General features: G+C 38.8%; 1 protein-coding gene across 1 annotated transcript; it reads left to right on the top strand.

Moving 5' to 3' along the window:
* Window positions 1-28595: 28595 nt before the first annotated feature.
* LOC122671438 (DDT domain-containing protein PTM-like) lies at window positions 28596-70750 on the top strand. Its single transcript, XM_043868641.1, has 9 exons — window positions 28596-30361; window positions 30460-31074; window positions 46567-47737; window positions 47857-48142; window positions 48247-48371; window positions 48473-48933; window positions 55262-55290; window positions 68443-69174; window positions 69376-70750. The coding sequence occupies exons 1-9, from the start codon at window positions 28776-28778 to the stop codon at window positions 70290-70292; spliced, it is 5922 nt and encodes a 1973-aa protein (XP_043724576.1). The 5' UTR covers window positions 28596-28775; the 3' UTR covers window positions 70293-70750.
* Window positions 70751-72089: the final 1339 nt, after the last annotated feature.

Genomic DNA, 72089 nt, shown 5'->3' with positions numbered 1-72089 from the left:
ACAGCGGTGTAGCTTCAAGTTTCAGAGTACCCGGTTCAAACCTGAACTGTAAGTAGGCATCGTATGATAGCATGTCAACTAATGCCCCAGTGTCCACTAGGATTCTATGAACGGGACGATTGGCTATAATTGCCTGAACCCGACAGCATTATCGTGTGGCCAGCTCAGCCCCTCCATGTCTTCATCGAAAAACATGATCACGGGCTCTTTGTGCGCCTTCTTCTCGGGCACTTCGGCCACTGCCATAAATCGTGCTTTAGCCTTCACTTTTCAGGATAACTCTTGCCCGGGGCCTCCTAGAATGGTAAGGATGGCAGGTGCAGTGGAGGTATTGGCTTCATCTTGGTTCCTCCTGACCTCTCCAAGGTCATCGCATCTGTCTTCTCTGCGACCCCGATCGTCCCTTCTGGCTCAGTCATCTCTTCCAGGGTCGTTCCATTTTTCTTCATGACCTCTGGGGTTATCTTTCCCATCCTCCTTGACATAGCATCTCAGATGGCCTTTCTGTATCACATCCTCGGTTTCTCTCTTCAACTGCTTGCAATCCTCGGTGTCATGACCGACATCCTTTTGGAATTTGCAGTACTTGTTCTTGTTTCTATCTTCAGGTCTAGAGAACATCGGCCTGGGCCACTACAGTAGACTTTGGTCATACACCTCCATCAGGATCTTGGTCCTAGGAGTGTTGAGAGGGGTGTAGTCTAAGCTCTGGTCTCAGTCTGACCTTGCCCTTTTGGTGTCTTTCTTCTTTTCATCTTTCTCGCTCATCCTCTTCTTCTCTGGGGCCTTTAAGTCCACCGCCTTTCGCGCCTTCATGATATCAAACATGTTGACATACTGGTAGTAGTGGTCCAGCAACTGTGCCATGGGGGTTATTAGATCCAGGGTGAGAGACTTCACTAGGTCGTGGTTGGTGACCTCGTTATGCAAGGCGTTGAAAGCCATGGCATCATCCAGGTCCTTAATCTCAAGGGCCTCTCCATTAAAGCACGTGATATAATCTCTGATGGATTCATCAGGTCGCTACTTTATGGCCAAGAGATTGGCAGTAGTCTTCTTTTGCTTGACGCTACTCTGGAAGCGGCTCACGAACGCCCTGGCCAACTTGGTGAAGCTTCTTATGGAGTTGGGCTTTAGCTTGGCAAATTAGAGCATTGCTGGCCCCTTTAAGGAGGTGGGGAAGGAACGGTATGACACGACATCGGACCTGCCATATACGGCCATCATGGCATTAAAGTAGCTGATGTGGTCATTGGGGTCGCCCTTCCCTTCATAAGCCTCAAAAGTAGGAGGCTTGAAGCCCCTGGGGAGCTCGGCCCTCAAGATCTCGGCCATGAAGGGATGCTGGTTGGGCTTGAAGCTTTCTTCGGGGGTGCTACCCTTTTCTAGGGCCTTGATCTTAGTATTCATTTCTCTGAGTTTAAGGTTAAGCTCGCTTTCCATGGCCTGATTGACGACAGAGTCGGCGCGCGCGTGGTGCACATTCAACTGGTCTCGGAGGTCACATTGGGGCGACCTCTACTGGCTGACTTATTCAGTCTGCACGTCAGAGGCTTTGGAACGAGTTCGATCTGTCCTGCCATGAGATCTTCTGCTGGTGGACCCCGACTGCTTTGCCGCATGTGAGCTATTATTCCTCATGGGCAGGTCTCCTATTCGAACGATCCCCGACGGAGGTAAGGTCCTCCTAGAGGGGTGTGAAGACCTAGCCTTACTCCCAGCTACTCACTCGGTGTCTCTCGCAGGCCTTGGGTAGCTTTGGGAAGTGCGAGTGTCGGTGCTAGGGGCAGGACTGGCGTCGGAGGTAAGCCTATAGCAGCCGTGGTCGTCAGGTTGGCTGCCCTTAATGCTTGCAACTTCTGGACCACCTCCCTGAGGAACTTGTTCTGGTTGAGGACTTGTTGTTGCAGGTCCTAGATCTAGCGCACATTGACCAGTGCATTTGGGTCTATTGTCACAGGGGTAAATCCTTGTGGCAATGGAGGTGGGGGTGGTAGTGCTATGCTTCGACTGGATTGACTTTGATCTTGGACTGTAGTTTGACCAGCTGCCATGGTCGTTGATGGTTGGGACCCCACTGCGTCCCCTGCCGCAGGTAGTTGGGTTCCAGTTGGTGTGGTATTTGTTCGCCGTACGGACTGCTTTCCTGTCTGCCCCCCACCGCGGGTGTTCTTAGTCACCCGACGTGTTATCGGGTTTTCCAAGGCTAGTGGAACTTTGGTGTTGGAAGGAACGACATTTTGTTCATCGGCCATGATTTGCAACTGGGTGACTGGTAGAGGTTTTAAGGCTATGCAACTGTCGTTCCCACAGACGGCGCCAACTATTGCATCAAGAAACCTGTCGGAATGTACTCTACTTGCAAGACAACATTAGCAGAGTACCGGGTGTCGCCGGTGATCTCACTTCGATGCTTAAGCTAGATCTCTGGGCAACAGATAATCAAAGTAGAATTCAGATGATCGTACTGAGTGTTACCTCCCTTACTTAAGGTGGATGGTGGGTAGAATCGTGCCCTAAATGGAAAGCTGGATTTCCGGAGTGGAGTGAGAGTATTTAGGAATGATATGTGAGATAGTGTTTATCCGTAACTTCCCATGCACCTGATTAGGAGCGAAGTGGGCGAGAATCTTGGGCCGTGTTGGCCCATGTCACTTTTGTGTTAATTACGCAAAGTATGGAGGTCGCTCCCCCTCTGGGCTGGGGTTAGGCCATTATGACCTAGATGTGTTGTGCCCAGCCTGGTGTGGGAACGAAGTGTGTCCTTAGGTCAGCTCCCAGCGCGACCTCGCTTGCATAGCCTCGCACCCACTGAGGTCATTCTCTTTCCCTAGGTGTCAGCTCACTAATTCGGACACCGCCTAACTCATTCTCGCTAAGGGTGGTCCTTTGACCTATTAGTGATAGTAGTGTATTTACGTGGATGTATGTAAATGAGTCATCAATTAAGAGCTTAAAAGAACTTATTTGTATGGTTGTACTATAATCTACATATAGGAGAGTGCATCAACTTCATGACGAAGAAGTGGGTTAAGTCGTGCCAATTGGTCAATCTCCCAAGGGTTATAAGACGTCCCATATTGTTCCAATCCGGATTTCTTACAAATCAACATCCAAAATATACAAAGATTTAAAATTCAACTTAGTACATGATTTCATATCTAATGCATCTTGGAATCTAGTATATCTCCATTCATGTTTTTCACCTTTGATTGTAACCAATATACAAAGAATTAACATTTAAGATAATGAGGATCTGCAATGCATTCTATCTGATAATGGGTCGTTCTCCACAAAGCTAGCTGCCAACTTCATTTTCAATTCTACTTCTCCCAGCCACCATGATTTCCAAGTGGTGGAAGTTTATTTGGAAAATTAATATTCATCCTCGATTTAAAGTTTTCTTTTGTCGTGTCTTACATGCAAGACTCTCCGCCAGAGCCACTCTTTCGAAATGGATGTCCGTTGAGCCTTCATGTGTCTTATGTGGTTCTAACGATGAATCACTTTGGCATCTTTTCTTATCATGTGATTGGACTAAGCGTATCTGGACTTCTGGTCCACTTGGAATGAGAACTGAGCATCTCTTTGCCCCCTCAATCACCCATCTATGTGCTTCCCTCCTTGGCTCGAAAACCTTTGATAAACAATTGTTAAGAGAAGAGGAGGAAACGCAGAGGGGTTTTTGGGCGAAAAAGACACAAAGGGGTTTTAGGGTTGAAGAGGGCAACATTGGAATAAAATTACATTAAGGGTATTATGGGGTTTTAGAATTTGTAAATGCCAACGTCATCACTTAATGGTGTTTTTTAACGATTAGGGTACAGTTGATAGATTCTTTCAAAAGTAGAGGAGGGCATTATCATTATTCAAAACCAGGGGAGGGGTTTGATATTATGGATACTTAGAGGAGAGGGGGATGATATTTTCCTAAATAATATATGTAAGTATATATGTACTAAATATATATAATACTTTATAAAAATAAGAATATAACATACTTATAGAATATATTTCATACTATATATACTAATTTATATATATAATATAATATAATATAATATAAAAAATCATATAACAAATATTGTATACCATATTGTATACATACCAAATGAAATCATACACCGAACCATTACTATACGATACGATACAGATATTGAAAATGGTACCGTATGGTATCGATATGGGGTGTTTAGCTTTGGTACCATACCAATTGACACCCTTAGATGATATCAATTGCAGGTCACCAAAAGTGTTTGATATTAATATGGTTGCCCAATTATGAAATTATTGAGACCACTACATATGTTTTTGCTTCGCCAAATTTTGAGGGAAAAGGACATTTTGTGGAATTAACTATTTATTTTGGGACTATCTAAATGATACATCTATAGGTGTATTTAAACTTGACACTTTCTTTTGATTGCTCATTGCATTGTTTTGAAAAGTTTTTTAAGTCACGTGTAAAAAAGTGTTTTCAAAATTGTTGAAAGTGATTTATCATTATGTCATTATCAAAAGTTGTCATTATCTTGCACATTTTTTGAGTACACGTGTGAAACAACAAGATTTAATTTCATTAAAAAATATTTCTATTAAAAAGGCAAAAAAATAATATTACAAAAGCATTTTATTGATATTAATGCAAATCCTCGGATATAGCTTAAAGCAACACAAGTTTTTCACGTTTAAAAATTTTTAACGAGTAACTTTTCTTTTTGCCCTTCTAAGTGTCACTATGCTAGTGAAGTATAAAACTTCAGTATTTGTCACTTGATAGTACATGGGTAAATCCATGTGATAGAGAAACTCACATACATCTTAATGGCCAACTTTTAGTCCAAAGTAAGCAAGTAAAGTTACTCAGATATTTTATAATCTCAATGGTCAAATTTATGTTTGAAGGCCTTTGCATCTCTCCTTAAGATGATTATCACATAATTCTTGTATTGATGTCTCCAATAGTGATCTCAGAACTATACTATCAATCTCTGACTGTCTGTAGTATACACATTTGCTACTCTCAGACTTTATCAATTGTGATCTTATAGCAATAATCTCCTACGTAGTCTACTGCACATATCATCTCTCCTCATGACCTGAGCCTTTAGCTCCTTAACAATAATTGAGGACTCTCTCTCATCAAGAGCAATTGTCAACTCTCCTCTCCAATCAACGTCGGCCTCATCTATCTCATCATCAGTCTCCACATGTAAACTATCAACTGTTCTGTGTTATCTCTCATCAGAAACCATAAAAATTGGCTCAATGTCCTCTGCCTCTGAATGGCTAGGAGAGCACTCTCCTAATGATCTGGCAAGTGCCTCTAAAGTTGAATCATTATTGGCTAACTGCACAACTCCATTACATGACTCATCACCATATAAGCTCTAAAGTCTATCCCACATAGACTTAGAAGAAGTACATACACTGACCTTAACTCTAATGTTGTCAATCAATCCATCCAATATAAGTGCTTTGAATTTGGAATCAAAGCTTTCTTCTTTCTTTAATCTTTCGCAGCTTAGCATACATCATAACCATATGCTCCAATGTATGTCTGCATCCTACATCTCCAGAAGTATGTAATCTACACTATAAAATATAGGTTATTCTGAATCAGAAAATCTAAGACGTCTGTAGCGAAGTGTTGGACAACCTAAAGGGGGGTGAATAGGTTATCACTAGTGAAATAATGTCCTTTTTACAAATTTTTTTTAATTCAAACAAATAAGATGCGTAAGTGGAGGACACACAAGATTTATAGTGGTTCGACTAAACCAGCCTATGTCCACTCCTCTCAATCTTGAGAGAATTTCACTAGTTACTTCCTTTAAGTACAGTAGGTGGGAAGAACACCTTTACAATCTTTTTCTACAGGATAAGAGGATCCCACTCTTTTAAGGATAAGAGAATCCTTGCAATACCTAAGTACAGTCTAGGCTAATGCAAACAATGCTTTATAAACTTAAAAGCATAAATTAAAACAAGAGTGAATAAAGGTAAAGATTACCTAGGCAAGGAGTGTGATGTGTACTTTCAAGTGTCAAAATGATGCAAGAATTAATGCTTGTAATGATGACCTTCTTCAAGACTATTCTTTAGAGTGCAAGCATATAAAAGTCTTTAAAGCTTTGAAGTCAACCTTGGAATAGGCTTGATGAGGACAAGAAGACTTCAATGAATGAGAGCTTGAATTGACTTTTCACCTTTCACAAAAGTGCTAATTTGGACTGTAATAGATAGGTAAAAATGTTTGACATATTCTCTATTTATAGACTCATTAATAGCCTTTAGAACATGTGCAAAATGTGCTCTGACGGATCTATTTTTCATCAATCCGATCGACCGGATCCTAGCCGTTATAAAAACTAGCCGTTGAAGGGCAATAGAGCCATCCGGTCGATGTCCGGTAGACCAGATCATCGTCCCACTTGATCCGATCGATCGGATCATCAATGGAAACGTACTCGTGAAGCTTCTGCCCAATCCGGTCGATGCATATACTGAGATCCGATCGACCGGATGCTCAGACCGGATAACAGTCAAGGCATGATTCTGACAGATTGACTGTGAGGATTTGTCCGGGACTTTCTCCAACCAATTTTAACATATCCTAAAGTTATAGGGGGTTCAATTATAACCTCCTAAGGTCTCTATTTGATGCATATGCTTTTCATTTATTTTATGCAAATGGAATTATAAGTATGCAGTATGTGTCTAAGTATGTGTACACAAGCATCTTGACTTTCTTTCTTCAAGTGACGTTCTTCAATCTTCAAAAGATCTTCTTTATTTGACAAGCTTCGTATGCCTTCGAGATCTTGATCTTCAAGGCTTTATCTTGAACGTCCTTGCTTCATACTATGTGTTTTCTACTTCTTTGACTTATTTGCCCTGTTGACATATAGACACATACAAGACCTTGACCACTATGTTTGTTATCATCAAAACACTTAGGGAGGTAGGGTAGAATTCCCCAACAATCTCCCCCTTTTTGATGATGACAAACACATGATTTGATAACACCATATAACAACCAAAATATATAATACAACAAGTTATAAATTAATATATATGTCAATGTCAATGCATGATCATGATCCAAATCATTTTAATATTTTATCCCCCTTTGTCAATAACAAAAAGGAGTAGAGAAGTCTCCCCTTGTAATATAGAATCATATATAAAATAAGGAAAAGAAAGTACTGCATAGCAGGCCAACCACATAGTCATAAGCACTCTCCCCCTAGAGATGTGCATCACTTAAGGTGTCATAAAGATAAAAAAATAATAATAAGCATAAGATAGAAAATAAAAATAACTTAGGGTGGCTCCCTCTGGGAGTGTGTTTTTTCGTCAATCATAATATGTATCTTAATAAATCGCATGAATCAAGATAACATATCATAGCAAATATAAGAGCATAAGTTTACCATTCTATTTGGCTCTTTCTCTTTAAGTATAGCTACAAAACAGAATTAATTATGCATTGGACCCCATAATCTCATGGGTCCATCGTTGTTAGAATTGAAAGTTCATTTAGGTACCCAAACTTTCTTATATTTATAGTTCTTGTTTGGAACATAGTTATTGGGTCGTTGGTACCTAGGATTATAGATGTTAAGTGGAGGACATGCTCTTTTTCGTCTTTGATGATCGAAATATTTTTTAGGTCTTCTACCTCTTTGGGGTCTTTGAGGTGCATAAGGTCTATAGGGATCATATTGCCTTGGATAGTGAGTCCTGTATGGTCTATGGTTATATTGAGGTCTAAGTCTTCTTTCCATCATATGTGGAATTTGAGGTTGATAATATTGCTTCTGTGGTCTTTGGGAAAAATATTCTCTTTGAGGTCTATTTCTTTAAGAAGTATATTGAAATGCATGATGACTTTGATTTTTATCCCTTTGATTGTTTCTTCTTTTGTTTCTTAAAGAGGAAATTTGAGAATTTGACATTTGACCTTATTTTGCTCTTGCTTCTTCTATATACACCATCTTTTCTTTTTCCTTGGCATATGGTGGGATTCTCCCGTTATAGCTTAGACACTCTTTATCTTAAGGTGTTTTGTGGTATGCCTAGAAGAGCATCCAAGGACTTTAGTCCTTTGGTGAATGTGAGTAAGACCGACATCAAATTTTCTTTTTCTTCTTCAAGTTTCGCAATATAAGCATGCAAATTATCTACTTTATTATGTAGATAAACTACTTCCTTTTCTAATAGAGAATTAGAAATTTCTAATTTGCGGCTTGCCTTATGAGAGCTTCAAATCCTTTTTATATATCATTTTCATCTATATCATCAGTGTCAATATCATCAATTGAATCACTGTTTTTAGGATTTGAACTAAAAGAATCAGAACCTACCTCTAAATCATCATCTTTTTTAGCATGTGCCATTAATGCTAGGTTGGTGGTCTCTTCATCGGAATAATCTTCATCATTTGATTCGCTTGTATGTACAACTGCATAGGCTTTCTTTAATGATCTTGGAGTTCCTTTGCTTCAATGATCCTATCTTCATTTAGTTCAACTTCATGAGTTTGAAGTGAACCCATTAACTCATCTATGCTCAATTGTTCAAGATCTTTGGCTTTTTTGATTGCTGTTGTTTTTTATCTTCATCGAGGTGGCAATGATCTTAGAATCTTCCTCACATTGTCTGATGTGGTGTAGATCTTACCTAGACTTTTAAGCTTATTTGTGCTGTTAGTAAAACGAATAAACATACTAGCAATATCTTCATCTTCAAGCATTTTGAACAATTCATATTCATGAACAAGCATATCAATTTTGATTTCTTTAACTTGTGTGGTTCCTTCATAAACTACAATAAGTTTATCAAACATTTCTGTAGCTGTGTCACACATACTAGTTCTATTAAAATCTTTTTCACTAAGAGCACATTGAAGAAATGTAATTATTTTATGATTATGTTGAATTTTCTGTTTATCAGCTGCAGTCCATTTATTTCTAGATTTGGGTATTTCTATATCTCCAACAATTTTAGTGATTTCGTACGGGCCTTCTTCAAACATAATCCATACATCAATATCATGGGCGGGTATAAAATTCTTGAACCTATATTTTCAATAGGCAAATCCTTCACCATCGAAGTATAGTGATCTAGCAGTGTTAAGTCCCTCAATTTGGTGTGAGGATGATGAAGATGTCATTGATCTTTTTAGCTCAAGCTAGAGCAACTATAGTCTCAATTTTGAGCTCCGTTTTAATACCAATTGTTGGACAACCTAGAGGGGGGTGAATAGGTTATCACTAGTGAAATAATGTCATTTTTACAATTTTCTTTTAATTCAAACAAATAAGATACGCAAGTGGAGGACACACAAGATTTATAGTGGTTCGGCTAAACCAGCCTATGTCTACTCCTCTCAACCTTGAAAGAATTTTACTAGTTACTTCTTTTCAGTACAGTAGGTGGGAAGAATATCTTTACAATCTTTTTCTACGGGATAAGAGGATCCCACTCTTTTAAGGATAACAGAATCCGAATCTTTTAAGGATAAGAGAATCCTTACAATACCCAAGTACAGTCTAGGCTAATGCAAACAATGCTTTATAAATTTAAAAGCATAAACTAAAACAAGAGTGAATAAAGATAAAAATTACCTAAACAAGGAGTGTAATGTGTACTCCTTGCAAGTGTCAAAATAATGCAAGAATGAATGCTTGTGATGATGACACTCTTCAAGACTATTCTTTAGAGTGCAAGCATATGAAGGTCTTTAAAACTTTGAAGTCAACCTTAGAATAGGCTTGATGAGGACAAGAAGACTTCAATGAATGAGAGCTTGAATTGATTTTTCACCTTTCACAAAAGTGCTAATTTGGACTATAATAGACAGGTGAAAAGGTCTGACATATTCTCTATTTATAGGCTCATTAATGGCCTTTAGAACATATATAAAATGTGCTCTAACGGATCTATTTTTCACCAATCCGGTCGACCTGAAGATTGATCCAGTCGACTGGATCCTAGCCGTTGCAAAAACTAGCCGTTAGAGGGCAATAGGGTCATCCGGTTGATGTCCGATCGACTGGATCATCAATGGGAACGTACCTGTGAAGCTTTTGCCCAATCCGGTCGATGCATGTACTGAGATCCGATCGACCGGATGCTCAGACCGGATCACGATCAGGGCATGATTCTGACAGATTGACTGTGGGAATTTGTCCGGAACTTTCTCCAACCAATTTTAACATATTCTAAGGTCATAGGGGGTCCAATTATAACCTCCAAATGTCTCTATTTGATGCATATGCTTTTTCATTTATTTCATGCAAATGCAATTACAAGTATGCAGTGTGTGTCCAAGTATGTGTACACGAGCATCTTGACTTTCTTTCTTCAAGTGACGTTCTTCAATCTTCAAAAGATCTTCTTTATTTGAAAAGCTTCGTATGCCTTTAAGATCTTGATCTTCAAGGCTTTGTCTTGAACGTCCTTGCCTCATACTATGTGTTTTCTATTGCTTTGACTTATTTGCCTTGTTGACATATAGACACATACAAGACCTTGACCACTATGTTTGTTATCATCAACACACTTAGGGAGGTAGGGTAGAATTCCCCAACACGAAGTTCATCAGACCTAGTATAGGTTCAAGTCCGAAAGACACCTGCAATGATGTGTCCTATTATATCTAATATACTCAATACTTCTTTCGTTCTATCGACACTTTGAATCTTGTGAGAGAATTATTGGATTTAAAAGATTCAACATGAAAAGGTCAGGTCATTATCATTATTGATGTCTACTTTTATTTAAATTCGATTTTTCGTTTCCCATAAAGACCTGATTACCAGAATTAATAATAGAATAGGTACTAATTGTATTATGATCTCCACAAATATGTCTAGTTGCACCCGTATCAAGTATCCAATCTTTTGGTTTTTAATCAAATTTACTTTTGTAATAATTGTGGTAAAAATGTCTTCCTCCAATAAACTAACCTTCATCTTCTCAAGTTTCATGAATTTTCTGTTCTGACAGTCTTTCTTAAAATGGCTCAGCTTTCCACATACGAAGTACTTCCCCTTTGGTTTCTTGAAATTCTTATTTTTCTTTGCTTGAAAACCTCGTTTAAAATGATCTTGTTTGTTTGATTCATCAAGATTAGCTTTGAGTTTAGTATACTCGAGAGGTTTTCCACCATTGTCCTTGTTCCTGCTCCTTTCTTCAATTTTGATTATGACCACAACCTGTTCAAAGGTCCATTCCTTTATCTTGTGTTTCATATTTTTCTTAAAATCATTCCAAGATGATGGGAGTTTCTCAAGAAGGGAACCTGTAACGAAGGCATCTGAAAGAATAATATTATCTTTAGACAACTTTGCCACTAAGATTTGAAATTTATCAATTTGGGAAGATATGCTTTCGTCATCTTTCATTTTAAAAATTCAAGAAATTTGCAACCACATACTTCTTGCTCCATGCATCATCAAGATTATACTTATTGCATAAAGCATTCCATATCATATATGTATACTCAAATGAGTTATACACATTATATAGATCAAGGGAGAGAGCATTCAATATCCGATTTTTACAAGGACAATGGTGGAAAAGCCTTGTCAACATTCAATTGTTATAAAAGGACTACAAACAATAGATATAAAACTATGTTCTATAATTATAAATAAAATACAAAACGGTAGTATATAAGCAAAGTAACATATACTTACTTATAATCGTCTGTGTGATGCAAATGAAGACAGAATGGATGAGTTGTATCAAAGCGACACTCTCCTTAAGGTCTTTAATCACCCCTTAATAGTGCAGACCGGGTTTGACATGTGATTATACCTCTAAGATTAAATAATCCACTAATCACTTAAGGCAACACTTTTAATGTGATTATAGAAGGGGTCCAAAAGCCATACACAATACTCCTTATATGACACAGAAAAGAGAAGCAGAACCAAAGAACGAACAATATCTAATTTAAGAAAATACAAACGTCCCTATATATACAGGTCCCAACTCCTACAGGTGCTTTAGGTATCCCCCCTATGTACGTATAGGTACCAGTTCAGACTCCTACAGATGCTTAGGTGTCCTTGAGTCCTTATACACATACAGGTACGGTACATTGTATGGAATTCAAATAATTTATATACATCACCCACACCCACACCTACACCCGGACTCGAACTCAGCCTCGACCACGGTCATAATCCGACTTGATTTAGTTTGATTTGGTATACACGCATAATTTAAAAGCACCTCGAACCAACCCATACTAGATAGGAGAGACACTTTTCTCTAAAGAACCCTATGTCTCTTAAGGACTCATAAAAATAAACAAGCTCATATCCTTAAAGCTAACCAATGTGAGACAAAACATCTTGGGTTTTTTTATAAGTGCAACTCAAAAAAATGAGAAAACGAAAAATCAAATTTGAACAAAAGTAGACATCAATAATGACAAGGACATGACCTTTCCCTTTTGAATTTTTTAAATCCCACAATTACCCCCACAAGATTCAAATTTTCGATAGAATGAAAGAAATATTGAGTATATTAGACATAATAGGACACATTGTTATAGGTGTCTTTCGGACTTGAACCTATATTAGGTCTAATGAACTTCACTATAGGTGATCTTAAATAAAAAAATCTAGGACATCTACTAATGCAGTCAACTACTGTCATCATTACTAAGATCACCCTAAAGTTGTTGAAGCTGACTGTAAGGATCGCGCTCTGATACCAATTGTAGAAATGTGATGGTCACTGAGAGGGGGTGAATCAGTGGACTTAAAATCTTTTTCTCTCAACAAATACACCTCCCAGTTTACTTGTTATGTCCCTGACACTCAACATAATCACTAATATAGTCCTCTTAAATGCACAGTTATACCACTACACATTATCTAACAATCACGATTTAGACTCACACAATAAAAATCACAATCAAAGCTGTCAAGAACTAATAACCATAATGTTGGAAGCCTCCCATTGTTACTCAGAGCTATCTCATACACAATGATTATACTGTTGACACTTACTAACACAATCACTCATAACTATATATTGGCCCTCAATCAGTCACACACACACAATCGTATGAACATCCATACTACAACCACCAAGTGGTTAGGCTACCAGATTGCGCACACCCACTCTATATGTATGACACTTCAATATATAATATAAATACATCCACAGTACACAAGATATACGTGCTTCGACAAGTTACCTACATGCACTGAGTAATAGTCACACTGACCCCAACATCTACTAATCATAATTTTTCCAACATAAAGCTGATAAATCGCACAAATGTGTAGACACCTGATTTTTGTCACCCCCTGGCGATGACTGTACACGGAGTATCGATAATTTTTGTCTCAGACACCAAAAAATAATAAATGATGATAACAATAATAAAAATAAAAATAAAAAATAGATTGCCCAGGTCTCGGCCCATGAGGTGACCTAGAGGTGCAAATCCATTTTAGGGTCATGGACCCTGAGGGGGTGCCACATGACACCTGACCCATATCCTGGACTAAGATACCTGAGCCTAAGGAATTGAAACCGTGGACTTGGCCCATGAAGGTCTACTTGGTCAAGCACATAAATATCATTGAGGGCTTAATCTAGCAAGGACAAAAAAGAAAAGGAAAAAAGAAAGCAATTTCTAAAAATCAAAAGGGAAGGAAAAAAGAAAAAATAATAATACCTAAACCTAAAAGGAGGAGGGTAAAACAAATAAAAAATTTTGGGATTCCATTTAAGGCTAAAATGGGAAAGAAAAGAAACCTAGAAAACTTTAAAAAAAAAAAAGAGGAACCTAAGATGGGATTTCATCTAAGGCTAAAATAGGAAAGAAACCTAGACCTAAAGTGGAAAAAGGGTAAAAAAGGGAAAACACCTAAAACCCTGAAGATGGGGAAAGGGTTTTTAAAAAGAAAAGATGAGAGATTTGGAAAAAAAAAAAGAAAAAAAAGGCCGTCATTCTTGGTGGCAAAGGAGAGAAAAAATAAAACAGGGAGAAGATTAGAAAGACAGAGAGTGAGGAAGAGAGGGAAATAGAAAGAGAGAAGAGGAAAGAATGGACATAGCATTGAGACAGCAAGAGCCGAGGCTCCACTGAGCCAAGAGAAAAGAGGGATTCTCTTCCAATCTATCTTCTTCTTCCATTTTAGTTTTCTTTTTGTTTTTTGCTTTGGCATACACCATTTCCACTTCTCCACCCACCGAAACCCCCCCCCCCCCATTTTAATCTCCATTAAACACATCTCAATCGACCCACTTCATTTCCATTAATCAAATGTTCTACCCAACAAGAACCCCATTCTTATCTCCTCCTATTCTCCTTCCACTCACCTAAAATATGTCCTCCATTAACTAACCCATTGCTAAAACCCATCCATTTTGTCATCTCCATTAGCACTTCAAATCAAAACCCAATCCCTTCCTTCCAATTTTTGAAATCATTTCTTTTTTCTTTTACATTTTCTCCATTGAAATCTGTTTTCCATATCCATTAACCCTACCCCAATCTACAATCCACTTTCCCCATTTTCTTTTGTTTTTCCCCATCCACCGAAATCTATTCCCTATTTCTAATTTTCAATGAACCCATCTTTCCATATTCCGTTCCTTTTTTTTTTTTTTTTCTTCCTTAACAAAGCCAGCCGAATCCTCCTCTCTCATTTTGTTTTTTGTTTCCCAAAACCTTTTTTCTTTTTTATTTCTTACTTTTTCAATGCAAAACTGGTTTGTATTATCACCTCAGTCGGGACCCTGTTGTCGTTCATTTGGTCGATTGGGTGCTTTGGAATGAAAGCTTGACACTATTTGTTCGGACAGGCTTTCCTACTCCATCGTTTGTTGTCGATGTTGTTACTGCAATGGAGATTTGTGCCTCTAATTTTTTTATTTTATTTCTTATCTCATTTAGTTCTTGCAAGCTGGTTTGTAACTGAATCCCTTCCCCCATTTTAGCTCCTGGTTTGTAACTAAATCCCTTCCCCCATTTTAGTTCCCGGTTTGTTATAATTCCCCATCTAGTTCACTGTCGATTGCGTCGTGGAATCACACAAAGGCCCCAGGTAAATTTCTGTCCCTATTTTATTTTGCTTCGTTTTTTCTAATTTATATATGCTGCCTTGCCCCAATCCTCCTGCTGTTTTGCCTATTCCTATCAAATGCAAACTGTGATTCTGTTTGATCAGACGTATGATGCTACCATGCCCCAATCCCCATTGATTTAAATATTCATTTATGTCTCTGAAGTGTTGTTACAACATGATCCCCATCCCTGGCTGAATAATGGTTATTTTCCTTTGCAAGTCATGTTTCCCACCATTCTGCTTCGTTTATGTTTATCTTGTTGCTGATGTAATATGGTTAGTTCCCCTCCCTTTTCGTGTATGGTGCACGCTCTTGATTGGGTTCTGTCACAATACTATGAGAGCCTCGGATATTCTTTTAGTACCGATGAGGGTAATATGAAGGGCAATATGTTGGATTTGTGTGACTAATATGAAGATAAGAGAGTTAGGCTTACTCGATTTCAATTCTTCTGTTTTTGGCTTTACGCCTTGATCAACCAAGGGTTGGATCTGATTTTAGATAGATGGAGTCTGAATAGTAATTAGGACATGGGTTCATGGGTTAAGCCAATTTGGCTTTCGGCTTCTCAATGGGTTTTAGATTTTAAAAATTGAAAGGTATATATTTGGTCAAGTGATTTTAATGTGGGTTGGGCTTCAGTTATACTTTGTGCTTGGATTAGATTTCCATTTTTCGGTCAATCAAATGTTGGGCTGCTAGGATTTGTCTTGGGCCCATTTGATTTTGATTTTTGGTTTGGGCATTAGCCCACCTATCGATTTTAGATCAAGTGAGGGGAGTGTTGGCCCACGCTCGGCTTGAGTGCTTTGCTATTAATTCGGGGATCCCGGGGTTATTTTGTTCAATTTAACTAGATTGGGGTTAAGGGATTCCAAATGAATTTCTAAAATTGATTTTGGATAGAATTAGAACGTGTGCGAAGGAGTGAGAACGCCCACCAGTGGCTCGAATTGAAATACGTTGCATATGGGGATCACATGAGACGTAGATGCACGATCTCTAGGATGGGAGTTGGGCTAGCCCATCATCTAGACCAGGGATGTTTAGAATTGCTATCCTCACATGCTTAATGAATTTGTGCTATCATTTTTTATATAATTAGATGATTTATTTTTTTATCCATGCTCCATGCTCCATGCTCCACACTTAGTATATTATCACATGTTTTAGTGTAATTAGCTTAGTTTGTATTATTACCCCTATGCCATGCATTGATGTTTCATGTCATACCTTAGCTTAGGGTAACTTAGATATATGGCTTAGATTACACATCTTGTATATAATTACCTAGTCTTAGGTTCCTAGTTTTAGGATGACCTAGAGTTAGAAGAATTAGTTTTAGGGTTTGCAAGCAAGTCTAGTTCTAGCAATGGTCAAAGAAGGATGACCGGCTTTGGCCTTTGGCTGAGCGGACTGGGTGCCTAACACCTTCCCGGCCAGTTCGTAACTTGACACTTACCCAATGACCTGGTTGGACCTCGACCTTTATCCATTGAGTCATTAGTCTCTCCCCTTCAATGGGAGAAATTTGTGGGTCCTAGACCCTTATCAAGGTGGCGGCTCCAGTATTACCTATTCATCTTCTTAGGATGATCGATGTATACAATTAGAGTTAACCAACAAGATCCGGTTCTCATAAGAATTGAAAATCGCCTATCCTCAATGTGGATTTTTAGAATCCATGGTTCTTACACCATGATAAATGATGTTTCAGTCACATTTATGACTTAGGACACCCTGACTTGCTTCAACACCTAATGTTGCTTCAGTTTTTACCTTCTTCCAAAAAAATCATCAGGACTTCCAAAAGTTTTCCTCAAACACACTGCCTTCGATTGAAGCTATAAAATCACACTTCCAGAAGCATAAAACCTTCACCCAAGGCTGCTGAAGATTGACAAACATTGTAAACCACTGAGGCGAGGTGTCCCATGCTGCCATATAAGCCCGAATGCTCTTGCATCATTGCCAAATATCTAAAATACCCCTAAGAGCTGGCTGTCAACTGTTTAGATCATTTGTAATTTGTAAAATTAAAAAATACCTTATAATGTTGTCTATGAATGTAAATGAAATAAATGTAAATGGATGACTCTTAATATCTGTGATACCTCTGTGTACACTGTAAGAACTATTAAGGATGTTAGCAACTCTGTCCAATAATTGTGTGCACTGCCAAATGTCTACCAACTCATCTAGAATGTTGTATGTATTGTACTGACCTCTGTAACTGCCCTGTACTACTATTATGCTAACTAAATTGAACCAATGTGCACTGTGTTGACTACAACCAACACATGTGAATTGTGTTGATAACAATGACAACCAAAATATAGTTACTGCCATCTACACTGTGTTCAACACACTATTCATATTTTCTCATCAAATTGATGAATGAGCCTATGGTTTAGGGAAAAACTTAATGTGGTCATCAAGAATTTCAAATGATATGTGGGCTTCTTAGTTAGTATAATTGCAAAATTTAGATACTAAAATTGTTTTATATTATCAATCATTAGTAAATGAACTATTTAATATTTTAAAAATATATATTTGACAGTTGAAAAATCCTATGACAAAGTCTATATAGAGTTAATCTGGAATATTTTAGAGAAGAGAAGGGTTTTATATAAATATATTGACATAATTAAATATATATGTATGATGGTGTGGTGACTAGCGTAATAACTACGGGTCAAGGTAATGAATTCCCAAATTCAATTGGGTTACATCAAGAATTAGCCTTAAGCCCTTATTTGTTTGTGTTTATCATGGATGACTAACCAAAGGCATGCGAGATGAGGTTCATTGGTGAATGTTTTTCGCGGATGATGTTGTTTTGGTAGATGAGAAAAAAGGAGAGATTAACGCCAATGTGAAACTATGAAGGTCAACATTGGAATCGAAAGGTCTGAAGATAAGTAGATTTGAGACAGAATATATGGTGTGTAACTTTAGTAATATTGGGACGAATAATGAGGTGGTGAAAATTGGTCAGAGGGGAATCCCCTCAAAGCGATTATTTTAAATATCTAGGATCAATCGTAAATAAGGGGTATATAGAAGATGACATTGTCCAAAGGATTAAAATAAAGTGGATGAAATGGAGAGGTGCACCCAGAGCAATGAGTGATTGACATATTCCTTTAAAACTTGAAGAAAATTTTTATAGGACTGTCATTTGACCAGCTATGAAATATGATGTGGAATGTTGGGTTGTTTAGAAGTGTCATATAAATAAATTATGCGTAGTGGAGATAAGGATGTTAAGATGGATGAATGAAAAAATTAAGAATGATAAAGTAAGGAATAACCATATTAGAACTAGGTTGGGAGTAGCTCCGAGAATCATGATAAGCTTAGGGGGAGTCGTTTGAGGTGGCATGACCATGTTTAATAGAGGCTTTCGATGCCCCAATGCAGATAAGCGATTTGATTTACATTGAGAAAACCAAAAGAGCCAGGATGCAGGTCTAAAATAATCATAGGAGAAGTGGTGAGGAAAAACATGCTTAGCTTAAGCCTCACATCATGTATGACTTCGAATAGAGTTGATTGAAGAGCAAGGACCCAGGTAGCCAATGACCCTATTTAGTTGGGATAAGGCTATGTTGTTGTTGTTTATCCCAACTATTAGTTATCAACTATAAATCTAAGTAGGTTATTGCACGTTATTTAGGAGCATAGAATAACTTAAAGGGTGCGTCTGTTTGTAACCAAGAAGGTTACAAACAAAAATTGTAACTAGACATTTTTACCCATAGTATGACGACTAGACAACAAAAAAGAAGGTCTAATATGATAATTTCATAACCTAGTTTAGCTCTCCCTCTCCCTCTGTCCTTTCCCCTGCCTACACCCCTTTCTCCAAATCGTTTTTCTCATGAGCCCAAGAAATCAACTCTCGTTTCTGCCACCTTCGATGCCACCAACCTCAACATTTGTGTTTACAACACTGACTTGTAAATCATTGCCTTGAGGACTCTCCTCTTCTTGACAAATCAATGGTCTACCTTGACCAATGTTCCATTTTTGGTAGTCTCTCTGACCCAAAACTACTCCAACGGAGTCTCCGTTCTACAGGTTGACGATTCCTTCCAAAGTTGAGCTCTTTATGTGGCTAAGGTTTGAAAGTGGAGAGGATCTCGATGGGTCATTTTCAACGGACCGTAATGGACCCGAGATTGTTGGACTCTTGATTCTTTAGTTATTGATTCTCTACATTTAAATTCAGTTACTTAAGAAGAGTCCAGCAGGTTACTCAGTTTCATCTGTTTAAAAATTCAACCACCACTTGTTCACTTGAATATCTTCGTTAGCAAACACCTCAGTCATAAACTTGATGATGTTCTAGTTTATTGTGTTGTTAATTTCAATAAAATAAATTCTGTTTCACCAAGAAAAGAAGAAGGGAATATTCAACAGAGATACGAACATCCACACCAATGTTCGAGATTCTTTGATTTATTAAATATTACAAAATCAATCCTCCCCGTGGCTCTCTTCGATCTTTTGTTTGATGCGTGTTTTTAAGAATTTAATTTTTCTGGAGCTTCGAACAGAGTTGTTGCTCTATGTTTGGAAACCATTAAAGCTCTTCACTTTAGAGCTAGTTTTGCGCAATTTCTGGTTTTCGCTCTTGCCAAGCCTGCAATGAAATGATAGAAATCGAAGGGGAAACCAATTTTCACTATTGTCATCTGAGATGACAATATTCATCCCTTTCATGGGTGGATTGTTTTGAGGATTCAATTCGATTTTCTTCCCTTGATCATTATCTATCTCTGAAATCAATTATGGGGTGAGACGGTAGGGGAGACGGAGAAAAATTGGAAGAATGGGAGGGAAAGGGTGAGGAAGGAGGAGGGGGAATTTATAAAAAGGGCACTGTAGAGGAATTTTTTTTCTAAAAAACACTTTTACTTTAAAATTTTAATAAGCAATATACGAAGGGAAAATAAGTCTGGTTACAAGTTGTAACCGGGATGGTTACAAACAGCTTTACCCTATTTCTATTTCTATAATAACATATTCCGGGATCACACCGGTGCTACTATTCGATGTTTTGCTTCCTATGAAGGAGTAGGAACAAACTTCATGGCGGAAATGGCGGCTTTTTTCATTGGCATAACGGAGGCTCGGGAGTTAGGCGTTGGATATTTATGGATTGACTCCGACTTTGCAGCTATACGGTTCACTCTGTTCTTACTGGTAAGATACCTTGGCGTTTCTTACAACCATGGTGGTCAGCTTCAAATTTCCTCGCATCCATTCAATGGCGAATCACGCAATGCTATCAGGAAGGAAACTTGGCTACTGATGCCCTGGCTAATCATGCAGTGAAATCAAAGATATCAACTACGTGGGATGCTGCCCCTTCATGCATTAAGAAGGCCATCACTTGGGAAGCGTTGGGACACCCATATTACAGATTCTCTTAAAGTATTGAATGTATTCTGCCATAGGGGCTCAATTGAGTCCAGTTGGGTAGTCACCCAGTATCACTTGTATCTTACCATTTTGATATAAATACATACTTTGCTAACCTTTAGCAAAAATAAAAAAATAAAAAAAATTTAGTGTTTCTTGTTACAAATTTATCGAAGGTTGGGGGGGGGGGGGTACACCATATTATGGCTTTGGCTATGTTAAAACTTAAAACAAGAAAAATATTTTCCATCTTGTTTTTAATGGATATAGATGGGGACAAATGGTTTATTACCTGAGCTATAAATCTGCTTGCAATAGAAAGAAAAACGGTGAAAATAAAAGACAAATATGCAATCAATATTTTTCAAGCTTGTTGACTTATATTAGAATCAAAGTTATTAAACATAGGGTAGTCTAACACTTGCTTGAATGGAATAAAACCCTATTTTGTTGTCCAAAAAAAAAATTTAAATATTGGGTATGAACAATTTTCGCTTCAAGATTAGAGATAGAGTGTTTGACTAATAACGATGTGGCATTGATAAATACTTGACTATTCATTATAGATATACATTTATCCTTGATTGACATTCTGTTTTTATATTCTTATGCATATACTGTGTAAGGATTACGAAGTAAAATGCCTTCACCAAAGTAATTCTATGAGAACTTTGTTTCACTGAAAAAGGAACAATTGAACACTTAAATAAAAATACTTTTTGCCACAACGTATATACAATTACAACTAACACACACTTTTATGGGGAAAAGGACTCTGTCCGGGAGTGTAGCTCCTGCGCCCAGACATAGGATGGGGTGAAATGACCATCCCGCTCCCCATGAAAGGAATAAATCTCACCCCTGTTCATGCTTATGTGTGCACTACCGCACATGAGCCACATTCCCGAATAGAAACCTCCAACCCACTTTTATATAGATAAAATTTCAAAGAAGATACAATTACCCAAAGTATTAACATCCCCACATCTTGGGCGAAAAAACATGTTAACTTGATAATTAAGTACTTGAAAAAAAAAATACTAAACAACTAGGATAAAATTCCAACTTTAATACTTAAACATAAATAATAAATCCACCTTTCCCTCCCCCCCCCCTCCAAAAACAAAGGGTCAATTTGAACCAAGATACATTGAAATTTCGGTCTAAAATTATTTTGACCACCATAACATAGAGGTTGAGATGACTGTAGGAGTTAGGAATGACTACTAATGGGTCTTGAAATAGTGTTGGATAAAAATGTATGCTTCTCAAAGTTTGTCCTCTCTTACCTGCATTTTTTTTTTTTTGTTGATTGAATTTATCTAAATACTATAAAATACATTTTTTTCATACTCTTGTTTTCTACCTATTTTAACTCAATTGGATTGACATAAAAATAAAAATAAGGTTGAAGAAAATGAATGAGAACTATTTGAGAGAGAGATGATTGGGCGACAGACAAATTGAGGGAAGAAATTAAGATATTTGGGTGCCATCTTACATACCATGTTTGGTTTGATTAGGTGGTAAGCAAGGGAAATGCTTACTAATGAGAGAAAAAGGGCAAGTAGGTTTTGGTGGGTTGTCAGGATACTAGGCTATAAATAATCACAAAGTTTCAAATTTATTATTTGTAATGCAACGTATGTTTAGACCAAAGTATCATTCTTCTTGATCTAATGGTTTTTTTTTTAATAGATTCTTGGTATAATTTCGTACCAGAGAAAACAATAAAATGGGTGAAAGGAGTTCTTACCTAACAAAGCTAAGATATATCACTACTCCATCCTCCCATTAATTCGTATTTTTTCATTTGAATTTACTAGTTTTCTTTCATTTTCAAAGTTGTTGTCTAAGTAGATACATAGACAAATATATAATTCGAGTTTGGTTGGTAAAATAATATTAGAAAATTTTTGAAATTTTCTAATAAATGCTAGTCGTCTATACATGATCGGATTCCCACATCATAAGGATGTTTACATGCTATTCAATGATGGATCTCTCTCTCTCGTTTGGGGAGGGGGGGGGATAGATGTGGGTTTGTAATCTTATCATTCCTTATATAGAAATGCATCCAACATGAAACATGCAATAGGTTGACTTAATAATAGAAATTATGAGGTTTTTTTATTTGCTAATCTATCTAAGAGACTGCCCAAGGGGACTTTACTCACGCACATTAGAGGGGTAGGGGGAGATGATAGGGAGAGGATGGGGACACACTATATACACTTGCTCACACATGTGACAGGAGTCGATCCACTGAGCTCTCCTGGCACCTACTCTTCAAACGTTAGCTTTTCTACATAAACTTAGAATTCTTAAAACGAATGATATTGCAATTTTAGATTAACTAACTATATATATTGGGGGTTGTTTAAATTTGTTGTGTGCATTCTCCTCTTGAAAATCTTAAATTATTTCATCTAATTTTTAGGCAGTTCTAGCTGTTTATGTTATAAATCTTCAATCCAACCCATTAAGCAGAGGAAATTAAGAAAATAAAAACCTTTATTCCAATCACATCCCACCAACAAGATGCATAGGATGGCTTGTCAATTAGACATTACCCAATGCTGCTAACTCACTGATACATATATGATTCTGCACCAAACTACCATATCTATAATATTACTTATTTCACCCAAATATATATATAATATTAGGGAAGCATTTTTCTGTATGGGAGTGTTGGCGTAGGCCAACACTCCCATGTGTCTATCTCTCTCCTCCTTAAAATAAGGGGACATAGATGTCTTTTCACATGGGGAGGAGAGAGATAGACTCATGGGAGTGCTGGCGTAGGCCACACTCCTGGACAGAGAACTTTTTCCCATAATATTATTAGGGAGAGGGTATCCCACACTGCCAACATGGGGAGGAATCTGCATGCCACATTGACCCAGATTTAGTGCATGATATCAAATCGGGTATCAACTATTCTAGAAACCTATACAATAATGATACGATAGGCCTAGATCGGACAGTTTTGCTTCTGGTTTTCTTAAAATGATGGATTTTTTAAATTTTATTTTTATTTTTGATAGTTTTACCTCCAGTTCATAACATTCTACCGATACAAGATCAGCCAGGTATCGTGATTGATGGTGGTGATACCTATACGGGCGATTCGATACTGATACCTCAAACCATGCCCACTGATGGCTGTCTTGAAAAAGATATCATTCACATAGATCCACATATTTAAAATAAAAGAGACAAAATAATAACAAAAAATTATTGTGAAAGAAAAATCGCACTATGATAGCGTGGGGACAGGTTTTTCCCTAATTATTAGTATTTTATGATCTGCATAAACCAACATTTGCTGAAGAAAAACCTGATGCTACTAGGGGAAAGTGTTGGATTGTGACCTCTTGATTGCATAAGTTGAAATTTCATTTAAATTCGAGAATCAAGCTCTTATAATATGTTCTCAATTGACAACTTATAATTTAATTTTGAAAAAAGGTTTTCTAAACCGGTAGGATAGGGTATGCTAACACCTTTGTGTCTATCTCTTTCCTCCTCACAAGAAATGACCTCGCTTCCCTCCAATGTACGATATTTTTTTTATCCCACTTCATTGGTGCTCTTTCTGAGCGATGCCGTTTACATATTCAATGAATCCTCTCCCTCCAATTATTTTTTTTAAAGTTATAATTTTCTTTGTTGACGAAAAAGATTTACCATCTTTTTAGCTGAAACCATAATTGATCCCATAAAAGCGTTGGACAAGAGGTTCAAACCTAACATCTTAAATCTAATTAGGAGTACATTAGTTACAATTCCTTAGGACACCATCACATCCCATAAGCAATTAATTTTTAAGAGATAGTATGCTAATCTGGTCCCGCTCAATGATAGGAGTAATTCTAAGCATGTCATGAATGTCGGTATTTGTCTAACTTTAGACATCAAGATTTCTTAGTTCGATACAATGAGTTTATGAGGAAGCCTTTATGAATTTTCAATTTTCTTTTTAGAGGGCTGATCTTGATGCAACGGTAAGGTTGCTCCATTGTAACCAAGTGGTTACGGGTTCGAGTTTGGAAATAGTCTTTTTGCGAAAATAGGGGTAAAGCTACATACATTATAAATTTATACTCCTCTTCAAACCTTGGGGGAGCCATGTGCATTGGATACGCCCCTATATGATTTTTTTTTTTTTTTTTGTGAGAAGTCACTACAAAACGCATTTTAATTTGTTCATGGTTGAGAACTCCAAATCTATCTCTTTCTTTATGTTTCCATTCAGTACAATTTACTCCAATCTATCTCTTTCTTTATGGTCCCATTACTTCCACTAAAAATGTTAGGAGAAGAAGAAAGCTTTTCATGGATGGTCCCATTAGGAAGCCCTTCTGGTGTGGTCCTAATATCTACTTTGGTTCTCTACTTACATTTAAGGTTTCAGCCCCAATAAACTGACTGCTAGACTTAATAAATATTTGGGGCAATTACTATCACTATCCTACACTTAGCTTATATTTATTAAAATTACCCTAGTTTAAATTTCTTTTCTAGTACTACCCTGCTTTTAAACTTTTATATCTTTTTCTACCCTCATATTTTTAAATACCCAGATTGCCCTTCTTTCACCCACTAACCTGTTAATCTATTTAACCTCCCATTCATCTTCTACTTTTAGCCTGTTTTGTCATTAAAATAGTAAAAACTGAAAGCACCCACCCACTTCTTCTCTCTTCCATTTTTTACTCCTTTTTTTTTTTCTTCAATAGAAGAATCGAAGAAGAAAAAAAAAAAAACAAATGGAGTAAAAAATGGGAGAGAGAAGAAGTGGGTGGGTGCTTTCATTTTTTACTATTTTAATAATAAAAATAAAAATAAAAATTAGAATATGAATGTTTGGTTAAATAGATTAACAGGTTACTAGGTGAAAAGGAAGGGCAATCTAGGTATTTAAAAACATGAGGGTAGAAGGAGATGTAAAAGTTTAAAAGCAGAGTAGTATCAGAAAAGAAATTTAAGGTAGAATAGTTTTAGTAAATATAGGCTAAATGTAGGATAGTGATAGTAATTGCCCTTAAATATTTAAAAAAATATGCTAAACTGCAAACTAGGGACAATCCAAAATTGTACTCAGTTATCTAAGGATAAAAATTATCACATCAACCTTTCACATGACACAATGAGGTCAATTGTATAACTCTATCTCTTTCTCTCTAATGTCGTAATAAGTTAAATAAGTTTACTTATTATGGTTATGCTTATGGGCTTCTACAAAAGTACAACCTAGATTTATAACTTTTTTTTTTTTTTTTTTTTGAGTAGAAACCTAGATTTATAACTTAAAAAAGCATACGGTCAAGAGAATTTCAATAGTTGAAATCTTAAGTTCTTGAAGTGCGAGAAGCTTATAAGCCGCTTCGATAGCTTCTCAGGATTCTTGAGCTTATGTGAAAAATAAGAGCGAGTTTCTTTACGCCCATAGTGAAGAATGAATCGCCACATCCAGTTCTATTGATACCACCACTTGTATTAAGGATAAGTAGGGGTGTCAAAACTTAGCTTGAGTCGGTAACATTGATCGAAATCATTCGAAAAATTCGGATTGATCCTTATCGGATTGGTTTTGTACAGAGGTATGATGGGACCGATTGAAAATCCGACTGCGCTAAACCGATTGATACCTAGACCAAGATTGAACTGAATGAAAACGATAAAAAAATCATTAAGTATGAGATTATAAATTAGTGAATTGATTATCCATTGATTTCAATATTAGTTAGAATATTTCTTGTTGTAAAATGAATTGTTACAAAATGAGTATGAGGTTATGAATAGAGAATTGATTTGTAACAATGCTTTCATTTATTTCTTGTTCACAATACAAAATTAGTTAGATATTTAAATGAATGATTTGATAGTAGAATTCATTTTATGATTTCAAAATAAATTATCTTCTCACTGATTAGTTTTCTATTGATTTCAATATTATTTATCTTCCCCTTACAATGATAAACAATTAATTTTTGATTTATAATAATAATTTTGCTACAAGCTCTATTATCCATTGATAATTTAATACTAATTATCTTCCCTTTACTATTTGTTCTTCTTTCTCCTTTTGTTCAATTACAACATGGACACATCAAATCAATTTCCATGTTCCTTGTTGTTTACTTGTTTGAGTTGGGAAAGATGGTTTAAATTATTTTTATTGAATTTTTCTCACTATAGGTTATGAATGTAATATTTCATTATGGTTCAAATTCAAAAAACAAATTGATCAACACTGATAATAAACTAATATTGAAAATCGAAATAAATCGAATCTGTATCAAAGCGAAACCGAAACCAATCAAAATCAAAATTCTTTAACGGTTTGATTTTGGTCTTACTCATTTCCGACTGAAAATCGATTCAGCCCAATCAAAACTGGTCCGAACTGACCGTTTGACACCCCTAGGCGAAAGTAATTTTAACTTCATCAACGTATTCACATCGTCCGTGGGCCATGGGGAAGAGATTTCTCTATTCCAGGAGTAAAGGAAAACTTAATCTTGAAAATATATCAAGGGAAAAAGAACTCCACTCCCATGTACGTGTGTGTGTCTCTCTCTCTCCCCTCCTCAGTGAAAAGACATTTTTGCCCCCTTTTTTTTTAAGGAAGAGAGATAAACACGTGGTGAGCATTGGTGTAGGTTTCACTGTAGGACAGAAAACCACTTCCCATATATCAAATGTTTTATAAATCTAAGGAGCACGTTCTTTGTCTGGGAGCGTATCTGAACGCAGGCTGTACCCAAACACATGAGACGGGATAAAAATGAGATTTGCATCATTTGGGGGGAAGCAGGCTGGTCATTCGCCCCACCCCCATGTATCTAGGCGTTCCTTGACCCCATTCAAAGAACTTCATCCCGTAAATCTATATCTAGCACGTTTTTAAACTTTAAAATTGAGGAGCTAATGCCCATAAGCTTGCCCAATCAAGGACTAGAAAAGGAAATCCTTCCAAATATCACTGTCTGAACAGTTTTGATGGCAACTACCAGTCTCTTGTCCTACGCATACCTCTTATCAAGCCATGACTCGCTTGGTGGTATGGTAATCCGAATTGAAGTTTGATTTGGTTTGACCATTAAATCTTTTGTTGTTTAAGTCTTTGAGAAACCAAAAAAATATTTAAATGCTATTTTCTCATTTTCGAAAAACTTGAATATCCGGTTTGCCAAAGATTCAGTTACAACTTACAAGCGGATTGGCCTTGTCCGGTTTGACCTTATCTGGTTTAAGGAAAAAAATCTTCTTCAATTTCCTAAAAGTGCAGGGAGGTGCAGTTCTGAATTGAGAGTTCGACACCTGGCAAGTGCGACATCCAATGGTGCCAAACTCGAGAAGAAAAAAAAATTGACCCAATCGACCTCAGATCATTGGATGTCATGCCTGCCAAGTGTCGATCCCTCAACCTCAAACTACACCACACTCGGCGATCAAGGAATTGAAGAAGATTTTAATCCCCGATTCAACTGGATTCATAGCTTTACCAACTATGTTGGGAGCATGGATTGAGGTATCAATATCAGATTGGCCGGATTGTATCGATATCGGTTTAGATTGATACCAATACCGAACCACTCTTGGATCACGTATCGATGTTAGATCAAGGATAAAATCATTAAAAAAACTCAAAGTTTAATGAAAAGTAAGGGTGAAATTAACCGATCCAGGCATACCGATCTATCCAGATCAGTACCGAATCGGTATCGGCCCTACCGATATCTCAATCCCAACTTGGGAGTCTTAGGACACAGACAGTGCCTAGTATAGTATTTATACTCTTTACAATCTGCTTTTCCTTATACTACGGTTCGCCCACCTACCCGGCTACCCCAACACACCCAAAGAATGGTCAATTTTTTTCTTATCCTGCGCACCCCTGCTTTTCATCGAATTACAAAATCCAAAAAACAAAATTCGAGTTGCCCGGTATCCCAATTCCCACATTTCATTTAAAAATTTAAACTTTTTTCCCATATCTTTCCACCATTTTCTCTGATTCAAGGCGTTACAGGTTTGTTACTTTCTTATCATGCGCACCCTCTTAACTCCCCAAACTTTTCCCTTCCAAACAAATCATGACATAATACTCTCAGGTTGTCACAGCTTTCACTTCTCATGCCATAAGCGTTATTTTTCAGAGTTGAATCAGCTACTTCTTTGTTTCCTGCTGAAGATTTCGCCTGGACATCATCATATGAGGAATGGAGTTTGTGGGCAAGACTTTGAAGAAACGATTTCGAGGGTTTGGGACTTACTGTGGCGTTGTGGAATCATATGACTCTTCTTCTGGGCTCTTCAGGATTATTTATGAAGATGGTGATTCTGAGGAGATGGAGCTTGGCGAGGTTGACTCAATTTTGAAGGGAATCGATATGGGTGAAGCTGATGAGCCCGTAGAGAAGAAAAGGCGTGGGCGGAAGCCGAAGAAACGGCGTCGGAGAGAGGACGGAGATGCTATTCCTGATGGTTCAGGTAATTCTGCTGATAGTTCAGTGAATGATTGTTGTTCTGGGGAGGGTTCTGAAGACAATATTATTAAAGATGATATGGGTTGTGGGGGGTTTTCAGGGAAGTTAGAGAAGGAATGTGGGTTGGATGGGAATTTGAGGGAGAGTGCTTCTGCCAACGGGGTTTTAAGTGAAAGTGTTTGTTCTGATGGGTTGAATCCAAATGTTTCATCTAATGAAAATTTGAAGAAAAATGTTTGTTCTGATGAGAACTTGAAGGGAAATGATCCTATTGAATCTGCAGACGGAATCCAGAAGGTAAGATTTGCTTTTGATTTGAATAGTGGCTCTCATGAAGAAACTGAGATGGATTTTGATAGTAGCACTCATGAAGAAACTAAAATGGAGAATAATATTTCTGGAGGAAATATGAAGAATATTACTTTTGGGACAACTGAAGAAACCCAGATGAGGAATTTTGATGCTGATGGGAATCCAAAAGAAATAACTTCATTCGGAGCTGCTGAAGAAACCCAAATGGAAGGTGGTATTTCAAATGGAAGTTCGAAGGATGAAATTTGTGGAGCTATCAAAGAAACCCAAATGAAGTATGGTACTGGTTTTGGGGACCAAGTGATGGGCAATTCTTGTTTAGGGATGGATGATAGTGTTCAGAAGGAAGATGCTGGTTTTGGTGGGGATTTGGAGAGGGATGCTTTACCTAAAGGTTTAGAATCCACCATAGTGAAAGAGAATACTTTTTCAATGTTTCAATTGGAGGACAGTTCTCATACAGATTTTGCAAAGAAGGGGATTGGAAATGATTTGGGTTGTCCAAATAAGGAAGAACGTAGGAATAAAAGAAGGCGGCTTTCTGAAAATTTTAAGTCTACTACCGAGACTGTGTTGAGACGGAGTACCCGCAGAGGAACAGCTGTTTTCTCTTCTACGAATCATGTCTTAAGCATGGAGGTATCCCATGAAACTAATGTCCCTGCGGTTAATGGTGCATTGGATGGGAAACCTGTTGGTCCTGGTTGTGATGGACTTGAAGAGTCAAGCTGTATTCTGCCTAAGCTGGCACTGCCACCTTCGTCAAAAAACTTGAATTTAGATGAGATTCCTATCCTAGATCTTTTCTCTGTTTACTCCTGTTTGAGGTCATTCAGTGCCTTATTATTTCTGAGTCCCTTTGACTTGGAAGCTTTTGTAGCAGCAATAAAATGCAAATTTGCGAATTCTCTAATTGATTCCATTCACCTTTCTATCTTGCGCACTCTGAAACTGCATTTGGAGTTTCTTTCTAGTGAGGGCTCTGAATCTGCTTCTGCTTGCCTGAGGTATGCAATTTTGCTTATAGTTTGTTTGCCCCTTAAAATTCATTTGGATCTTGACATTTTTGTAATGAATATCTTATGGATCAACTTTGTTGCTGTAGGGATCTTAACTGGGGTTTACTGGACCTAATTACATGGCCTGTTTTTCTGGTTGAGTACCTACTGATTTTTGGTTCAGGATTAAAACCTGATTTTGATCTTTGTCAATTGAAGCTCTTAGATGGTGACTACTATAAACAGCCTGCAGCTGTAAAGATTGAGATACTTAGGTGTTTATGTGATAATGTCATAGAGGCAGAGACCTTTAGGTTGGAGCTTAATAGAAGAACTCTGTCATCTCAGCTTGATATAGATATTGACAGGATTGTAAGTTTTGAGGTTTACAAGAAAAGGAAGGACCCAATGGATAGTTTAGGTGGTTCTTGCTTGACTCAGGAGATGGTTGATGACACCAATGACTGGAATAGTGATGAATGCTGTCTTTGTAAGATGGATGGAAGCTTAATATGCTGTGATGGTTGCCCTGCTGCTTATCATTCAAGATGTGTAGGAATTGCAAAGGATCTTCTGCCAGAGGGTGAGTGGTACTGCCCTGAGTGTGTGGTAGGCAAACGCGATCTCCAGAGAAAGTCACCAAGATCTCTCCGTGGAGCAGAACTTCTGGGAGTTGATTCTTATGGACGGGTGTATTTTGGCAGCTGTGGCTACCTGCTGGTGTAAGTCTGCTATCTGCACACAGTTTAAAAAATTTCAAACATCTATTCTTCTACCTTTGTTATCTTTGTTTTTGTTGTTGTTTCTGGTTGTTATTAATTCTAATTCTGGAACATAATAGATGGCCACAGGCTGCTTTGTTAATTTTATTTCCATGTTGGATGTAAATGACTTGTAATTCTATTCCCAGCATGTCTGTATTTTACTATTGTAGTAGCTTTTTTAGTTATCTTTTTCTCTCTTTTTTTTTTTTTTGGGGGGGGGGGGGGAGGAGTACTTTATGAAATATGAAGTATTTATTTATTTTCTTGTTGAGAGTGAGAGAGAAGAGAGAATGATTTGGCTTATCAAGAAGACAGAGGCCACCACTTTATTTATAATTAGAGATCATTACAAGAAAGGAAAAAAAATCTTAGCCAAATCACATGTGCAACATGTGCAAAATGAACCTGGACACTTTAATGTATCCGGGTTTGGATCACGGGTCGATGGGTCATCCTTCGACACTCCCCCTCAAGTTGGTGCATAGATATCTCGCATGCACAACTTGGAGACAATCAGATTGAAGGATTTGACCGTTAAGCCTTTAGTGAAAACATCGGCCAGTTGGTTCTCAATTGTAACAAATGGAGTTCAAATCAGACCTTCTTCAATCTTCCCCTTGATGAAGTATCGATCAATTTCATCATGTTTTGTTCTATAATACTGAATAGGGTTATGAGCTATACTGATCGTAGCTTTATTGTCATAGTAGAGTCTCATAGGTCCTTCCGGTACAACTCCTAAATCTTGGAGAAGTTTCTTCAACCAAATATGTTCACAAATCCCTTGTGCCATATCCCTGTATTCTACCTCTGCTCTGGACTTGGAAACCACAGATTGCTTCTTGCTCCTCCAAGTTACCAAATTCCCTCCAAGGAATGTGCGATAGCCTAAATTGGATCTTCGGTCATCAACGGAGCCAGCCCAGTCAGAATCAGTAAAGGATTCTAACTTCAAATTCACATTATTTGAGAATAGAATATCCTTCCTAGGAGCTGACTTTAAATATTGAAGAATTCGGTAAACTGCCTCAAGATATACAATCTTCGGATAATGAAGGAAACGACTGACTACTCCTACGGTATAAGGCAATGTCTGGCCTGGTGTGAGACAAATATATAAGTCTGCCGACGAGACGTTGATATCGCTCATTTTCTACAGAGTTACTACCAGTGCTGTTGAGTTTGTGGTTAACTTCAATGGGAGAATCTGCAGGCTTGCAACCAAGCATCCCAGTCTCTTCAAGAAGGTCTAGAACATACTTCCTTTGGGAAATGAAGATTCCTCTGGTGGATTTGGCTAATTCAATTCCCAAAAAATACTTGAGGTGCCTTAGGTCTTTAGTTTCGAACTCGGTTTCCAGTCGAGTCTTTAAGAGGGAGATTTCTTCCTGATCATCTCCAGTGATAACTATGTCATCTACATAAACAATAAGTGCAATGACTTTGCCAGTTCTGTGCTTGACAAATAGGGTATGATCCACATTACTTTGTTTGAAGCCAAACTTTAGCATAGCCTTTTGAAATCTGCCAAACCAGGCACAAGGAAGATTGTTTCAATCCATAGAGTGATTTTCAGAGTCTAGACACTTTCCCGGTTGTAGCTGATGATTCAAAACCGAGAGGAATATCCATGTAGACTTCTTCTAGATCACTGTTGAGGAAGGCGTTCTTTACATCTAATTGCTGTAGGTCCCACCCCATGTTTGCAGCACAAGACAGCAAGGCCTGAACAAAGTTCATTTTTGCTACTGAGACAAAGTTTCTTGGTAATCAATGCCATAGGTCTGAGTGAAACCTTTGGCAACCAGTCTGTCCTTATAATGAGCAATGGTCCCATCTGCTTTATTGTGAATATCCACTTGCATCCAACTGTTTTCTTTTCATTAGGAAAAGACACGAGTTCCCAAGTGTCATTTTTCTTCAAGGCGTGCATTTCCTCTACCATGACATTCTTCTATTTTGGGTTTGTGATGACTTCCTTCTAATCCTGTGGAACAGACATAGACAACATAGAAGAAACAAAGGCACGATAGGAAGGGGATAATGATTCATAAGATACGAAATTGGAAATAGGGTGTTTGGTGCAAGCCCTTACTCCTTTTCTAAGAGCAATTGGGTGACCATCAGGATTAGTAGGAGATTCATTACCAGTTGCTTGGATTGGTAGAACCTGCTCGGGAGGCGTAGATGAACATGGTATATTTGGGATAGTCTTTCTCTTATGTCTGGAGTAGGTGATGAAATCCTTTTGTTTAGAGCATTAATCTCATCAGCATGCTTCCCCTGATGAGAAGACTGGTAATAAGGTTTACCCTCATGAAAAGTCACGTTCATTCTAACAAACAATTTTTTGGAGGGAGGATGATAACACTTGTAACCTTTCTGAGAAGCAGAATACCCAAGGAAGATGCACTTGAAAGACCTTGGGTCAAGTTTTGACCGAGAAGGGGAAGAGTTGTGGGCAAAGCAGACACACCAAAAAATACGAGGAGGAAGATGAGAAGCAATGGAGGGATCAGGAAGCTGGCTGACTGGTGTCTTGAAATCAAGGGCAGCAGAAGGAACCCAATTAATAAGATAAGGTGCAGTAAGCACAACGTCACCCCAAAAATACTTAGGAACCTGAGTGGTAAACATCAGAGAGTGAGTAACCTCCAGAAGATGGCGGTTCTTTCGTTCTGGGATACCATTTTGCTTAGATGTGCGGATACAGGAGGATGGGAGAGAATACCATGGTTATCAAGACACTGAAGAAAAAAACCATCAATGTATTCCGTCCCATTGTCACTGCGGAGAACTTTAACTTGGGCATCGAAGTGATTTTGGATCATCATGTGAAAAGACTGAAAACAGGAGAAGGCTTCGGATTTGGACCAAAGAAGATAGACCCAGGTTAATATAGTACAATTATCAAAGTGTTAAACCATCGAAACCCATCCCGAGCAACTATCCGAGAAAGACCGTGATGTAGGAAAGGTTCCTAAAGTCTAGGTTTACGACAAAATTGAGTCCTCAACATATAGGCAGCAAGCATACATCCCTTACAGTTAGATATTAGGCAATAAGAAATAATAAAGTAATGATCAGAATTTAATTAGGCTGATGCATTCTTAATATTTTAGTTCCAATTAGGCACCATGTGATGGTGTTAATGATTAACAACATAAAGTAGGAACACTGCAGGAGCTGTCAAAGTTCTTAAAGAATGAAGATAGTTGCTATAATAATTCTGTTTACCAACTAATATGCAAAACAGCAGTAAATATATGTAGATTATTCAGCCTAATGGTCTGCTAACAGGTTTGCATCATCATAAAGGCTTTACAAAAAAAAAAAACTAACAAACTGTAATAACAAAAACGTGGGCAGGGGAATAGTAGGCTTGTGGCTTAAACATGATAATGAAGGGGAGAAAAAGAAATAGTAAAGGATAGAAGAGGAGGGGGGGGGGAATAGTACCAAGACAGAAGAAGAGGAAGAAGAAGAATAGAGAGAGAGAGGAAGAAACTTACTCAAAGAAGGGAGAAGTCTCCAACGATTCTGCACTTTATATTTTCTGTTCTGTGTCTGCATTTTCTGCAGGTTATTACATAATTAAACAGCAAAAAAAGGTGGTTACAAGTGTAGGGACAGGAGAAAAAGTTGCTGTCCAAACTTGGACAGTAACCCAAAATCGTGGAGGGAAAGGGTGGATGGGAAGAGAGGGGAGGAAGTTACAACTTACAACCAAAACAGTTTTGTAACTTCTAAAAAGAAAACACGAAAAACTGCCTATTTAAAATTCGAAATAGCTAGCAACACAAGACTTAAAAGAAAGAAATAAAATAAAATAAAATCAAAGATCTTCATATGCTGATATGGATGGATGCTGACATGGCTGCTGATGTGGATGGCTGTTGATGTGGCTGCTGATGTGGATGGTGACGTGACTGCTGATGTGACACTTCTGCTTTCTCTTCCTTTGGTACACCTTGAGACCTTCATCAATTCTCCCCGGCTTGAAAGAATTCATCTCCGGTGAATGAAAATTGATGTAGTGTTCTAGTAATGATGGACTAATCTGCTGCAATTCTTCAAATGTAGTCCAAGTGCTGTCTATTTCAGGTATTCCTTTTCAACGCACTAAGAACTCTTTGGATTCTTCATTTTGAGCAGAAACTATCCTGTCATTAATAATCTCCTCAATCTCTTAAGCTTTCTGTTCAAATCTTGGTATAGGAGGTACAGAAATGGGTTGTTTCATAGGAATAAAAATAGTAAATGGGGAATTATCTAGATCATCCAGATAAAATGAAAAAGGAATGGGTGAACTGTGGTAGGAAACAAGGTCCTCTACATTAAATATATTGTTGATTCCCATATCAGTTGGTCAATCAATTACATACGCATTAGCATTAATTCTTTTGAAGACCTTGAATGGACCTGCACTATGGGCATGTAATTTGCTCGCTTTTCCTTTAACAAAACACTATAGTTAAAGTCTCACCATTACCATATTACCTTCTTAGAACTCTTGAAATCTTCGACGTACATCCGCCCTAGATTTGTATTGATCATTACTTAATGGATATTTTGCGCTTTATATTTGCATGTAAGTTATATATATGCTGCGTAAAGGACTCAGCTGACTGGGCTACTCTAGAGCCAGAAACTGTATGTATGAGGTTTATGGGTGCTCTAGGTTGATAACCTAAACATATCTCAAAGGGTGATAGACTAGTGGTAAGGTTTATAGATTGGTTATAGGCAAACTCAGCTTGGGCTAAGACATGATCCCAACTAGTTAAGTATTCACCTATAGGACAACGTAATAGGTTTCCTAAACTCCTATTGATTACTTCAGTCTGGCCATCAGTTTGGGGATGGAAAGCTGAAGAAAAACAGAGTTTGGTATTCATCATCCGCCACAAAGTTCTCCAAAAGTGGCTGGTGAACTTAACGTCCCTATCAGATACCATTGACTTGGGTAACCCATTGAACTTCACAACCTCATGAAAAAACAATCTTGCAACAACAGATGCATCGTGGGTCTTAGAACAAGAAATGAAATGTGCCATCTTCGAGAAACGATCCACAGCCACGAATACAGAATCATAGCCCCTCAAAGTTCTAGGTAGACCAAGCACAAAATCCATGCTCAGGTCTTGCCATGGAGCATGTGGCACAGGAAAAGGAGTGTATAAGCCAGTATTTTGCTTACGTTGTTTAGCAGTTTGACATGTATGGCACTGACTCACAACTCTAGCAACATCCCTTTTAAGACCCGGCCAATAAAATCAGTCTTCTATAAGGGCAATGGTCTTATCTCAATCAAAACGACCAGCGATGCCACTAGCGTGTAATTCCCAAATCAGAAAATCTTAAAGTGAGTTCATGGGAATACAAAGCTTGCTCCCTTTGAAAAGGAAGCCATCTCTTAAGAGATAATCAGATTGACTAATAGGAGTGTTGCTGTTCAAGGAAGCAAACAACTCACTAAAGTCAGGACAAGTGGGGTATTGCTCTTTGACCTTCGCAAATCCTACATCCTTTATACTCATGGGCTGGAGCAATATTGAAACTCGATTCTTAGCACTGATAGGAGAAATGATCATGCTCCTCCGGCTTAATGCATCAACAACAGTGTTCGTGACACTAGGTTTATGTTTAAGTACAAATTTGTACTCTTGTAGAAACTTAACCCATTTTGCATGTCGTGGGTTTAGCTTCTTCTGTGCGCTTAGGTATTGCAAAGCCTGGTTGTCAGAGAACAACACAAATTCATGCGGTAAGTGGTAGTGGCGATAATAGTGTAAGGCTTGCACAACCGCATATAATTCCTTATCATAGGTGGAGTATCATTGCTTTGCTTCATTTAATTTTTCACTAAAATAAGCAACGGGGTGGCCTTCTTGTCCAAGAACGCCACCTATTCCTACACTTGATGCATCACACTGAACTTCAAAGACTTTTGAAAAGTCCGGGAGATGGAGAACTTGGGATTCCGTTATCAACCTCTTAATTTCAATGAAAGCCTTCGCTGCATTTTTTGTCCATCCAAACTCTTTTTGTTTAATGCAGTCAGTGATTGGAGCCATGATAGTGCTGAATCGGTAAATGAACCTCCTATAGAAAGTAGCTAAGCCATGAAAACTACGCACATTATGAATGCTCTTTGGCTCAGGCCACTCTATAATGGCTCTAACCTTTTTAGGATCAGCGGACACTCTTGCTTTTGAAACAACGAATCCTAGGAATATGATTTGATCACTCATGAAGGTACACTTCTTTATGTGAGCATAAAGCTTTTCTTGTTGAAGTGCTTGAAATACTTACCGCAAGTGATCTAAGTGTTCCCCTTGTGAATAAACCACCAGAAAGTTACCATTGAATGGTCTAAGCACCTGAGTCATAATTCTCATAAATGTGCTAGGTGCATTGATTAAACCAAATGGTATAACCAACCATTCATAGAGACCATCCTTCGTCTTGAAGGCAGTCTTCCACTAATCCCCTGGTCTAACTTTAATTTGATGATACCCGCTCTTCAAGTCGATCTTTGAAAAGATACGTGAGCCAGCCATCATATCGAGCATGTCATCAAGTCTAGGTATGGGAAACCTATACTTGACTGTTATCTTGTTGATAGCTCTACTATCAACACACATGCGCCAAGTTCCATCTTTCTTTGGTGTGAGTAAAGTAGGAACAACACAGGGACTGAGACTTTTCCTAATGAATCCTTTTTGAAGCAAATCATTGACTTGACGGCTTAATTCAGCATGCTCTTTTGGATTCATTTAGTAATATGGTAAATTAGGCAATGACGAACCTGGAACCAGATCGATGACGTGTTGAATGTCACACATTGGAGGTCATTCATCTGGTAGTTTTTCAGGGAACACATGACTAAATTCCTTTAACAACAGTTGCACTACTCTAGGAGCCTCAGTGAATGGGTTTGAGGAGTCAGTATCACTCTGCCTGGCAACTAGAACATAGACAACTTTGGATTTCTTGCACTCAGATTCAAATTGTTTCTGGTTTAAAATGTTAAGTGTCTTCAGGGGGGCTTGTTTAGAGGTACTTCCTTTGTGATCTTGAAGTTTTACCTCTTTTGAGAAACTAGGAACCAATCTAATCTTCTTTCCCTTAAATTCAAAGATGTAGGTGTTAGACTTTCCATAGTTGATAGCATCTCAGTCATATAACCAAGGTCTACCAAGGATAATGTGAGCGACGTCCATCTCTAGAACATCACACCAAACTCTATCCTGGTAACCAACAAAATGTAATGGAACTAAACACCTAAAATTGACTGGGATAGTAGATTGATCTACCTAAGCAACTCTGTAAGGCTTTGGATGAGCTTCGGTTTTGAGTCCCATTCGAGTAATTGCACTTTTGGAAACCACATTCATACAACTTCTGTTGCTGATAACAACGCGGCAGTTCTTACAATTGTGGTTGGTGTAGGTAACAAAGATGTTGGTTTGCCGCCAATCATCGTCACTCTTTGACTGTGAGATCATGCATCTCACGACACAAGCCTGGAGGCATTAATGATCTCATCTTCCTCGTCAGATATGGTCTCATTGGGAATGTAATCCTCATACTCATCATCTTGGGTATTTTCCTGGTTATAGTCCTCGGGTTCTTGCCCTCCAACATAGAGGTTCCTAGGACAATCCTTAGTGTAATGTCCAAACCCCTGGCATTTGAAACATTTCGGCTGTTCAATCCTTTTAGGACCTTCTCCTAAGATGTTTTTTCCCTTGTTATCAAACTGGCGCTGTGGTTTTGCAAGAGGCTTTGCAGTACTTGCAAGGGGTTTTCAGAAACTAGAGTCTCCAGTTAGGAAGCTTTTCTTTTGAGGAAAGGTCCTCATTGAAGCCTCTAGCTCTAAAGCTATCCGAAATGCTTGGGGAACAGTTCGCACCAAATAAGGGGCCATTCGTGATTGGATGTCAAAATTAAGTTCAGTAAGGAACTTGGACAATGTTTGTTCCACATCCTCTCGAGTACGGCTTCTGATTTTCAACTCATTAAATTTAGCCATGTACTCTGTCACGGACAACCTACCTTGTCTTAAGGTGTTCATGTCCTTTAGCAATCGTAGCCTATAGGTGATAGGCAAAAACTCCATTTTTTTCCTCGCTTGCATTTCTACCCAAGTGTTGACTGGTTCATGACCAAGACTATCTTCTTGATACTCTAATTCTGTCCAAAAGTCCTGGGCAACCCAAGTAAGTTTGATTTTTGTAAATCTGAAACGGACTTCTTCGGACATCTCATAAAAATCAAAGTATTGGTCCATTGGCCGGATCCAGTCAAGTAACACTTTAGCATCAATTTGTCCATCATAAGTGGGTGCATCTAATCTGATCATCTTTTTGATGTCCATATTTCTACCATGGTGGTCATATTCCTCATCGTCATCATAGGGTACATGACGCCTTTGAGGACGATATCCACGAGGTCCACGACCTCTACCACGGCCTAAACCTTGCCTAAGGAAGTTATCCCCCATTCTATCATTTTGTTCTAAAGGTGGTTCGGGGATTTCTGTCCTAAGCCCATTATGTTGTAAGTCCTGATGGGATGGTCTGTCGGCACTATGGATGGGTACATCCATGTCGGCCAATTTGGCTGTAATGACTTGCAAGCTTTGGGTGATGGTTTGTATACTTGCATTTTGAGCAATACGATCAGCCTTGTTAATGGCCATCTCATTCTGGATATCCTCAAGAACTTTCTGATTTGCAAGAAGAGCATTTGATATCTCTTCAGGACTCATTGGACTGTTCGAAGAACCATGCATGATTTGGTATATCTTACCATTTCGAGTGGACATACAATGGAAATGACTGCTGGAATTTAACCAAGACCCGAACTGCTGTTGGGAGATTTTCTTGAGTTCTAGGGTTTGCTAAGGACTTCTAATTGTGAAAGAGTTTCAGCCCTTTCAACCTTGAGGTTGGCATTCTCTTTCTCAATAATATGACTTCGATATGAATAGCCAACAACACTATTCAACGTAGCAAACCTAAGGAGGAAACTTATGTCTTCCAATTGACTGTAATAGTCATTCAAAGCTTGTTCTACTAGGGTTAGACTATTTTTCAGATTAGTCCTAGTTAAACAAGACATCCGGCCACAAGAAGTCAAGACTCAATTATATGACAACAACAAACCCCCTAACCTGGCTCTGATACAAAATTTGATGTAGGGAAGGTTCCTAAAGACTACGTTTACCACAAAATTGAGTCCTCAACATATAGGCAGCAAGCATACATCCCTTATAGTTAGATATTAGGCAATAAGAAATAATAAAGTAATGATCAGAATTTAATTAGGCTGATGCATTCTTAATATTTTAGTTCCAATTAGGCAACATGTGATGGTGTTAATGATTAACAACCTTAAGTAGGAACACTGCAGGAGCTGTCAAAGTTCTTAAAGAATAAAGATAGTTGCTGTAATAATTCTGTTTACCAACTAATATGCAAAACAGTAGTAAGTATATGTAGATTATTCAGTCTAATGGTCTGCTAACAGGTTTGCATCATCATAAAGGCTTTAAAAAAAAAAAAAACTAACAAACTGTAATAACAAAAACGTGGGCAGGGGAATAGTAGGCTTGTGGCTTAAACATGATAATGAAGGGGAGAAAAAGAAATAGTAAAGGATAGAAGAGGAGGGGGGGGGGGGAATAGTACCAAGACAGAAGAAGAGGAAGAAGAAGAATAGAGAGAGAGAGGAAGAAACTTACTCAAAGAAGGGAGAAGTCACCAACGATTCTGCACTTTATATTTTCTGTTCTGTGTCTGCATTTTCTGCAGGTTATTACATATTTAAACTTCAAAAATAAAGGTTGGTTACGAGTGTAGGGACAGGAGAAAAAGTTGCTGTCCAAACTTGGACAGTAACCCAAAGCCGTGGAGGGAAAGGGTGGATGGGAAGAGAGGGGAGGAAGTTACAACTTACAACCAACACAGTTTTGTAACTTCTAAAAAGAAAACAGGAAAAAACTGCCTATTTAAAATTCAAAATATCTAGCAACACAAGACTTAAAAGAAAGAATTAAAATAAAATAAAATCGAAGATATTCATATGCTGATATGGATGGATGTTGACATGGCTGCTGACGTGGCTGCTAATGTGGATGGTGACGTAGCTGTTGGTGTGTCACTTCTACTTTCTCTTCCTTTGGTACACCTTGAGACCCTCATTAGACCCCATATGTCAGAGTGAATAATAGAGAAAGGAATCAAGCTTTTATTATCACTAGAAAAATATGAGGACCGAGCGTGCGTAGCAAGTTCACAAATATCACAATTAAAGTGATCCAAGTTACATTGTTTGACTAAAGAAGGAAACAAACGACATAAAAGGGTGATTGAGACGACGATGCCAGTGATGGAGCTGGTGGAGAGCACCATCTTCGTGGGTAATATGAGCTGAAACTGGGGAGGGAGCAGTAGTAAGACCTGGTTCCAAGTAGTAAAGATCATCTCGCACTCTACCATATCCAATCGTTGTCCCCGTCGCTAGGTCTTGAAAAACACAATGAGAAGAAAAGAAGTGAATAGAACAATTAAGGTCAATAGTAAGACGGTGAATGGAAAGCAAGTTGGCACAAAGATTGGGAACATGTAAGGCAGAAGATAAAGAAATACTAGAATTGCAGGAGATAGATCCTTTACCAGAAATAGTAGAAAGTGAACCATCAACGATCCAGACCTTATCTTTGCCTGAACAAGGGGTATAAATCCGAGGAGCTGGTCATATGATTCGAGGCTCCAAAATCAAGTAGCCATGAAGAATCAGTTCGGGAAGACGCAAGAAAAATACCTGACCAGGCTAAATAGGAAGTAAGGGATGGAGAGGAAGCCGTGGTAGAAGAGGAAGAGCCAAGTTGGGTCATCATATGTTGGAGCTGAGTCACAAGTTGTTTTGCAGACATAGGTGAAGTACTAGTAGTCTCAGAAGTTTCAGTCAAGTGTGCCCGAGCCGGAGGACGAGTAGAACCAGGCTTCCTACCTTTTCCACCCCCTTGGGACGGCCATGTAATTTCTAGCTAGTCTCCCTAGTATGGCGAGGGTGGCCACAGTAGCATAGTTCAAAATCTTGTTTCGTTTCGGTCGAAATTTCGAATATTTCGAGTATTTCGGTCAAGTCGAAACAAAATGCAACATCGAATTGAAAAAAATGCAATATTTCGGAAATTTCGATCATCTCATTTCGGAAAATTTTGAAATTTTAGTAATTTCGATCTAAAAAATGCATTGTTTCGTCGAAATTTCGGTTATTTCATTTCGGTCTTTCGGCATTTTACACCCACAAATGGCCAAGCAAAACTTACAGAAAAAATACAATATTTCGACGAAATTTTGGCAAAATTTCGGTACCTTGGAAATTTCGGTCTAGCCAAAATGGCCTTCCGAAACGAGGTTTAATACTATGCACAGTAGTCACATTGAACTGGAGGACGAGTAGCACCATCTTTACTGATCGAACCAGTGCTATCCACAGGTAAAGACGTCTGTGGTGTAGTAACAGGAGCAGACCAAGGAGGTGCCGTAGGAAGCATCATGACAATATGGCGGTGATCTTCATGCTGAGTCATATTATAGGCTTCAAGTAGAGTAGGAAAGGTACTCCTATTGAGAACTTGAATGCCCATCTGATCATACTCATGATTAAGGCCAGTGAGGAAAACAATAACACATTCCATTGAGGACAGAAATACCCTTGAACCCTAGGACAAAACGACACACAGTGCTCTCTGACTTGCACTCGTTGTATGCCATTGTGGGGCTTGGGAGGGCCAAGCAGCAAGGGCAGGTGGCCTTGGTGTCAAGTCGAAGGGGCAGGTAGCCCTAAAGGGACCAGACAGCGGTAGCGGGAGGGGGCGGGAGCTCTGGCAGAGCCTGGTGAGCCAGGTGAGAAATGCAGGGGTGCCTATAGGGTCCTAACACAAAACCTCAGGGAGGTGGATGGCCCCGGTAAGAGGCGGATGGACTAGCAGGGGCCATTAGGGCCTGGCGGTGATGGCAAAAGGGTCAGGGAAGCTTGGCGGTGATGGTGGAAGAGCTAGGGAGGCCTGGCGGTGGCAGCGCAAGGGCTAGGGAGGCCTGACGGTGGCATCGCAAGGGCCAGGGAGGCGGGTCATCGGTTAGTGGTTAAGTAATAAGTTTAGTATTGGTCAGCATGGCGCGACATGTAAGACGAGCCTGTTCAGTCAACTATGCTTACCATGGGAGGCCGAAGCCTCAGTGGTGGCGACGGCGGCAGTGAAGCTTTTCTTCGAAAAACAAAAAATGCCCAAAAGGGATTAGGTTCTAATACCAAGTTGAGAGTAAGAGAGAATAGAGAATGATTTGGCTTATCAAGAAGACAGAGGCCACCACTTTATTTTTAATTAGAGATCATTACAATAAAGGAAAATAAAAAATCCTAGCCAAATCACATGTGCAACATGTGCAAAATAAACCTGGACACTTTAATGTTTCCGGGTCCGGGTCACAGGTCGATGGGTCATCCTTCAACATTTCTGCATCATTGATGCATAAGCAAATTAATGTACAAGACTCGTAAATATTAATTGAATATCTTGCTGCTTGTCATCCAAAATACTTTTGCAACCACAGTGAAGTACCCTGTGCAATCTCTGTGGAATATGCTTAAAGACCCCAAACAATTATCTGAGACCACTGCTGTGGTTTCTTTAAGACATCTTTGCTTTCTTGAATTTAATTTTTGGAATTCATATTGCATTCCTGGAAGGAGTAACGATACGCTGAAGATGAGCAAAGGACTCATTAAGATGAGCAAGTAACTGGCTCTTGACAGATTGATAATCTGGATGTAAGCCAGGCATGATTGGTTTTGTTGCCCTAACGACAGGAGATCTACATCAGGGTACTGTACCTTTGTTGGAGGTAACTTGGTCACTTGGAGGAGCAAGAAGCAGTCTGTTGTTGCTCGATCAAGTGCTGAAGCTGAATTTAGGGCTATGGCACATGGAGTCTGTGAGTTACTATGGTTACATGATCTCCTACAGGACCTATAACTTCTAATAACTCTTCCCATGCATCTATACTGTGACAGTAAATCTGCCATTAGTATTGCACCCAACCCAGTCCAACATAACCGTATCAAGCATGTGGAGGTTGATAGGCACTTCATCAAGGAGAAGCTGGAGCAAGGAGTTGTGTATGTCCCGTTTGTTCAGTCCAGTGATCAGCTAGCAGATGTTCTCACTAAAATTCTTTGTCATAAGTCTTTTTCTTTTGTAATTAGCAAGTTGGGCATGCTTGATATATATGCACCAACTTGAGGGGGAGTGTTGTAATGTAATGGGTACTAGGGTAATTTTGTCTATAAGGGTATTATGGTCATTGTATCCATTCTGGAATCTTCTTCCTCCTATTACAAATAAAGAGGCTGTGGGCACATTGTTCACAAGCCAGTATTCATGAAATTCCACAAGAATGAAAAAAATACTGTTGGAAAGTGTATAGAATCCCAGAACCTATAGCCAGTGCCTGGCAAAGAGGAGAGAAAACAGAAAGAGACTAAGGGAGAAGAAGAGAGAACAATGGGAGAAAAGGACTGTGCGATAGAATGTGTGTTCTATCGTACCAGCCAATGTATATTTATATTAAACCAAATCAGAATTACAAAAGGAATATAACTCTTTTACCTAGTTAAGCCTAAAGCCTAAAACAGGAAACTTAGACTAGGAAACTAACAATCATAGTTGTCACGGCGTCATGGCTATCCAAGTCGGTGGAGGGGTGTCACGTCGATATATCGACATGTCGCCCGCCATGGCGTTGCCATGGCGAGCATGTCGACCATGTTTTATTTTTTATTTTCTCTATTTTTAATGTGTTAATAGATGTATACTCAAGCCATGTTTTATTTTTTCTCTATTGTTTCTCAAGTTTTAAGAAGAAAATTCAGAAATCGAAGAGGGAAAGAAGAAATCGAAAGAAATCGAAGAGGGAAAGAAGACAGGAAGAAGAAATCGAAGAAGAAATCGAAAGAAATTGAAGAGGGAAAGAAGAAATCGAAGAGGGAAGAAGAAATCGAAGACAAGAAGAAGAAATCGAAGAGGGAAAGAGAGACAGGAAGAAGAAATCAAAGAGGGTCGCCATGCAACCCTCTCCAGCGCCAGGACGCCATGGCGACGCCATGACAACTATGCTGACAATTAAGGACTTATAATAATAAAGGAAACCACGATAGGGGGACTGCCCCTATCGTTACATATCTTAACAGAAAGCATCCACAATTATCAATAGCATTACATGGTATAAGTTACTTTGGTACAGGACTACATCTACATGTTGCAGGATCCCTTTGCCATCCTAGTACCATATAAAGCTCCTGGGAGGATCAAGACCACTAGTAGGTTGGTGGTGCCGACTCAAGAAATGTAGTCCCCAGCACCTTGTTCCACAAAGAAATGTAGGTGATTTGGAAAAAAAAAATCTAGAAATATGGGGTCCTTGACAATATCACCCCATTAGAGTTGAAATGAACGAAACTGACGAAATAGGTCAAAATTTCGACCCATTTTGATAAACTTTTGGATTTATACACCTGTTTGGTATTTTTTTTTGCTGAAATGATATTGAAATATTAAAATATGACTGAAATTTCGGTAGAAAAACTGCATGCCTAGTGATTCGACCTGCATTTCCTTTAGACACATTGAAACCGAAAAAATTTGTGAAATTCAATCATTTTGACTGAAATCTCGAACCAAGATTGCACCTTACTCCAGTTAAATTCATGCCTTGCCTTGTTCCTCAGATGCTCAGTGGTTCTGATACATTGTGTTTGCATCTTAACTTGATAACTCTGGTTAAAAAAAATGAGACTCCTTCACCTAAGATCCTTTAGCCTTTGGAAGTGAATTTATTTAAAAAGTTTTCTTTTTGTGCTAAATGAGTTCCAAATTCCCTGTATGTATTCTGGAGCTGATCCCTGTCTGTGATAATTCTCTTAATAGCACTGAAAATATGTCAAATATGGATGGTGTTGAATCTTTTCTCATCTTGGTTTACACTTTACAACCATTGCATTAAAAAGCCCACATACAATACAATTCCTTGGTTCTCTTGCAAGCCAACATGAGGCAAAGAATTTTGGACCTAAATAGTGTTTTCTAGAAAGGGGAAAGTTGACAGATTTTTTCTGTTGTATACTAGTATATGTTTAACTAATATAGTCAACAGATAAGTGTCTGAACAGGTTGTTAGTGTTTGGGTATTCTTTAGGGTGCCTACTTTAATCGGTGGTATAAATATCTCAATGGTGCCTTGTGAATTGCTAATGTTTCGAGAAATCATTTCTTTTTTCTTTTCTTGTGGTTGTAATTTTTATAATAATTTCATTTGGAATCTAGAAACCCATTTGTATGTGAGGTGACTGGAATGTATATTGCTTCATTTGCAGGTCTGATTCATGTGACATGGACTGTTCATACTATTATTACCACAGGAATGATTTGGAGGCCGTTATTGAAGTCCTCAAGTCGTCAGAAAATCTTTATAGTGAAATAATAAGAGCAATCTCCATGCATTGGGACATATCTGTCGTTCTAAGTGGAGTTCAAGGTCACTCAGACTTGCAAACTCTTGCTGTATGTACAGATGTGGTTATGGAGGAGGCTCAAGTCTCTGCCCTCCATTTTTCCTCAACTATGCCTGTTTCAGAGATCAAAGAAGTTAAGAAAGAGGCTATTGATGAATGGAAGACAAATGGAAATGGCATTACTACTCAAGGCTTTGGTCAGCACATTTTGGAGTCTGTTAGCCGGATTGATTCAGTGACCATGAACCAGTTTACAGAGATGGCAAATCCATTTGCAAGCTCAGAGGACTCTGCAGATATTTCAGAAGCTGCTGCAGGCATTCAGGTGTCTCATAATGCTAAATTAGATTGCTCTGATAAATCTGTTTCAACTACAGTTGGATCTGAAATCCCTGAAAATCTCCACTTTGATATTGGAACACATGCATTGCAACATGTTGGCCATAATAAACAAGAGACCAATTTGGAATCTACAGTTCCTGGATGTACGTCATACCTAATTAATCCAAGAGAAGGGATGGTAGCTCAAATGTGGTTTGAACCTGGTTGTTATGTTAACTATTACAGTTTTGCTCAGATATCAGCATCTGTTGCTGAAGAGCTAATGCATAAGCCAGCAGACAACATAAATGATGACCCTAAAAGATTTGCTGAGGAAATGATATCTGCACAGTTAAAGATCATTTCTAAAAAGGCTTCAAAATTTTGTTGGTCAAATATTGAGCGATTATATATAAATGAACAGAAAGAAAATTGTGGGTGGTGCTTCTCTTGCAAAAATTCCTCTGAAAGTGGGAACTGCTTATTTAACATGAATGCTCCTGAAAGTCATAAAAGTGAGGCAGTTGCTCTTTGTTCTAAGAGAAGTAGGAAAAGCCATCTAACTGATGTCATATGTCAAATTCTCTCCATTGAAGAACGCTTGCGTGGACTTCTATCAGGTCCATGGCAGAATCCGCATCATATTAAGCTGTGGCGTAAAAGTGTTCTTAAAGCATGCAATGTTGCATCACTGAAACATCTGTTGCTCACTGTAAGGAGTTCCCTATACTGAATTTAGAATTGTAGCTTCTCTTATCTTCTATAAAGTGGCTGTTCATTTTCTCCTTTTGCTACTTTGTGTGGTTAATTTACTTTAATTTAATTCTACAGTTGGAGTCAAATTTGCGGCAGATAGCACTTTCAGCAGAGTGGTGGAAACTGGTGGATTCTGTTGCTACAATGGGATCAGCTTCACATGTCTTGGCAACTTCAGTTAATTTGTCCCTGAAGCAAGGGATCAGCAGAAAACGAGCCAGACTTCTAGATGGTAATTCCAACTCTTATTCCATTGCTGCTGCCAAATCAGATTTCTGGTGGAGGGGTGGAAAGCTTTCACGCCAAGCTTTCAGATGGAAGGTCTTGCCTCACTCCTTGGCTTCCAAGGGAGGTCGACAAGGTCTGCATTTGTTTTTTACCTTCTGATGTAAAGTAGTGGAATTTCAATTCGTTAAAAAAATATGTTATAATATTGATTTTTTATAAGTTTAAAATTTTTTGCAGCTGGCTGTAAGAAGATAGCGGGAATACATTATGCTGATGGTTCAGAGTTAGCTAAGCGAAGTAGATATATTGCTTGGCGGGCTGCTCTTGAGATGTCGACAAGTGTCCCACAGCTTGCTTTGCTGGTATATAATCGTGGGACCTCATTATCACAATTTTTTTTTCGAGTGTTACAGACATGCTTGGCACATTTTGCGTCCTTGATCAACTTTTCCTATATTTTCAGGTTAGAGAGCTTGACTTGTATATTAAATGGGATGAGCTTGAGAACAATCAAATTCTTTCTCAGTTGTCCAAGGAATATATAAAATTAATGAGGTCATTCAAGAAGGTGACTATACGCAGGAAGTGCATGGAAGGATCACAGGTGAAATATCTTCTGGATTTTGGCAAGAGGAAAACTATTCCTGAAACTGTTGTCAGGCATGGAACCATGCTTGAAATATCCTCTAGTGAAAGGAAGAAATATTGGCTAGATGAGTCTCATGTTCCTTTGAATCTCTTGAGGGCTTTTGAAGAAAGAAAACTAGTTCGAATGGCCAATAAGAAGAGTCCAGAAAAATTCTCTGATGAGGGTGGCAGAGTAACGAAACCCTCCAAAAAGAGGGGACTTTCATACCTTCTATCGAAAGGTGAAATTCCTGAGAACTACTTGTGTGGGCACTGTAACAAAGACCTACCAGTCAGGTATGTCATGCTCCTTCTGTGCTGAAATTAGTGTTTTTTTCTAAAATTCACAATGAATTTATGATCTAATTGTCAAATGTTCCATCCTGTAATTTTTCTTTGTCTAGTATATATGTGGAATATTTTTTTGTTTTTTTATATTGATGTATCCTTCCAGAATTACCAGATTATCATTTCTTATTTTTCAGACCCAGGAGAATCTGACTTTACCTAGTTTGTTTTTGGTATTTATAGGTGTTGGGATTTGGGAAAATATGCCTTGTGTCAATAATGACACTAGCCCCTTTATTTATAATAGAGAAGTAGGGTTACACATTAGAACCATTAAAAAGACTAAACTACCCCTGTACCCAATATTAGACCATATCCAATATTATTACACTATATATTGCAATACTCCCCCTCAAGTTGGAGCATAGATATCACACATGCCCAACTTGCACAAAATCAGATGAAACACTTTATTCCTAGGCTCTTTGGTGAGAATGTCTGCCAACTGCTCACAGGACTTCACAAAAGAAATGCAGATAAGGTCCATCTCTAGTTTTTCTTTGATAAAGTGGCGGTCAATCTCAACATGTTTGGTGCGATTATGCTGAACTGAGTTATGAGCAATGCTAATAGCAGACTTGTTGTCATAGTATAGCATCATGGGAAGACGAATAGAAAGACCTAAATCACCAAGGAGACCAAGAATCCGTAGCAACTCACAAACTCCATGTGCCATAGCACGAAATTCAGCCTCTGCACTAGACCGAACCACCACACTGCTTTTTACTACGCCAGGTAACAAGGTTGCCGCCAACAAGAGTGCAATACCCAGAAGTTGATTTCTTGTCATCTGGTGAACCGGCCCAATCTGCATCAGTAAAAGCCTCGACACGCATATGATCATGGGGTGAAAAAGAATACCCTTCCCTGGTGCTGACTTGAGATACCTGAGAATCCGATAAACAGCCTCCATATGAGAAACACATGGGTTGTGCAAGTATTGGCTTACTAAACTCACAGCAAAGACTATATTAGGTCTGGTGTGGGATAGATAAATGAGATGTCCTACAAGGCGTTGGTATCTGCCCTTATCAACCGACTCACCGTCCTTAGCTTTCAAATGGGAATTAGCCTCAATAGGAGTATCTGCAGGCTTGTAGTCGTGTATACTTGTCTTCGAAAGAAGTTCTAGTGTATATTTTCGTCTAGAGAGAAATATACCTCTAGTAGAGTGGGCTACCTCAATACCAAGAAAAATCGTACCTGTCCTAGGTTTTTGATCTCAAATTCTTTACCGGGTAAGTCTTCAAGGTTCACTAATTATTTGACTGTTGGTGGGTCTCTCTATATTTGTTTTCCGGAAAGAAGAGGACTCAATGATTATTTGTTTGCCAGATCTAGAAGTGAAAATTTTGGTGGATAGGGATCTTGTAAAAACTTCTTTGGAGGAATGGGTTTAGATTGTGTTATTTCTCAACATAGTTGTGAAGGCAGCAAGGTGGTGGAGGGGTGCCTAAGCGCTTAGGCAACAAGGCGCCCAAGTGTTTTTATTTTATTTTATTTATTTCACCTCTTTTCTAACATTATTTAGTATGCTACAATATATACCTTACATCATAAAAAATCAACATTAAGCCGCATCAAGTCATCAAAAATCAACATCAAGTCATATCTAGTCATAAAAAATCAATATTAAACCACATCGAGTCATCAAAAATCAACATAGAACTAGAAGATAGCAGAATTGAAGAAGCAAGCCATTGGAAGTTTGAAACAAGGTACTAAAACACGGGTCTCGGTACCAACTCGGCCCTTGGAAAAACTGAGTCGAGTCAAGATCTCGCCGAGTTGGTGCATTTTTTTTTTTCCGACTCGAAGCTTAACTCGGTGGGTTTTAGACCTAGTTTGGGTCTGAAACTTGGTATTCAGCCTATTTTAGGTCATTTAAACACAATGGCACTATCAGATTTTGCAAAAACAAAGTCCAAATATAAGTTTTAATTCGGATCATAGGTTGGTAGGCGATGATATACTAAAATACATAATTTAGTAATAGAAAGCAAGCAAAACATTCAATTAATAGCTAAACAACTTAAATAAGAATTAGAAATGTTAAAGTGATACATCAAACAGTTTAACAGTGTTACAACTATCATCACATAAAATGACTTTGAATCAAGTATTTAGTCGCCGCTAGTGTCACATAGTCTTCCCATGACATAGTGTTACTGTAATGTTGCATATAGTGCTCCACAACAAGCATATAAGAGTTCTGTCGAGTTAGGTAAGTAAATACATAGTAGATGGGTCATTTCCATGGATCAACCCGAGATCCGAGATTTCCCCGAGATATGTCGAGTTCTGTCGAGTTAGGTAAGTAAATACATAGTAGAAGGGTCATTGTCAACCCGAGATCTCGATCCGAGATCCGAAATCTCAGATCTCGGTGAGATATTGCACTTTTATATGCTGTATGCCATCTCGTCTCGGTTTCTCAGAAAATCGAGAAACTCACCGAGATCTCACCGAGTCGAGACGAGTTTTAGAACTATGGTTTGAAACAATCACAACATACATTTTGTTTATATTGTGGTATACCAAGTATCACTTTTGGTTTATACTATTCTTAGAAAATATGATCTTATCTATAGGCAATTAAATTGCTCTCAATTTAGAGAAATGTTCTTGTTCTCCAAGAAGTTTTACTGGACAAATGATTTTATTTTTACACGAGACTTTTTGTATTAGGTGGAGCACAAAACCAGCTTTCCAACAAATCCACGATTGCTTAAATTTGATTTATATTGAAGGAGTTATGTTCCGGTCAAACGTTATTTGATGTGCACGAATGCTTTAAAAAACGCTCTGAATGAAAATACTTTTTTAGATATCAAAATGAATAATTTACTGCTCTTTTGTTTTTTTAGCAATGTTTTACCATTTAAAATTTATGGAATTTTCAGATTTGAGGAAATCCCTAGCATTAGAAAGTTGAAAATTTCACCTACTGCCGAAAATCCAGTTTTTGTTTTTGAATTGAGGGGTTGACTTTATCCTTTTAGAATTTGATTTTTAACAATTTTTATTCGATTCAAATGGGGGGGGGGGGGGGTACTTACTTATTTATGGATAATATCTTAAATAAAACATTTACTTAAATGATATTTAGAACATAGTTGTCACGGCGTCATGGCGATCATGTCGACCATGGCAGAATTGTAATTAAATCCAAAGTTGAATGGCAAAGTTGAATGGCAAAGTAGTAGATAAATCAAAATTTATAAGAGCAATGGTAGAATTGTAATTAAATCCAAAGTTGAATGGCAAAGTTGAATGGCAAACTAGTAGATAAATCAAGATTTATAAGAGCAATGGCAGAATTGTAATTAATCTGAAGTTGTAAAGGAGTGGCAGAATTGTAATTTAATGGAGTTAAATAGAACTGAATGGGTTAAACAGAATAGCAATAGAGAATATAAGGGGTTTTATTTATATAAATAATATAAGTTGTCCTTGCAATTTTAAAGACTTAATGTCTTCTTCAACCTTGCTATAACACGATAGAAAGAGAGGCAGAGAGGCGGTGAACTGGAGTAGTTCCAGCAGAGGAAACTCCTTATGAAGACAATTCTCCTTGCAATTTCTGGAACAAAATCGCAGCACCAAGGTCTGCCGATCCCAACTAGAAATAGCCCCAAAATTCTACTGGCAACCGAATGGTGAGATCTGAAATCAGATCCAAGGTACTAAAACTCGGGTCTCGGTGCCAACTCGACTCTTGGAAAAACCGAGACGAGTCGAGATCTCGCCGAGTTGGTGCATTTTTTTTTTTTTCAACTCGAAGCCTCAACTTTGGGTCAACCCAAGATCTGGACCCGAGATCCGAGATATGTCGAGTTTTGTCCAATTAGGTAAGGTATTTAAGTGGTAGGTGGGTTAAAATAATGGGTTGAAACCGAGATCCAACCGAGATCCGAGATCTCGGCGAGATCTCACCGAGATATTGCATTTTTGAGACTCGCAGGCAATCTCGTCTCGAGATTTCAAAAATCCGAGAAACTCGGCGAGATCTCGCGAGTTCTCGAACCTTGATCAGATCTGGCGGATGTCTTAGTTGCAGGTTACTATACCAAGGCTAAAATAGGAGATTTTGGGAAGCAGGGAGTGGGTCTAAGGTTGGGGAAGAAACAAAAAAAATTAAAGAAGCAGAAATCGAAGAGGGAAAGAGAGACAAGACGCCATGGCGTAGGTCGATATGTACAGAACTCCAGTGCTAGGACGCCATGGTGGCGCCATGACAACTATGATTTGGATTAAATAAGGGCCAAAGTTGGTTCGATACCATAAAGGCGATAGTGGCCTAACCCCAAAAATCTGCTTGGACAGCACCCTAGGTGACACCTTGACAACTATGTTTCTCAAGAACAATAGCGAAGGGGCTTAAGACTACCAATTGGATCTGGAAGTCTGGAACCTACATGATGATGCTCACGATTTTGATAGTCATACCGAGTGATTTGGAGATCTACCGAAAAGTATTTAGTGCCCATTTCGGGCAGCTCTCCATCCTCTTTCTTTAGCTGAGTGGCATGTATTCATTGGGCTCGTTATTCCAATTATGAAGCTTTCCTCAAGGTTTCAACTTTGAACTAGGTTTGATTTATATTGAGTGATCAGGATCAATCATAAAGAGGCTGGGTTTGAATATCTGCAACTTCATTTTTATTTGCCAGGAAGAGCACCTATCATGCTTCTTGTGGTAAACTACTGTTTATAATTACAAGTAGCCTCTTCAGATCAACTGCTTTCCCAAATCAACACCTGTGAAAAAATTTCAATTCCAAGAAAGTCTGGTTCTGTTCTAAAAATTGACAAAATTATCCCCAATTTGTTTGTCTGAGAATTTTTTTTTATAGTTTCAGGTGGACCTGGCAACCTAATTAGGGTTTTGAAATCCTGGGTTCAGTCCAAAAATTGGGACCCCAAACATTTGGCCCTTCTGAATTATTAGTCAATAATTTGGGAAATGAATAACTCAGCCTGAAAAGTTCAGAATCTTTACAAAATTGCAATCTAAATTTAATGGACTGAATTTTTATTTCCAATTTTTTGAATCACTGAAATTTTTTTAACTAGAATATTCTTTGGGACCTGGGCCAGCCCCTAAAATTTTATTACCAAAATTCTGAAAAGAGTAAACAATACAAGGGGGGGGGGGACATTCCCGCCTTACCCCAAACCCAAGAGATAACAAAATTCACAGCTAATATAAAACCACTCAAAAACAACTCTCACTCCCAACCCGACCAGGAAACAACTTACTTCCTTAACACTGGTAAACCAATAGCGTCCTCGCGTGTAATTCGCCTCAGGGCGAGGGGTAAATTCGTTTCCCCATAAAAAACCAAATTAGTCGTCGAGTCACAAGCAAGGTTCGCCAACCAATCAGCCGCCCTGTTTCCTTCATGAAATGTAAAAGACAACATGGGCCTAAGCTGATCAGTTAGCCTCATTAATTACTGGAACCAGTACCAGCCTTTTCAGAAACCACACGTCCTTTTGGAGATGCAAGGTGGAAGCTGAGTCAGAATTAACGTGGAACTCCCTAAAACCCATCTCTGTGCATTTCATGAGCCCATCCCTCAAAGCTCTAAGCTCAGCCATCGAATTTGTACAATTTCCATAGAAATTAGCAAAAGCTGCAATCACAGCTCCTTCTTTGTCCCTAATGATGCCCCCCCTCCCCCAATTCTGGGGTTACCCCTGCAGGCCGCGTCCACATTGAGTTTCACCATGGAGAAAGGAATCACTAACAATTAATTCCCAAATCAAACTGGATCTGTTTATTTTTTTGTCTTAGTTTGCTTTTAACCAAAAATGTGACCAAATTTTCAAATTGGAAAACGATTTAACCTGAACTATTTTCCTTCCAAATTATTATTTTTTGATAGATAATTCTCCTTCTGAATTAGTCCCTAATCTCAATTTGTCAGCTATGGTCATGAGTGGGTATTGTCATATGCTACTTGTCCATGATTTATGAATTCGTCCTTGGGTCAAATATCTTCCTTGGTTTTGGAATTATCTTGTGCAAAATATTATCTGGGAGCATTTTATGTTGGTTCATGAGTTCATCTTTGGTTTCATAAGCTCTTGTACTAGACGTACTGTCTGTCTAAACTGCAAAATTTCAGAATTCTTGATGAGCATTTGCACTATGATAAGAGACATTGCATGTTAAGATTTTACATACCCTTGTTACATGTTGTGCTCTTTATCATCTCCACTGTGATCCATTATTTTGCTTATGCACTAATTCTCATTCTTTGGTATGCAGGGAAGCTGTAAATTGCCAATGCTGCAAAGGTTAGTATTTGATTTTTTCTGTAATCTGCATGGACTTCCTTATTTGCATGCTATTTTTTTTTGTTTATATTTTGTTTTCTCTTTAATCACTTATTAGGCAATAATTGTTTGCATCATAGAAATTCAGAAGGAATTGACGTAGAACTATTTATTTCAATTTGTGTTTAGGAGTATTGGTGGTAACTTTTTCTTAGTGATGAATAATGGTGTCAGGGACCATTCAATGTCACTCATTAATATATGTCTTTGGTTTACACTGACATGTGGCCATGTCCTTTTTTACATAGAATCCTACGTTTTTTAAAGATGATTTTTCAAGCTTCCTTTTTTTGTGATCCTACTACTTGGACTATATCAAATATATAAGATGCTATGTAAAAAACAGAAAAAAGAGCCAGAGGCAGACCTAAAATGACCTTAGGAAAAGTGGTAAGGAAAGACATGCATAGCTTAGGCCTTGTATCATGTATGACTTAGAATAGAGCTGATTGGAGAGCAAGGATCCATGTAGCCGACCATGAGGCTTTTTGTTTTTTTTTGGTTGTTGTATGAAAAAAAAAAAAAAACTCCTTAATAACCTATGTGGAGAACCATTTAATACTAGTTGAAATAGTGTTAACAGATTTAGAAGTAGAGTGTGGCTTGGATGATTAATGATCACCCCAAGCTCTTTATTTGTATCCTTGAGAATAGAGGACAAAATACAAATAAGCAATGTGGTCCAAAATACCCCTACTGTTCTAACAGTTCTAACACTCCCCCTCAAGTTGGAGCAAATATGTCAATCATGCCCAACTTGACTAGATTAGGATGGAACAATTTCCCAGACAATCCCTTGGTGAAAATATCATCAACCTGATCAGTAGACTTCACAAAAGGAACACAAATCAATCCGTCTTCTAACTTCTCCTTGATAAAATGCCTGTCCACTTCAACATGCTTGGTGCGATCATGCTGTATTGGATTGTGAGCAATGCTGATTGCAGCTTTGTTTTCACAGTACACCATCATAGGAAGATGGACAGGAAAACTAAAGCCTTGTAGCAAGCCTTTCAGCCAAAGTAACTCACAAATGCCTTGTGCCATAGCGCAAAACTCTACTTCAGCACTAGAACGAGCCACCACATTCTGCTTCTTGCTACGCCAAGTGATAAGATTGCCCCCTACAAAAGAACAATGCCCAGAGATAGATTTCCGATCTGCAAAACCAGCCCAGTCAGCATCGGTATATGCCTCTACTCGTAGGTGACCATGAGGAGACAGAAGAATGCCTTTTCCAGGAGCTGACTTCAAGTAGTGAAGAATCCGAAGGACAGCCTCCATATGAGAAGAATAGGGGTCATGCATAAACTGACTCACAGTACTCACTGCAACAGCAATGTGTGGATGTGTGTGTGAGAGATAAATCAGCTTCCCCCACTAGTCTTTGGTACCGACCTTTATCAACAGGTTCACCCTCCTTTTCTTTGAGACGAATAGTAGCCTCCATAGGAGTATCTGAAGGGTGACATCCTAACAAACCAGTTTCAGGCAACAAGTCTAGGACATACTTCCTTTGGGAGAGAAAGATGCCTTTAGAAGACCTGGCAACCTCAATCCCTAGAAAGTACCGTAGCTTCCGTAGATCTTTAATCTCAAACTCCTGCCCAAGAAACTTCTTCAACTTGTTGACCTCATCACCATCGTTGCCAGTAACCACAATGTCATCCACATAGGCTATAAGAACAGTGAGGTTTTTCCCAACCCTCTTTATAAAGAGAGTGTGATCAGCATTACTCTGCTTATAGCTCACAAAAAGCATAGCCTTGTGAAACCGACCAAACCAAGCTCTAGGTGACTGCTTCAGCCCATAAAGTGCTCGCTTCAATTTGCACACTTTACCTTGATTACTTTCACAAGAAAACCCTGGTGGAATATCCATGTACACCTCCTCACCAAGTTCTCCATTTAGGAAGGCATTTTTCACATCCAGCTGTTGTAGATCCCATCCAAGATTGATTGCACAAGATAGCAAAACTCGAACTGTATTCAACTTTGCAACAGGAGCAAAGGTCTCCTGGTAGTCAATCCCATATGTCTGAGTGAAGCCTTTCGCAACCAGACGTGCCTTATATCGATCCACAGTGCCATCAACCTTCTGTTTGACCACAAACACCCATTTCCATCCCATTGGTTTTTTCCCTAGAGGAAGATCTACAAGATCCCAAGTATTATTTTTTTTCAAGGCTCTCATTTCTTCCAACATAGCTGCCTTCCACTTTCCATTTGCATAAGCTTCCTGCCAATTTTTAGGAACAGAAACAGAAGAAAGAGAAGACACAAATGCACGAAAAGACTTATAAAGAGAATTATAAGAAACAAAGCGAGAAATGTGATGTAAGGTGCAAGTCCTAGTACCTTTGCGATGAGCAATCGGTAGTTCGGAAGGAGAAGTCTCACTAAGAGGAGGAGGATGAGGATCTGGATCCTGAGCCGGCAATTGGATAGGTATTGGTGCCATAGTGGATTGATGCTGCCCTCTTTTAGAGCATCTTGTTTGGTAGGTGATAACATTCGAGTTGTCAATTCTCTTCTGAAATTCACTGATGGTCTTCTGGATTGGAGTAAACTCCCCCTGGCTAGGAACATGACCATCATTATTTTCTACATGCTCCCCTTGTAAAAGGATCCCTATGGAAGAAGGGGCAGCAGCCAAAGTGGGCTCCAAAGTAGGTTGGACAGCAGCCAAAATAGGCTCCAAAGGAGGCTGGGCAGCAGCCAAAATAGGCTCCAAAGTAGATGGGAGAGGAAGAGCCTCAAGGGGAGGAAACACAAATGTATCTTCACTAGATCCAGAATTCTCCCCCTAATGATGAGGGGATGGATAGTAGGAAACACTTTCATGAAAAACGACATCCATACTGACCAGAGTATGACGGGAAGGGGGATGGTAACATTTGTAACCTTTATGGGTTGGAGAGTAACCCAAGAAAACATACCGCAACCCACAAGGATGAAGTTTACCATGAGATTTCGTGTCTCTGGCATAGCACACACAACCAAACACCTTGGGAGAAACCACAAAGGTGGAGTTCCCATGTAAAAGTTCGGCCGGACTACGGGAGTCAAGAACACGAGAAGGTAACCGATTAATGAGATAGGTTGCAGCGAGGATAGCATCCCCCCAATATTGGGAGGGAACGTGGCGCGAAAACATCAACGCCCTGGTCACTTCCAACAAATGTCGGTTCTTCCTTTTAGCCACACCATTTTGGGCTGGGGTATCGACACAACTAGTTTGGTGAATAATCCCATTATCAACCAAATACTTCTGAAATTGGTTTTCCTTATACTCGGTGCCATTATCACTTCTCAAAACCTTGAGATTAGCCTGGAACTGAGTTTGGATCATTTTATGGAAATGCTGAAAACATGAAAATACTTGACTCTGTGTGCATAAGATAAACCCATGTATGTCTAGAATGACAATCAATAAAAGAAACAAACCAACGATGACCAGAAAGGGAAGCTTTACGACTAGGGCCCCAAACATCAGAATGTACCAAGTGAAAAAGTGAAGAACTCCTTTTATTGGAAATTGAATAAGTAGAACGTGTCTGTTTGGCCATAACACAAGCCTCACAAAAAAATCGGTCTTATCACATGGTTTGACTAAAGTAGGAAATAAAGATGCTAATATTCCTAATGGAGGATGACCTAATCTAGAGTGTCACTGGTAAACTTCAGAAGAGACTAAGGAGTTTTGATGTGGAGATGGTAACAGAGGTGGAGTGAGACGACCATCATCAAGCAGGTACAAGCCACCATGCACTTTACCCAATCCAATCGTCTTCCTAGAGGCCAGATCCTGAAACATACACTGGGAAGGAAAAAAAGTCACTGTACAGTTAAGATCACGAGTAAGACTACTAATGGAAAGAAGGTTAATAGTAAAATTAGGAATATGCAAAACCGAAGACAAAGTAAGGGAGGAAGTGCAGTTGATGATTCCTTTTCTAGATATGGAGGAAAGGGAACCATCAACTACTTCAACCTTGTCTTTCCCAGAAGTGGGAGAATACCGATGGAATAGGCTAGAGGAACCGGTCATGTGATGTGTAGCCCCAGAATCGATGATCTAAGGATGGGAAGCTACAGAAGCACAATGACCACCAAATGGAATACCTGACCGGGCAAAGTGTGAACTTGAAGGAGCAGAAGAGGTGGCAGGTGCTGATGTAGTAGAGGTAGCAGCAGCGGAAGACCTTATCATTCGTGGGAAAGCTTGTAGATCATCCTGGGATAGACCAGTGTCAGTAGTCGGGGTTGTAGGAATAGATTCAGAGTGGTTTGCCTTATTTTTTGTCTTCTTCTTGGCAGCCCGTTTAGCCTCAAAGTCAGCTGGTTTCCTGGGAAGCTTCTAACACTTCTCCTTGGTGTGGTAAGGCTTGTGACAATGCTCACAAGTAACAGTCACTGTAGTAGAATCACCAAGAGAAACATGTCCGACAGGTGCAGGGGTAGCCTGGGCAGCAGACTGGAGGGCTGATCTGTTAGTAACAGGAGGATGAAGCATAATAGCCCGACGGTTCTCTTCAGAGGAGACCAAAGCATATGATTGTTCAAGTATGGGAAAAGGGGAATGACCCAATACTTGAACACGAATCTAGTCATACTCCATGTTCAAACCAGCCAAAAAATCATACACCCTAGTTTTGTCCAGATGCTTCTTATATGCAGTGATATCAGCAGCTGTAGTGGGATGGTAATCAGAAAAATGGGCCAGCTACTGCCAGAGACTACGCAAAGTAGCATAATATTTGGAGACAGATAACTCCCCTTGAGTAGTATTATTGGACTTCTTGCGAAGTTCATACACCTGTGCATCATTACCAAGCTGGCCATATGTCTCCTTGCAAATAGACCAAATCTGATGGGCTGTATCAAGGAGAAGAAAACCATTGGCAAGGTCAGATTGCATTGAGCCAATCAAATAGGACATAAGTATACCATTGTTGGAGATCTATCTGGTCAAGAGAGTGCCAGGAGCAGTCGGCATGGTGATAGTACCATCAATATGGCTAATAAGCCCATGGCCAGCAATAGCAAAGTAAGCCGAACGGGACCAGATCAAATAATTGCTCCCATCCAATTTGATAGGATTAGGGAGGAGATCACGGTTGTCATTCCTACCAAGCCCATCAGCAGCAGAGGTGCCAGTAGAGACTTCAGAGTCACCCATAATGCAGCCAAAAAAACCAAATCGCAAAGGAGGGCTGTGGTGGCAAGAAACACAAGAAATCCTTCAAATTAATGGCTGAAAATTGGAGGAGAATCCCCTTTCAATGTCATAAGACGTGTCTCCAAAAATCAGCAGCAGTAGACAAGTGTAGCCCCTAGATCGATTTTTTCAAGGTTTTTTTTTTCAAAACCCTGTTAGGATGAAACCGATATAGGGAAGAATAGGCCCAAAAACTAAATTGTTGAGGCTCAAATTTGGGGCAAATATGTCTTTATAAATGGAGAAACAGCCTTCAAGAAATCAGCACAAACAGAGGCTCAAAACCTTGAGATCGATTTTTTCAGGGTTTTGAAAAAAACCTTGATTTTGTTGAGATCAATGTAGGGAGAGAAACCTGGAAAAAAAAAAAAAACACTGGATTGAGCTGAAACTTGGCTCGAGTGTGGGTCTAGAAGAGACTGAGCAGCCCTCCAAATATCAGCCCCAACAGAGGACAGCAGCCCCTAGATCGATATTTGTCAAGGTTTTGAAAAAAACCCTGTGTTTGGAGAAATCGATCTAAGAGGTCTTCAAGGCAGGTCTGAGATAGAAAAAAACTTCAACAAAGGAACCTGCAGCAGTTCTTGATATTCAATAAGGGAGATTGGTTCCTTATAGTTGAGGTGGAATCAATCAAATATGGGAAGCTTCAAATATCGCAGCCAAGGTGTTGTTGATATCGAAAAACTTATTTAACCATGGAATGAGGTGAGAAAGGGTAGCAGCTGGATCTATGGATCACCTCATCAGTGCTGCCCTATTTAAGAATAGAAAACAAAAGAAGAAAAGAGAGAAGAGTAGAGGAGATCGAGAGAGAGAGAGAAGGAGCCGAAAATAGGAGGTAGAGGACCCTAATTCAAAACCTGCTTTGATACCATGTTAATAGATTTAGAATTAGAGTAAGGCTTGGATGATTAATGATCATCCCAAGCTCTTTATTTATATCCTTGAGGATAGAGGACAGCAATACAAATAAGCAATGTTGGACTAAAACCCACATAACAGAAAAAATAAAAGAAACAAAAGAGGGTCCAAAATACCCCTACGGTTCTAACAAATAGAAAATATTATCTACTAAAAAAAATTGACAAACTCAGAGCATCCTCTTAATTCTAATCCTTTTTTCCAATTAGTAGCAAGAGTTTTTAACATAAGATAAACCTAAGGTAACTCTTCTGAATCCAAATTGTAATGCTTGTCCGATATCTGAACTAAAAGCAGGCCTGAAATTTGGAACATATCAAGAACAATGACCAAGAACTTGATTTTCATCAAAGTAGATCAATACTAGCATAAGAGAAACCTTTGAGAAAGCATAATGAACCTCAACTGTGGCAAAGGGAAAACACATGAGTGCCAAAGAGACCTAGAAGGTAATCTGTCAAAATTTCCGTATCTCATTTGCTAATCAAAGCAGTCTATACCGATCTATCCATGTCCTTTACTTACAAACCTATAATAGAATACAAATAGGATACAAATAGACAGAGAGAATAAAGGACTAAACATTTGGGTGAACGCTTGAACTGGACTGCTTCTATTGGACTTGACACCTCACTATGGCCAGAATTCTATAAAAAAAAATTGTTTTCCTTAAACAAACCTAACCTGATATAAATTGATATGTGTAAAAATCAGAGAAGAGAAGAGAAAGTAAAGAAGAAGAGGAGAAAAGAAGAAAGAAGAGTTGCAGCCGTGAGATTTCTGTATATTCAATAGAGAGACAAAAGAATATATATACATGGGTATAGGATAAGGGTAAAAAGACAAAAAAGGGCCTCATGATTGGGGCTTAAGGAATCTCGTGATTAGCGCCTGGCGCTAATCACGAGATCCTATTTGGACCCCACGACAAGCACTCTAACATTCCCCCTCAAGCTGGAGCATATATATCAATCATGCCCAGCTTGTTACAAATATACTCTATCCTCCCATTACACAATGACTTAGTAAATACATCTGCAAGCTGTTCTCCAGTTCTGATATGGCTTGGAAGAATCGCTCCACTCTGCATCTTTTCCCGAACAAAATGGCAATCAATTTCAATGTGCTTCGTCCTCTCGTGGAACACAGGATTGGAAGCAATATGAATTGATGCCTGATTATCACACCATAATTGCATGGGAGTTGGAACCTTGAACCCCAACTCAGACAATAGCTGTTGTATCCACATTAATTCACATGTTACTTTTGCCATAGCTCTGTATTCTGACTCAGCACTAGAACGAGCCACAACACTCTGCTTCTTGCTCTTCCATAAAACCAGATTTCCTCCAACAAATGTGTAGTACCTAGTAGTCGACCTCCTATCAGTTGGAGATCTTACCCAATCAGCATCTGAAAACCTTTCAATTCTACTATGTCCATGATCTTGATACACAATTCCTCTACCTGGAGCCTTTTTGAGATACCTTAAGATGTGTACAACTGCATCCAATGAGATGTCCGAGGAGAGGAAAGAAACTGACTCACCACACTCACTGGAAAAGCAATGTCAGGTCGAGTAACTGTTAAGTAATTCAACTTACCCACCAATCTTCTATATTTCTCAGGATCATCAAGGGCATCTCCCCCTTCGGCCACAAGTTTCACATTCTGGTCCATGGGTGTGTCAATAGGCTTAGATCCAAGCATACCTGTCTCAGTGAGTAAGTCCAACACATACTTTCGCTGTGATAGAAAAAAGCCTTTCCAAGACTGTGACACTTCAATTCCCAAAAAATATTTTAACTTCCCCAAGTCTTTGGTCTGAAATTTCTGTTGAAGGTATGACTTCAACTCTGCTATACCAACTGAATCATCACCAGTGATGATAATATCATCAACGTACACAATCAGAAAAATCCTCCCTGCATCTGATTGTCTATAAAAGAATGAGTGATCACTTCCACACCTGGACATGCCAAAGGCCAGAACAACTTCAGTAAATCTGCCAAACCATGCACGAGGAGACTGTTTCAGCCCATATAATGATTTTTTTTAATTTACACACCATTCCAGACTCCCCCTGAGCAACAAACCCTGGTGGTTGCTCCATATAAACCTCCTCCTGTAGAGTCCCATGTAAGAACGCATTCTTAACTTCAAGCTGGAATAAAGGCCACTGATATGTGGCTGCAAGTGATATCAGAATACGAACAGAAGCAAGTTTGGCCACCGGGGAAAAGGTATCTAAGTAGTCTTTACCATACACCTGTGCATACCCCTTAACTATAAGCCTCGCCTTCAAGCGAGCAAGAGAACCATCAGGATTAACCTTCATTGCATATACCCATCGACAACCGATGGCTGTTTTCCCTTGGGGCAGCGGTATGCCAATAACTCTTCCTCCATAGCTGTCCTCCAGCCAGGATCAGATAATGCCTCAGTCACAGACTTAGGAAGGGGATGGGCCTCAACAGTAGATAAAAAGGAACGAAATCGAGAAGACAAAGAAGAATAAGAAACAAATCTGGAAATAGGATGTTGAGTACAGCTGCGGGTACTTTTCGGTTTAGCAATCGAAATGTCAAGGTCAGATACAACAGGTTCAACCGAAGGGGTAGCCGTGGTAGGATCTGCAGCAGAAGAAGGCATGACAGAGTCGGCGAGAACAGGAGGGGCAGCAGCTACTTGTGGGCGGCGAACATAAACTTTGGTTGGCGGCAATCCCTGTGCAGGAGCTGGTGGTATTGGTGTAGGAGTTTGAATGACATACAACGGGAAGTCATCATCCAACTTAGAGACAGTTACTGGATCAGCATGGTATGGCGTCGATTCAAAGAAGGAGACATCAGCCGTAATAAAATACTTCCGCAAGGATGGAGAAAAACAGCGGTACCCCTTTTGGGTACGAGAATAGCCAAGAAACATACACTTAATTGCTTTAGGATCCAACTTAGACAGTCCAGGTGTATGATTACGAATAAAGCATGTACAACAAAAAATACGAGGCGGCAAAACAAACAATTGTTCAATTGGAAACAATAAGGAATGAGGAATTTCGCCTTGCAAGACAGATGAAGGCATACGATTAATAAGGTAGCATGCAGTTAATACAACATCAGCCCAAAAATGTTTGGGAACCTTCATCTCAAACAACAGGGACCGAGTTACCTCCATTAGATGGCGATTTTTCCTTTCTGCCACACCGTTTTGTTGTGGTGTGTCAGAATTGGAAGACTGGTGGACCATACCATGCTGTACCATAAATGTAGAAAAGGGAGCAGAAAAGTACTCTTTGGCATTATCACTCTAAAGAATTTTCACAGTCACACCAAACTGAGTCCGAATTTCAGAAACAAATGCACAAAAGATAGAAAATAATTAAGATATATTTTTCATTAAATATAACCAAGTCATCCTTGAATAGTCATCAACAAAGGTAACAAAGTATTTAAAACCCAAATTTGATACGATAGGACACGGACCCCACACATCAGAATGGACCAAAGAAAAGGGAGAAACAGACCGCTTATTGACTCTAGGGGGATAACTCACACGATGGAGTTTCCCAAACTGACAAGACTCACACTCAAGACTAGAAAGAGAACGAAAACTAGAATCTAACTTCTTAAGGCTTTCCAAGGACGGATGACCAAGTCGACAATGAATTTGATGATGTGAAGCAACACTGGAACAAGCAACAGACTGAGAACCATCAAGCAGATACAGCCCCCCTGACTCACGTCCTCTACCAATCGTCTTCTTCGTAGCAAGATCCTGAAAAACACAAGAATCGGGATAAAATGTCACTGAGCAGTTAAAAGTATTGGTTAATTTACTTATTGACATAAGATTGAATGGAAAATTCGGAAGGTAGAGAACGGAAGACAGGGACAATGAAGAGTTAGGAGGAACAGTACCAGTGCCCTTAACCTTGGCTAAAGATCTATCGGCTAATGTAACACTGGATGATGATGGAGACAAAGAGGAAAAGATACCTGACATTCCTGACATGTGGTCCGATGCCCCTGAATCAATGATCCAGGGATGAGAAGCAGCGGAAAGGCATGTAGTGGCATTACCTGTCTTAACCAAAGTAGTAGCGGAAGAAGTTGGCTGTGAAATCTGAAACTGGTTGTACCGTGCATGCTCTTCATCAGACATAACAATCACCTTACCCTCAGAAGGTTGAGACTGAGGGGCTGAATCACTACTAGTAGCTGATTAGCAAATTGTTGCTGTCCAGGCTTCCCGTGAAGCTTCCAACAAAATCTCTGGATATGGCCAGGTTGACCACAATGGTGACATGTCCGGACAGCAGCCGATCCATCAGAAGAGGCATTAGACTGCCCATAACCTTGGCTGTTACCTGGCTGAAATGAACCATGGCCTGTACCATGACCACCTCCTCGACCAGCCCCACGTCCACGACTTCCCCCACGGTAACTACCATCTCCACGGCTACCTCCACTGGCTGCATTTTGTGAGACCAAAGCTGAACTATCAACTGCTGGTGTGGAATCACGAGAACTCTCATGAGACACTCGAAGAAGGCAAATGTATCTGTGAGTGAGGCAATGTTTTTACTTCCAAGGATTTGTGATCGGACAGATTCATACTTCTGCCCAAGTCCTCCCGAAAAGCCCATAACGGCCAATTGTTCTCTTTGGACTTGCATCTGCTTCACATCCGAAGAAATGGGAAGAAGGGCATTCAATTCTTCATACAGTCGCTTAAAATCAGCGAAATATTGGGTGATAGAACGCCCCTTTCTCTCAGTTCTGTAAAATTCCTGTGACAATTCATAAATCCTTGACAAATTATTTTGACCAGAGTAAAGAACTCCCAAGTAGTCCCATAAAATTTTCACAGTGTCAATATGAGTAACCAAATCCACAACATGATTCTCCATCGAGTTCAACATTTGTCCAAGAATTCTGGCATCGACAGTCTCCCAAGTTGCATAATCCGCTGGTTTGGGTCCTGTCAAGTGTAGCTACTGATTTCGCCCAGTCAAAACAAGCTTCACAATTTTCCTCCATTGCTGGAAATTTGTAATACCTTCAAGCTTCTTCTCTGTGATTCGATTGGAAGAAGAGGACACTACCTCAGTAACCACTGCACTACTTTTATTTTCATCACCCATGTTGTCTTTTCACAATAAAATTTCAGAAATCAACAAATACCAAACACACCTTCAATAGATGCTACCACCAAACGAATCAACAAAAATCACCCATGGCTTCAAGAACTACTGCTCCAATAGGTACTGCCACCAATCAAGTCCACAAACATCACCCACGGCTTCAGGAACTGCTGCTCAAACATAAATCGAGCCTCCCAAAGACATCAGTCCACCAATATGGCACTCAAACAACCACAAACATCATCACGAACAAACCAGAATCTGCTTTTAATTATGAAATAGCAGATTTACATCATATACACCCAAATAACAATCAACCAATACCCAAAAAATAATCGCAGGGGTGAAAAATCACCCCCCTTCTAAGATCGAGAGCCTCTGGTGGTGTTAACCAGGTATCGCAGAGGAGAAAAGGAAAGAAAACGAAAGAAAAAAGAGAAGAAGGGGCTTGCGCAGATCCGTACCAGGCCTAGGAATAAGGCTCTGATACAATGATATCTGTAAAAATCAGAGAAGAGAAGAGAAAGTAAAGAAGAAGAGGAGAAAAGAAGAAAGAAGAGTTGCAGCCGTGAGATTTCTGTATATTCAATAGAGAGACAAAAGGATATATATACATGGGTATAGGGTAAGGGTAAGAAGACAAAAAAGGGCCTCATAATTGGGGCTTAAGGAATCTCGTGATTAGCGCCAGGCGTTAATCACGAGATCCTGTTTCTCTCACACTTGTGAAGCTTGCTATAATCAAATCTGTTCAAATCTCAGAGGCCCAGAAGACTGCTTTACGTTCCTGCTACAGATGAAGGCCTGCACACAACAGAACTAGACAATAATATCCACTCTTGACTCCCAATACGCTCCTTGGAAACTGGCGGACCCACAAGATCACGCTGCCAAAATATGTAATGACATTTAAGATGAGGAAATGCCAGCAAAACGAAAAAAGCCCAACCAACTTTTTCTACTTTTTTTTGCCCGAATATTATTTGGGACCCGGGGAAGCCCCTAAACTTTATTATAATGCAATAAAATAAAAGTAAAACAAAAGGAGGGGACATAACCAGCCTTACGGCCCTTACCCCTACCCAAAGAAACAGATCACTCACTCACTCAGAGTTAAAATAAAGTCACCCCTCTACAGCCCAAGTGCCCAACCAACTGAAACCTACTGAAAACATGACAACATTTGACAATTATAATGGAATCTTTCCAGTCTGTCCTCTCCATACTTGACTAGCCATTGTAGATCTCCCACTGAGTGAGGATGGGGTTGCTAGCTTTTCCTTCTACCCTGCACAGCACCAGTAATTTCATCTGCATTGTACATTCAGAAATAATTATCAGTCCCATCACCCCCCTGGTCCTACTCCAATTTTTCAAAGTAATTGAAAGTTAATTGGCACCCTTTAATGATAATCACATGCGACCCCTTGGTTTATCTCCACAGAGCTTGTCAATGCTGGGCTTGAATCCACACCCAACTTATTAGGAATATTTTCTATATTCTGTTTGACAGAAGTTAAAATTAGTTTGCAGCTAGAAGGCTTCCATTGAGTACTTTGATGTCATGTTTTTTAAAACTTTGCTTTCCTGTATAGTGTTGTAAGCCAAAAAAAACTTTAAGAATGTCCTCTTGTTGAAACAATTTGATCACTTATTTACACAAAATTATGTTGCATGGAGTGGCGCCATCTCATATTTTTTTAAGTTGGATCTGAATATAAGTAAGGAAGCTCATCATTTATCATATGTCTTGTTATGCCTTTTCTGATTAGTTGGTTCATCTGTGAACTTATTGTTATATTTTATAACCGTCTCCTTTCAGGATATTTCCATAAAAGGCATGTCAGGAAGTCTGATGAGTCCACCGATTGTATGTATACGTGCCACAAGTGTCAGGATGGGAAAGTGAAACATACTAAGATTAAAATGGAGAAGGGGAAAAAGCGACCACGAAAGAGTAAAAAGGCCCCAAAAGATGGACTGCTGGTACAGTCACAAGACAGTAAGAACGCCACCACAGAGGGGCGGTTGCTGCGACCACGAATCTGTAAGAAAGTTACCACAGATGCAAGGCCAGTACGATCTCAAAACAGTAGAAAAGCCTTCAATGGATCTCCTGTAGATTCACATAATAGTAAAAAGGCCTTGACAGACAGACGGTCAGTGCGGTCAGGAAAAAGCAAAAAAGTCTTGAGAGTTGGACGGCCAAAACGTGCAGTTAAGAAAGTGAAATTTGCATCATTGCAAAATAAAAGGCTCGTTGGACGCAAGAAAGGGAAACGTGTCCAATCTCTAAATGGGATATCCAATAAATCTGGGAAAGGAGTATGTTGGCACAAGAGGAAGAGAACAAAGGTTTATCATACCTACTGGATAAATGGTCTTCGGTTATCTCGTAAAGTGAATGATGAACGTGCAACTCCTTTTAAAGAAAGAAAACTTATTCTTCCATCCCAAATCTCAAGTATTGGCAATATGCAATACAAATGCTGTCTTTGTAGTGAAGGAGGATATACATCCACAATAGTCTATATTGGTTGTGAAAGCTGTGAAGGTACATGAATGATTTATTATTATGTATTCAATTTATTTGTAATTTAATAGGATTCTCCACACTAATAGCTGAATTTTCATCATCTGTTTTTACCTAGGTTAAGGGGGGAAAAATCTAATCTGCTGAAGCAAAATCTCTTCTGACCTACTTTCTGTTGATGTTCTATTTTCTAATCCTTTTCATATCTTATCTGTTATGCAGATTGGTTTCATGGAGATGCCTTTGGGCTTACTGGTGAAAAACTTGGCAGTATTCTTGGATTCAGGTGCCACAGATGCCGTCATAGGAATCCACCTTTGTGCCCGCATTTGCAAGAAGCAATGGTTCAAATACATGAGGGTAGAAAAGATGCAGAGATGCAACATGAAAAGTCTCCGGGTTTGTTACATATGCAAGTATCTATTCATGAGCGGAAAACAGATGCAATTGCAAATTCTGATCAGATTATTGTGATGGATTGTTCGAGGGAATCAAAAGAAGGGGATGCATTTGACAAAAATGACCAGAAAGAAGATGGAATTCCAGATTCTAATGATATGGAGCAGAAAGCAGATGCAGACCCAGATTCTAATGAGACTCTTGTTTTGGAGTGTAAAACTGAATCAGAAAAGACAGATATCATTTCTGATGAAGTTCTTGTCAAAGAAGGGCACCCATCTTGCGAATTTGGCGAGAATGTAATAGAAAAAGAAGGGGAGTTGTTAGGAAATAATAAGATGGAAGCAGTTTTTGTGGACATGACAGCCACCACAGAGATGATGCTGGTGGCTGGAACACTAGGTCACTCCATTGAGTTGCAAGAGCAGAAAGCAGATGTTGTTACAGATTCTAATCGAACTCTGTTATGGGAGTGTGAAGTTCAAACAGAAAAGCAATGTATTGTTTCTGATGAATTGCTTGTTAGAGAAGGTTATCCATCTTGCAAATCTGATGAGATTGTAATAGAAACAGTAGGGGCATCTTCAGGAAAAAATGAGATGGAAGATGTTTCAACAGAGATGGTAGACAGCCAAGAAAAAATACTGGTTGCTGGAACACCTGGTGACTATAGTGAATTGGACAATGCAACAGCTCTGTCATCCATTGAACCATTAGATACCAGGGAAAACAAAGTGTAGATTGATTTTTTATTCTTAGTTATTCACAATTTATCCTGATGTTGTTGTGTCAGCTGCCATACCCTTGAACCAATGTGTATATCTAAAGTTGTTGACAATTCAAGGAAGCAGAAACAGAGCTTTCTAATTCTGATTCATTTGAAAATTACAAAAATTGGAGAGTTTGACAATTAAAAATCATTCTTCTTTTAGGTGATGGATTTATAGAAAGGAGGCCCTTCTTATATTTTTTTGGTCAGCATGTAAGTTAAGGTGTTGGTGCAAAATGGCTTTCCATTTGCTGCTTAGTGCACCTGTCCTTGTTTGGTGCACTGGTCACATGATATTTTGTTGTTGGGAGCCAGCTGGGAGGTGATTTAGGCCTTTTCATTGATCTATGTTTACTGACCTTACCGATTATGTTTCTCAGCCATGCAGTGCTGTAAGAATTTCTAATAAAAAAGAGAGAAGTTTTTATTGGTCTACAGTTTATCTTATTTTTCTTTAGTTCTTCTTTATTGTTTTACTATTCTTCCCTAAGCTTTTGTAATAGGATCAAGTTTTGTATTATTTTTAATCGAATGTCTGTTTCAGTGATCCTTGAAACTGATGCCAAGAGTTTTTAAAGACAAAATTGAAAGACTGCTTCTTCCACATATTCCAGAGTTATACACCTCTATTTCATGAGTTAATCATATCTTGTTACCTGCTTGTTGCAAAAGATCAACAAATTTCTTTCCTCTGAGGCATTGCAGGTTTTGTGTAACCATCAAAGAGCTATTATGAAGGCTAATATAAAAGGCACCCAAGTAGGTACTGCTTACCTTACATGTAGGATGCCTTCAGATCTGTTTTTGTAGTGCTTTTGGTTTTTTAAATATTCTTTGTGAACTCATCTGTGTTTTGACTATCTGAAATTTGTTGATGTTCCCACGTCTGATCCTTGTACAATTTTCAATTTTTCGAATGTATCCTAGTCACATCCTTCAGTATGATGTTGCATCCTTACAGTTTACTTTTCTATTGCTAATGATTTTGGAAGTTCTGTAGAAACTGATGAATTGATGTTTGTTATACTCTTCATGAAAGTCAAAAAAATATTGAATTCATCCTTTCTATAGCCTCACAAGGCTCTTAGATATGCAATTTAACTTCTGTTGGTTTTGAATTTCTTTCCTTTTGCATTTCTAACTTGGAGGTTATTGGCTTAATGATTCAGGCCTCTTCTCAAAGGAGAAATGACATCCTGTGATTTGTGTTGCTGAAACTTTGATATGGACGAAAGTTCAAAAGTGACGAATGAGACCGTTTCATTCTCACTAGCTTGGAATTCCTTTCCTTGATGTATGTGATATAGAAAGTTGGGCATGTCTAGGCCATAGAGTATGATTTAAAGTAACCCAGCATTCTTCTGGTGTGGTTAAGCAATGCTAATTGGTTCTGTCCTTCACAAGATTCTCAAATGAGAACAAAGATGGTATCTTTTGGTATTTGAGGCTGTGTTTGGTATTGCATTCATTCTTATAATGCAGAATGTTTTCTTGACTGAGAATGAGTACATTGTTTGGATATATGCTTGGTTAAAATGCATTCTTGATTATAGAATACTAAAGTATTTTATCAAACACTTCATAGGCAAAATTTGTTGTTCGTAGTTCATGCCCTGTTATATTTTCCCCTGTGACTCAGTAACACATTCATCCCAGAAAATGATGAGAACCCCTACCAAACACTATTTTTATTACCTTAGAATGCGTTCCAGGCCTAGAATGCATTATGAGAATGCATACCAAACGCAGCCTAAGAGAACTTGATGGT

This window comes from Telopea speciosissima, chromosome 8 (assembly GCF_018873765.1).
Source record: "Telopea speciosissima isolate NSW1024214 ecotype Mountain lineage chromosome 8, Tspe_v1, whole genome shotgun sequence".
NCBI lineage: Eukaryota > Viridiplantae > Streptophyta > Magnoliopsida > Proteales > Proteaceae > Telopea > Telopea speciosissima.
Note: the sequence above shows the minus strand (reverse complement) of the source record. Positions and strands in the feature narration are given on the sequence as shown.

Excerpts from the sequence above, each read along its gene's own strand:
- LOC122671438 (XM_043868641.1), top strand. The coding sequence starts at position 28,776 with ATGGAGTTTGTGGGCAAGACTTTGAAGAAACGATTTCGAGGGTTTGGG. Across the intron at positions 47,738-47,856 it reads TGAAACATCTGTTGCTCACT|TTGGAGTCAAATTTGCGGCA; the intron begins GTAAGGAGTTCC and ends TTAATTCTACAG. Across the intron at positions 48,934-55,261 it reads AACAAAGACCTACCAGTCAG|GGAAGCTGTAAATTGCCAAT; the intron begins GTATGTCATGCT and ends TTTGGTATGCAG.